Source organism: Pinus tabuliformis, chromosome 4_2, assembly GCF_031772625.1.
Source record: "Pinus tabuliformis cultivar Carrire ecotype Pingquan chromosome 4_2, CPIR1, whole genome shotgun sequence".
NCBI lineage: Eukaryota > Viridiplantae > Streptophyta > Pinopsida > Pinales > Pinaceae > Pinus > Pinus tabuliformis.
Window position 1 is genome coordinate 699,240,011 of NC_142304.1, and position 72,089 is coordinate 699,312,099.

Sequence of the window (72,089 nt, forward strand, 5' to 3'; positions counted from 1 at the left end):
AACAAAGATGAAAATATTTTTTGATCGTGTCAATCATGACATGTTACTATTTTATGTTTTTTGTAAATATTTTATTTCAAGAAATTAACTCTAGTTAGTTAGGATTTTTTCAATACAATTGTGCAAGTAGCACACTCATATCATTTTGTTTTGATGAATCATTGGGAAATAAAGAAGGAATATTTTTGTAAGGGGTACTCATCCTAAGGCCCTATAAAAAACTATTTGTGATACATTTTTATGGGTTCAAAATTTTGTTTCAAGAAGGGATATGGAACTATTAATGGAGAAATGGAAATTGTATGCTCTATCTGAAGATTAATAAATAGTTTTGGTGATTCTTCTTGCATAAGGTTGTAGTATGTACTCTCTTCTATGTTTATCCCATTCATCTGTGTTTTCTTCTTAGATGACATGTAATAGTAGTTATTGGATGTAGTTTTATGAAATCATGGATTCATCTATGTTTAATATTGAACTGAGATGCCTGTGACTAATGAGATATGACATCCTTAATATGCGCTCCATGTAATCTGAAATATCATTCAAATGTTCATTCCTTCATTTCTTACTGAAGTCTGATGCATGGGATTCTATGTTTAGCCCTGTGTATTTGACTTCTCTTCTACATATTCTTCTTTCACACTTGCTACAATGACCAATGAACTATATGATTCTGTAAGTTAGCCACCAAATCTTGATATTTAAGTCTTCTATGAGTCTACTTTGATATAAATGGTAATCTACCCTCTTGAAAGAGATTCTGAATCAATTCTATTAAAAATATGTTCAATGTTGAGTGTAAGTGAACAATTGCAGCAGATCTTACAAACACTCTTTAAGATGTCCTAGAAATTGTCTCTCCTCAACCCGGGGGTTGTCTCTATGAGCTATAACACTCCCACTAGTTCACCTTAAAACTCTAGCTACTCTTAGTCTTCTAGTTATTCCTTTACTTTTGAATCCTATAAACCCCCACCCTCTAACATGGATGGTGTATCCAATGACAACAACGTTAGTCCCACTTCAAGATCCAACAACAAAGGTAATGTCATCACTAATGCTATTAATAATGTTGGTCCCAATTATAGAGTCAATACAAGAGCACCTCTTGAAAACATTGTTACTCAATAATTTCTCCCATTCATGGCTAGCTTAAACTTGGCATATTTGAGCCAACTCATTAATGATCCTCTCATTCATGATCCAACTTGGCCACCTATACCTACCAAACTTCCCTTAGACATTCCTGAGTTTGAAGGGAATTTTGGAGAAGATCTAAATAACCATATATGGTTTGTCCATACACTGTGTTCATCTAAATAAATTACAAAATATTGTCCATCTCTAGTTGTTTCAACACACACTCATTGATGCTACAGTGAAATGGTACGTTGATCAACCCTGTGGCTCTCACCAAGTGATTTTTACCATTATTAACACTTTTCTATCATATTTTCAATTACCTATCTGCTATGATGCTAACATTGAGATATTGACTACTTGTCACCAAACCATTTCCACTCATATTATAGATCACATTAAGGAGTGGTGAAGATGGAGGACCTTATGCAAATTTCCCAAACTTGATGACCATTTCTTTATGGATTGGTATTTTAAGTCCTTACTTCCTCCCATCGCCAATGATGTTTCTTTGAAATTCCCTATAAATGAGGAAGAGGCCATTCAAAAGTCCATGTAGTATGGCCTAATCTATGCCTAGTTGAGATACCTTTACACTATTATCCCTAATTCTCCTCACACTCAACCTAGTGATCCTTCTACATTAGGTGCATCTCATGCCACTGAATGTGTGTTAAGTTCTGTCACATACCATCAACCTTCCCCATATCTACAAGGATACATGGGATATGGTCAACCCCAGGGGGGACCAATACTTCATAGATTTATTCTCCCCAAGATCCTTTGCGTGTTACTTCACAAGGGGAACAAGTACCTCCTATGCATATACCCATCTAAATCAATACGTGCCTAGGTCAATGTGTACTCAACCTCCCTAATAGAAAGTAATTGTGAATATCTATTTATCGTATGTACCATCGAGTGCTCTAGCCCCTCTTGCACTAGCACCCTAGCCTCCCATGCATCAACAAACACCACCTCATTAGGGTTAGGTGTATCCTTAGTAGAACATTTCCAATCCCCCTAATTCGAAGAAAAGTAATATATGGAAAGGAAAGTAGAATTCTCAACCTTAGGGTAACCAAGGGAACCAAGGCCAAAAGCCTAATGCCAACTATGGTGACAATTATAATACCACAACCCAACAACAAGGCAATCAACCCAAGGAGAACAAGGCTCTTCACATGAATAATCCTTGCACATGTTGTGGTACATACAACCATTACACACATGAGTGTCACCTTCTCCTTAAGATGTGAAAGGAATGAGAAAGCAAAGAATTTTCACAAGGACAGAATCAACCTATTCCTACTTCTGCTCCTCCTTGTTCACAACCAGTAGTTCTTCGAAATCCATTCCCTACTCAATGGTACATGTATTGACACCTTTGTTTTGAGTTTTTATGGAAAAAGGAGTCAGGGACGATCATTGGGGTTGTGGAGCTGACAAATGAGAGTGGAACAGGAACTGGAAATGAACCAACATTTGTGGAAAGGTGGCAGAGGGGAGTAGAAGCAACCGAGTAGGGGGAGAAAAAAGACAGCCAAGGATGAAGACAACCGAGTGGAAGACAGGTAGAACTGACAGTTCGAGCACATGGTAGAGGATAAAAAGAGGAAGGAAGGATGAAGAAAGGTTTTTGTTGGTCAATCGAGTGAGCCAAGGATCGTTGGAGCTTTCCTGGGTTAAGGGGAAGTGTGAACAACTCCTTGGTCTTGTCTGAGTCTGTTTATGTTGGCTATTGTATCCATGTTATTGATGATCAGGCCTTGAGCCTCTTTGTATTACTATATGTTATGTAATGTAATGGAAGAGATAGTTTAGACCCACATTATGTTATTATGCTCCTTACTGACTCTTTAAATTTTTGAATGAATGCATTTGTTCATATGTTTTCCTAAGATGGTATGAGTATATCATTGTGATTGGATTAGTGTAAATTATGAATTACTATTTGTGGTATCTTTTGTTGTTATGACTTCCTTGGTGCCTAATTCAAACCTCATCTAAATTCAGTTACGACATGCCTCGGGTGATACTCCTTACCCTCTCTAGGTAAGGTGAAATTACTAGCGTTGCTCTAGACTAAAAAGGAGCCTTGTTGGCCCCTTATGCCCAAACCCAGGGTCTCAACCCCGCTACCATTTTCATGCCAAAAAATGGTTATGTTTTTGTGACCTGAAATAAAAAAGGAGGGTTTGGAATATGGTATCAAGTATTTTTAAGAAGGAAATATGAAACTGGTGTGATAACCAAGTGGATCGGTTCAAATCATAACAAGCTCTACTTCACAACCGAGCCATTACTAAAGTAAGAAACAAAGTTTTATACTTAGAGGCTACAAGTGATCAGTATGAGATATTCTGGTGTAAGTTCCTAGAGGAAGTGTATGACTAGTTGCGGAGACTGCAAGTGAATGGTAGGAAGGGAAGAAAGACACCACCTCGTCATGAATGGACTTAGGCGGATCTCGCAACGCTACACCGTCTAGACATGGATCTAAAAAGGGTAGTAGATTTTTTGGTGGAGACTACACTGGAAGGGTACATGGTTGAGTTCACTACAAAAAGATACCAGTCCTTTTCAAAAGCCAACACCATGTTCCGAGTGGGACTAAGAGGGAAGTTGTTGAAATAAGTGCCTCTATGGATTAAAGTCTTAATGGTGGAAGAAGGCATACTTATATTCCAAGGTTTAAGCATGGCAGCGTAAACCCTTAGTACTGGGGGAGGATCTAAGTGGAGAAATGCTATTGAGTGGGGGATCATGAGGCCATCAAAAGGATGGGCGTAGAAGATTAAAGAAGGCCTAGGGAAGTCAAAGTGCAAAGGAGGGCACAGATAGTGGAGAAGTGGTAGGAAAGGGCCATGTAGGTGATTGGAAGGCAGCCAGAGGCACTACAGCAAGCAGGAGTGATGTTGAGGAGTTTGGAGGGAGAAGACGTAATAAAGGAGAATTTGGAGAAGGGGATAGAGATAGAAAAGACGGTTGGAAGTCCAGAAGGTGATAGTAGCCCTTCCTCACTAGTTGCAGGGGAGGACTCCAAAGGAAATGGTTGTGGTAACCCATAGGAAGACATAGATGATGAGATGTGCTTTGTGATGAGAAGAATGTTTGGGGAAGATAATGCATCCGAGAGAATTAAAGATCCAACTCCCCAAGGCTCAAATAGTGTTCCCCACAACCTTCACCTAGTACTCTACAATATCCATGGTAAATATGTTTCTAAGTTGCTTAAGATGATAAGAGTGCATAGTGAGCATGTCAATTATAAGATTAATACTACTAATAGTAGTGGAAATAGTAGTAATAGTAATATGGAATTACAAGGATCTCAACTACTGGGAACCCAAGGTTTTGTGCTTCTAGCGTGAACGCAGTCTATAATGGCAGGGTCATTCACAAGATACCCAAAATTATCTGGTAGAGGAAATGAAGATGTAGAACAACATTGGTACTTATGTGAGGTTATATGGAGGGCTTGTTAGACACCTGAAAATGTGAATCTTATAGAGTTCCAAACCACTCTTAGGGAGAGAGCCCTATGGTGGTTCATAAAATGGGTGGAGTTACACCAGAACCTGACAATGGATGAGATTAAGAGGAACTTTGTACATGAGTTCAAACTTCCCTAGGTAGATCAAAAAGGGTTGTCGGAGTTATGGGAGATCAAGAAATGAGAGGGAGAAACCACCTCAGAAATAATGCAGAGGTTTAAAGACACAATTGGTAATCTCAACTATACCATAGACCCAAATCACTAGAGAGATTGTTTCATCAAATCCCTACTACCTCTCACCCAGATGCCATTAATGCAATAGAAAATCAAGACACTACATAATGCTCTAGAACAAGAAATCCACATAAAGGCTATGGTGGGGTATCCGCATGAGTATTAGGGGGGATCCACTTCCCATGATCCCTCTATCTTAGGTCTCTAACACTAGATTGCAAGATTAATAGAGAAGTTGAAAGATTTACAGTCGGTCCGCCCAATGAGACTAAACGTGTTGTGTACCAACTGCCTGGTGGAGGGTCATGTTGCAACATAATGCACAAGGTTGAGGGGTGCTATTGTTGCTTCAGGGCCAGTGGGACCATTGGTGGCCCCACCCACAGTAGGAGTCACGATAGTAGGATTTCAAGGCACATTTATGGGTCATAACCAACCTTAGTATTGTGAAGTGTGCAGGGGATATGGACTTCCATGACGCTTATGCTCGATATTACAGAAGTATTCGAATGTCCCGAATAAAAAATAATGTGAGTTTTGTGCATCTACAACCCACCACATGGACCAGTGTTGAGCACTAAATGCTCTAGCAGAACGACTAGACCGTTCAACATTGAAGATCAATGAGATTTATCGTGGTGGGAGAGGAGGAGGGGTAACTATAGGAGGAAGAGTAGGGGGCAGGGGAATTGTTCGCTACTATAAATGTGACTGGGAGGGACATGTCACTCGAGATTGCCCCCTAGCAAGGAGAACCTGATGTTCACAATGCAGGGTCAATGCCCACGCAACGAAGGATTTCCTGGAGCTAATCACAAGATGGGAGGAATAGACCAGGGAGCGGGGGATGAATCTAATCAACATAGAACCCAGGGTTACTGAGATAGACCCACTGTCCAATATAAATATAGTCACCCAAGGTGACAAGAAGACGGGGGCTAACTAGGGTGCCCTGAAACAACCAAAAATCATTCAGATAGCCTCACCAAAGTAGTCATACAACCGTGGGCAACAGAAGCAACACTATTAAGAGCCGAAAAAATTATTTGAAAATCTGACAGATTCTTAGAAAGATAAGACACCTGACCCTCCAAAACCAACTGTTTCCCACCCTATTGAGGAATGGTTCAGACTATTCTTGTAGATTGTTAACAATGATCAGATTCCAAGGGAGTTACTCATAAGCTTGAAAGAAAGCCTACTAGAGGAGGAGACTGGGGAAGGGAATATCACTACAAATTTACCTGAGAAACACACAAGGAGAGTGAGAAGAAATAAGAAGAAAATGAGTAGGGAGTTCCGGATTTATGCATAGGTTGTAGGGTTTCAAATCAAGGATACTATGCTAGATGCTCTAATGTCAACATTCTACCAAGAAATACATGGGAGTCGCTGGGGAAGCCTCAATTGAAGTTCTCACTAATTCAATTGAAGATGGACAAATAATACTGTATACTACCGATTGGGAGAGTGGAGGACATAGAGGTAGATGTGAAAGGGGTGAAAACACAACATATTTTGAAGTGATCGATATTATGGGAGACAAATATCCTTACTCAATGCTACTAGGTATTGATTGGGCCTATGAAAATTACATTGTTATCGATCTAAAAAAAGAGTTGATGATATTTGAAGTAGAAGGAGTATGAGTCATCCAACTGTTGGACCCATACCAGGGACCCAGATTCATAGAACCAGTAGATGACAAAGAAAATCCAGGGATGTTAGACTAGCTCTACCAATTAAGAGTGAGAAAAAGGGAAGATTACATCAACCCAACAATAAAAGGATCAATCAACTAGAGGAGTATCCATAAATCTAAGGTTGTCTTGGACGCTGAATGGGATGCTTGGCAGTAAGGTGAATATGAAGTTGACACCAGACTCTATTTTGCAATATGCCATATCAAATGGATCAGAAGAAAAGTAAGAGACTTTCCCACTTTCAATGGCATAGATTCAATTGATGTATTTCTCAACAAGGTTGATATAACTGTAAGGGAGAGCCATAAAATACCGTTGTTAGACATTGCACTACAAGCAACCCTGACATGCTGGTGGGGGCTCACCGTAACCACCTCCAGGATTGGGAGAGGATCAAGAGGGCCATAAGGGAAATATTCAAGCATGCAAGGCATCACCAGGAAGAGATTACAAAATACAGGGGGAATGCCGATCCTCGACAACACCTAGATAGTTGGAAAGATAGGTGGAGAAGAGAGGGGGTTCCAAACGAACTATGGGTACACATGTTCATTCACACCTTAGGCACATTCCCTTAAGCGTGGTATATACAGGAAGAGGTAAGAAGGAAAATGGGAGATTGGGACGCTCTTACCGAACAACTCATTAGCATTTTTTCATTCAAAGATAGTGACAAACGATTGACTGAGGCTTTGCATGCTATAAAAATGATCCTATTCACATCAAGCCAGTTATGGGAGGGATGCAATGATGAAAGGATTCTATAGTGCTTTTGTGAGTCAGGATACCCAAAAGCCATGACCTATGGGAAAGTTAATGGAGATTCAGAGGAGGATGACCTGGAAGGTTTGAGGCACCTTACATTTCACGAGACTTAAGGCAAGAGGGATATCCAGGAGGGACCTGTAACAGGGGATCCACACTTACTCCTAGTAAATTTTCAAAAGCACAACATTGGCATGAAGGAAAAGCCTAAGATGGCATAAATAGGGGACTACTAGGATGAGCACATGAAAAGATATATTTTTTATCTCTTACCAGAGTACGAGGATTTATTCCCAGCTTCGGTTACAAAATTAAAGGGAATTAAGAGAGACATAGTGGAAATGAAGATTACACTGAAGCCCGACACCAAGCCAATGAAGCACACACCATACAGGTTGAACCCAAGGGTCAAAGAGAAGTGTTATCACAAAAAATGATCATCTAGCCATAATTTACTAGATGGATCAATGTACACCATGTAGGGCCAATATTACCATAGTAAAATTTCTTTGAATATGAAAAATTACTTAATAAACCACATTTGTTAAGTCACTTATAATTAAACCCATGAAGAATAATTAAATAAATCATTATTTATTTAATTATATTCTAGGAATAATTAATTAAACCATTGTTTAATTAATATTCCTTATCACATTTGACCCAATTATGAGAAAGAAATAGATAAATCATTAATTATCTTATTTTTCTCTAGGAATAATTCATTAATCACTAATTAGTTATTATTCCTTGTCAAGTTTGACTAAAACCCTTCGGAATATTTAAATAAACCATTATTTGTTTATTATTCCTTAACCATATTTCTTGAGATGATAAATAAATCATTTATTTATTTATTATTTCTAAATAAAAGTTTAAATAATTTTTCCCTCCAAACCAAATATAATAAAATATTCCAAATGGTTAATTCTAGAATGGGGCTAATAATATTTTATTATTTCTTATTATTCTAGGATAACCTAATATTTTGTTATAAATAGAAGGGTTTTCCGTTCATTCTTCAATTTTGATTATTTTCATTGTTGCACTCACTATTGTAGCTCTGATTATTATCATTGTTGCACACCATCTTCTTTTTTCTTTGAGTTCTCATTGAGCTCAAACATTTTGTTTCCTGAGTTTTACACATTATAGAGGAGAGGGACTCTACAAAAGCTTAATACATTTGAGGATAGCCAAGAACAATCCCATAGAGGGGGACTGGTAACATTATTTGTTCCCTTCACAGGTGTTGTTTAATAAAATATATTCTTTATATATTTGGTTTCCATTGGATTATTGGAGTTACTTGTGCTTATTTTACTATTCCATTTCGTTGTTTAACTATGACTGTGGCATAGATTAGGACTTTGGTAGGTTACTATTTCTATCATTTGTTGCATATATACATTATTCAACAACCATTTTTATTGTTAGGGTTGTTTGTCATCCACAACCTAAAGTAGTTTCTTTTCATACACATTTAAGAAGAATTCTACATAACAAATTCGCGACTCCACTGCGTTTTTAATTTTGATTCAAAAACCTGGGTGACCTTCAGTTTTCAGCTTAGGGTTTTTATTTTTCAGTCTCTTAATGTTGTTTACTAGCTTTCTAACCCTAGATTAGTGAAATTTCTTGGTCATTTTCGTAGGTCACAAGAACCAGCCGCGACAGAGATGAAATTTTTTTCCGAGACTTGCCACCTAAGAACTGAGGAGAAGAAATCGCACGTTTCTACCCCAAAAGTGTGATCTGGAGGTCTAGAGCGCACTTTCTGGCCCAAAACATGCGATATCCCCCTAAACAGGTTAGTACCTGTGATTTTAGGGTTTTTGGGATTTTTTCTGATCTGTTTCTGGGTTTTGCTGAGAGTTGTTTGCTGGGTTGGTTGACCACTGTCTTAGCCCGCTTAGGCATTGATCTACTTTTTTTCGCTCGTCGAAGTAGAATTTAGCCCCTTAGGTATTCTAGTACACTTCCACCTTTATAGGAGGAGTTTGGCTGAGTAAGAAGTCTGAGTTTTTGCAGAAATTTCAGCCATATTTTCTAGATTTGTACCTTCCTATTTCAGATCTTCAAATATAGGTTATTTCCATCCAAAGTTTCATCTTAAACCTTGTTTGGTAATTTGCCTTAGGGTCCCATTATTTTCCCTAGCTTTCACACCCATATCACTATCATTTTGCAACGATTTTCCTCCCTGGTTTTTCATTGTTGTTGCACCACTTTCCAATAGCATAGTGTCATTTGATCCCAGTCACACCGAAACTTAGATCTCTTGGCATTTTTCGTGTGTTTTCAATTCATTTCTTCACTAAATAGCATAGTTTTTGCAAACCCAGTTTGGGTGGGGTTTAGAGAGTTGATTTGTTGTTCATTTTCTATTTTTAATTTCAGTTTATTTCAACAATCTTTTTCTTTTTTCAAACACGATCTGGGCTTAATTAATAAACACACTTACACACACAAGAACACCTTAAGCGAAGGGCACTTTGTTTACACCGCCAAGCCAAGACTTAACTTAATTAATTTATCTCCCCACACAAAGACAAAAACATATTGTTGATCTCCCTCCACAATTTCCATGTCACTTGTGTCTTCTAACCATTGTGCCACCAACTCGTTTCTAACCATTTAGATCTTAGGAATTGACTCAAATTTGGGTTGAGGGATCTGTAGTAGACCAATTTCATACAATATAGTAGATGACTTGGCACAATCACCTACTGCCATGTCAACGCTCGAGGTGCTCCAGTCATGCTAATCTCAAAAGAAAGCTCTACTAACTGCTTTGGGCGTAGTAGATCCTTCAGACGATCAATTTATTGTCTTTTCTTATTGATACGTCAGAACATCCTCTATTACCTCCATCTATTGATTTTCAGATACTAGTAAGATTCTGGAATGCCATCATCTTCCGATGCATTATTGACGAAGGCGCATCCACCTGGGTGATGTCCGCTTCTATTTAGAAGCAACTCAAGTCACCTAAGTTTTCCCCATCCACCATCACTTTGTGTGCTTGGGACAATCACTCTTCCCAGCCTCTCGACATGTATTGCAATTGTCCTGTGACTCTTGCAGGCAAGACTGTTCATGTAGACATCAAGGTTATTGATGCCCCTATAGATTACAACATTATTTTGGGTCATAGTTACACTTAGGCCATGTCAGTGATCGCTTCTACGTATTTCCGCAAGATGTGCTCCCCCTATAAAGGGAAGATTATCACCATTAATCAGTTGACATACTACAAGCCATCATCTTTGACCCCTCCTGAGTCCATTATCTCGTCGATGTCTGATAGGTAGTCTTCTACCCCTATCATTGGTGTCTCACTTGCAGTCTACAAAAAATCCTCATTATTAGGTGCTTTCCCTGGTCCTCTCCCTCCTATCTTTGAGCCTAGCTCTTTGAGTGTTTGCATGTTACAAGCACCAGGGACTGCTCAAAATTAGTCTGGTACATCTAATCTGCAACCAGCTCCTCAACACCCCTCTATTACCATCTTAGTCGAGCCATTCGGATCCACGCCCCAAGGACCTCCTTCATTTGTGGGTACCTCCCCTTTGTTCCCACTAGGAATTATTCCTCTTGGTCTTAAGCACCCAAGAGCTATTCTGTCGGGTAATTACCCTGTAGGACAGATACCCTTTTTGTTTCCTCCTCCTGGAATATTTTCTATCCTGTCATGGCTTCATTGACTCTCCTTAATATGAATTTGGGGATCCCAGTCTGGTACATCGATCCCCCAGCAAACACTCCACCTAGTCAGCTCAAACCATATCATGCTTTGACCCCAGTTCAACTGGTCCCTATGATCCCTGTCACTGCTTCAGTTCCACTGCAACCTCAATAGGAACCCACTCCTATTGCGAAAACATTCAGATAGGGGGGCAAAGCCAAGAGGAAATAACTTAAGGACAAGGCTCCCTAAGCTCCTCTAGCCCCCAAAGCTCTAAATCTGACACCTCCATGTGCTTTGTGTGAGGTTGTTGGGAATGCCACGAATAACTATCCTGAACTTCCTCATCTCAAACCTTTGGTTCATGAAACGTTCCCTAAGTCTAATATCCCTTAGGTTCAAGTTACCTTACCAAATTGAGCCAAAAGACTTAAAACGTTACGCACAAATCACCCATGTGCCTTGTGCGATCATTATTGTTATTATTCCCATTATTTCTCAATGAATTTTGTGATTACCTTGAAGTGCCTCACAACTTCGAGGCCACTCATAGTGGATCATCTACTCCTCTATTAGTGGATTCTCATACCACTACTACACCATAATAGGGAGACTATGGTCCCACCATCGTGATCCCTCCCCTCAATGTCGAGATGATGGAATCCATGGTCCATATCCTTTACCTGTCATCATCCTTGAGTTCCTCGCAAGAAAACCTTTATGAGGTTTTTGCGTGCACTTCTATCGAGCCTCCTTTGACGGAAACACAAGTCTTAACATCGATAGATTTTCCATCTACTAGCTCATCGTCTACCATGCCATATGATGCATGTGTGAACCTTATTTCTCAAGATGATACACCAGTTTCCACCACCGCATCGTGTAGTCAGTCTTCGTCCCATCCGCCCATCTTCCATTTTGATGATGACATCATGGAAGCCATGTCTACCCCTAATTACCCTTGGGATGGTATGCACCATTGTGCATACTTCCTTTGGAGGATATTGTGCCAAGTTGGGTCAAGATGCTTGAATCCCTTTTTCGAGCACTTGGAACACAATGGCACTCCACAAACTCCTCCTGCTAGGGGGCATCATTCCCACCTTTTCATACCAGATTAGTCCCCTTCAACACATATGCTTGCGGGCAATATCCCATGCTTGGGGGCGTGATGGTTTTCCCCTAGCCATATTCTCAATTGATTAACATTATTCTCGACCTAGATCCCACCGAATCTAGGTGTGGTCGACTATCCTCCCATTGCTTGGATAGTTTGTCCTACCGGCCTCTCCAACGAGCCATATTCACATCACATATCGTAGACATTTGATACCATATCTTCAAATATTCTACTCTATGTCATACCACCTTTACCACATAGTCCCCATGTTTGACTTAGTGGGTGGGGATTATTCTAGACTTCCTCTAGTAGTTCATTCTCATTTTCCTCTTCCTTTAATTCTTCACTAGGAACCATCATTCCAAGAAGCATTAAGGCCATCTTTAGACAAGTAATGCCACTTGCCTGAAAGTTGAAGATCTCGATTCTGATGGTCAGTTTGTCTACGATGATCTCCACAAGACTCAAGGCCTTTTCCTCCTCTCAAAATTCACCACAACTCACTTATAAAATGAATTCAAATTGGAGGGAAAACATCCTTTCATAGAAAAACCCACAATTTTTTTGTCGCCCATTGTGACCAAACCATAGTTCAGTTTGACAAAGCGTCAACACCATTGGAAATCTATCATCGATTAATATAATGGGTCTTTCTTAGTTTTTGATGATTTGAAACTTCAGCTAGAAGACATTTTTCCAGGAAGGGTCACTTCGTCGCCTCTTAACATCAAATTTCTTCATATGAGACGCTTTTACTTTGGGGAACACCTTCCCTTGGCACTTGTTGTATCACTTGTCGATTTTTTTCATGAGAAACCATCATTTGCTCATGTTTTCATGGTCCTCACTGGGTCTATTCTGTGTGGCAGTATCGTCAAGTCACCCTTGCTCAAAGCATCCGTGATGAGTCACCTTTGCATCCATGGAGTCTGTTTCACGTCCCATTGTATCATGTCACAATATTCCATCCATATTTGCATACCATTCATCATGTGTCACCCATTTTGGCCTTTAGTAATACTGTCCACCATCCCCTCTGGAGTCGAGTCAGTCACTACAAGCTCAACCACGCACTTTATGCTCTGACAAGGGAAGTCATCTATTTGTTCCTCGGTCCCATTTTCTCCATTTTTCCTGGTGTCAGTCCATCAGTCATATTACTATTTTCCCTTGTGTCTTAGTTGAGGATCCTCATTGCCTCACCTATGGCGAGCCCTATTCTATCAACATCAGCACATATATTCCAGAAGAACGGCCTAGAGGGCGGTGTATCTTGGTTCAAACTTCCAATATTTTTCGGTGCCTCAGATCAAGAAAATGGAATCATCATTACCCTTTGACTTGGTTGTTTCATGCTCCTGATTCATACAAAATATGGTCTAGTGGTGCAACAGATTGTAACAGTGATTCCCAGGTGTGTGGGAGATGTTTCAAGCCTCATGAGGGGGTGGCCCTTTAGGTAGCCCCCCACATGCCTAGATGCCTTCATATTATACTATAGCCTCAGATGAAATTCCGTAGATTTGATGGGTTCAATTCCTGCCACTTGTAGTGATCATGACATACATGTCTCCTTTAGATGATCCATTCAGTTTTGCATATCCCTTTCCTGTTCAAGAGGGTTTATTTGGTTGTTATACCCTCCTTCCCACCCATTTTTTGAGGGAAGGGCCATTATATCTCATGTACTCAGATGTTATTATATCCAATCCTGGCTCATGTTTTTTCTAGGTGCATTATGTATATGGGATACATTGCATTATCTTTTGTCTCATTTATGCTAGCATGTCATGTACCATTCGACATGTATTTTATTGCTCAGTTTCATGTTTCTGAGTGCATCATTATTTTTGTACTAATTTATCTCGGCGGGTATAGGTATGCCTCCCTCGCCTCACTAAGATCTGGTACCACAACATAAAAGCAGACTTGCATTGTTGTCGCCCCCTCTGTCACTATCCTCTTTCACTTCAGCTCCATTGGTCTCTCTCTCTCTCTCTCTCTCTCTCTCCCTCCCTGTCTAACTCCACTTCATTGTCTAGGGATTGTGTCCTTACAATGTACTTCGGTCATACGTTTTTCTCCTAACACTCATACGTTGGGGGTGACTCTTTTACCATAAGAAGCTAATCATCTAGCCATAATTTACTAGATGGATTGAAGTACACCTTGTAGGGCCAATTTTACCATATTAAAATTGCTTTCACTGTGAGAAATTACTTAATAAACCACATTTTTTAAATCATTTATAACTAAACCCATGAAGAATAATTAAATAAATCACTAGTTATTTAATTATCTTCTAGGAATAATTAATTAAATCGGTGTTTAATTAATATTCATTGTCACATTTGACCCAATTATGAGAAATAAATAGATAAATCATTAATTATCTTATTTTTCTCTAGGAATAATTAATTAATCACTAATTAGTTATTATTCCTTGTCAAGTTTGACTAAATCCCTTCAGAATAATTAAATAAACCATTATTTGTTTATTATTCCTTAACCATATTTCTTGAGATGATAAATAAATCATTTATTTATTTATTATTTCTAAATAAAAGTTTAATACCTTTTCCCTCCAAACCAAATATAATAAAGTATTCCAAATGGTTAATTCTAGAATGCGGTTAATAATATTTTAATATTGCTCATTATTCAAGGATAACGTAATATTTTGTTATAAATTGAAGGGTTTTCCATTCATTCTTCAATTTTGATTATTTTCATTGTTGCATTCGTTGTTGTAGCTCTGATTATTATCATTGTCGCACACCATCTTCTTTTTTATTTGATTTCTCATTGAACTCAAGCAAATTTTTTGATGGGTTTTACACATTATAGAGGAGAGAGACTCTACAAAAGCATAAGACATTTGAGGATAGCCAAGAACCCAAGACACGTTAATTCATAAGAGAGTGCCAAATAATCCACAGAGAACACATCTTCTCGGTTAAAATTGTAACAACGCTCCTTTCGACAATGATTGTGGGCATGCATAGAGTTCAGCTTCATTTAATAGACAACCACGTCCCAATCGCAATCACTATCGCCATGAATCAGCCTCCTGAACTTTCGAGAGCATTCCGTAGTGTATTTCTACCTCTAATGCTGCGTAATCCAAAAAATTCATTTACACAGGAAACACAGGCAAAATGGCTAAAGGGTGGACTTCAATATTAATTCACCCGCAACTATTCCTGTATCAGATCCGTAGCGTATGTCGCAATAGGCACTCAAGGCTTCCAGGGGTCCTTTATACATCAACCTCATGATATTTTCGATGGCCGATGGGCCGATCCTCCCATGGACGCGATATAAAAATAGGGTGCTATATAAAAGGACCATTGGGTCCGCATACATTATCATGATTGCCACTTTCAGAGGTTCTCCTATAAGTCGAGTCTAAAACATTGCTGATGGCCAATTCACCACTGGATGTGATATTATATTAAGCCAAGTTGTGATGTCGCATCAGGTCTGTAACGTTCACCGCTATCAGTGACCGCAAAGGGGCTGCTTACCACTGTATGACTTCGCTCCGAATTCCCAATGCAATAATCAATATCGGCAATCCTAACATATTGGCAGTCGCAGTCGCAGCATTTCAATAGTGGCAGTTTCGGGTCCACTCTTGCAATTGCAATTGGAGGTTTTGGGTGTGACACTTAATAGAACCCGCCGATATAATATATTGCTCCGCCTCCAATAATGTATTTGTAATATGTATGCTTTGGCCTTCGTTTGCGCCTCTGATAGTGTTAAGTGCATGTATATATGGTTTTTTCCACCAATGGGTAAATACATGAGTTTGAGGCATATCGTCGCTCCCGATAGTGTAATGTGCCATAGATGCCCACCGATGGCTCCCGATGACTCCTGATAACTCTGTCTGCTTCCTCTCTGGCTTTGTTTGCTGTTAGTTCCTTTTGTTCCTTTGTCTGCTCCTCTTGGTTCCATCTGCTCCTCTTGGCTCCATTCCATCTGCTCCTCTTGGCTCCATTCCGCCTGCTCCTCTTGGCTCCGTCTGCTCCTCTTGGCTCTGTTTGCTCGTCGAATATTTCCATATTGACATCAATGACAATCTGTGTCCAATAATCTCCCCCTTTGTTATTGATGGCAATATTCTTCTACTCTCTCCCCCTTTGACATCAATGGCAAAGGAATGCATACAGACTCCCCCTGTTGAACTGCTCCCCTGTCCTGCTACATCTTTATGAATGAACTTGAGTGATGATAAAGAAATAACCCCCATCTTTTGATGCAGATGTTCGAATGCTTCTCAAGGAAGAGGTTTTGTGAAAATATCAGCTATCTGCTCCTCAGACTGATATATTCTAGGACAATATTTTTTTCAGCTACTTGCTCACGGAGGAAATGATACTTGATTAGTATGTGTTTGGTTCTTGAGTGCATCACTGGATTTTTGCTGAGACTGATAGCACTTGTGTTATCACAATAGATGGTAATTGGTTGATCTATACATATGTCGAGATCTTTTAGAGCTTCATTCATCCATAGTATCTGAGTACAACAGTCTGCTGCAGCAATATACTCGGCTTCGGCTGTGGATAATGATGTGGATGACTATTTTTTGCTGAGCCAAGATACCAAACAGTCTCCTAGGAAGAATGCATTTCCACTAGTACTTTTCCGATCATCTATACTTCCAGCCCAATCAACATTGGTGTATGCAGTTATAGTCAGTGTTGAGTCCTTTGGGTACCAAAGACCAAAATCAGAAGTTCCCTTCATATATATGAGAATTATTTTTACAGCTAATAAATGGGATTGTTTGGGAGCAGATTGAAATCTTCCCACTATTCCTACTGCTTGCATTATGTCTGGTCGTGTAGCTGTTAAGTATAGAAGGGATCCAATCATTGACCTGTAATGAGTTGCATATACTAGAAGGGAGTCATCATCTTTGCTCAATTTGCAGTTTGTAGTCATAGGAGTGCTCATGGGTGCACAGTCCTCCATTCCATATTTTTTGAGCATGTCTTCTAGATATTTGGTTGAGATATACACAATCATGCTCTGGTTTGAGATACTTGAAGTCCAAGGAAGTGGGAAAACTCTTCTATCATTGACATCTCAAACTCTTTTGACATTCTTTGAGAAAATTCATGGCTCATTTCATCATTATTACTAGAAAAAATCATATCATCGACATAAACAAGAGCAACTAGTAACTTACCTTCATCAGTCTTTATGTATAGATTACTTCCAGCCACTCCCTTTCTGAAGCCTTGTTGTTGTAGGTAGTGATCCAATCTTGCATACCAAGCTCTAAGAGCTTGTTTCAACCCATATAAAGCCTTTTTCAACTTACAGACTAAGTCCTTTACTAATGTTAGATCAAAACCTTCTGGCTGCTCCATGTAGACTTCCTCCTTGATTTCCCCATTTAGAAATGTTGATTTCCCGTCCATTTGATAGATTTTGAATCCTTTTGAGCAAGCAAATTCCAAGAACATCTTGATAGCTTCCATACGGGCCACTAGTGCAAATGTCTCTTCAAAGCCAACTCCTTTAATTTGTGAATAGCCTTTGCAGACAAGTCTTGCCTTGTTTATGATAACCTGTCCTTCCTCATTCATTTTATTTTTGAACACCCATTTGTTTCCTATTATGTTTTTGTCCTTTGGACGAGGTACCAGCTCCCATGTCTTGTTCTTCTCAATTTGGGACATTTCTTCTTCCACGGCTTTTACCGAATGAGGATCCTTACTTGCTTCTGCAAATGTTTCTGGTTCTATCATAGATAGGAGGGCAATGACTTTTCTCTTGGGTGTGATTGTTATCCTTCTTTGGGTCTGCACACCTTCATCTTTATCTCCAATGATCTGCTCTTCTGGATGATGTCTTTGGACATACTTCATCTTTGAAGGGGTATTAGGTGGTTCTCTTTCCTCTTCTTCTTCTTCTTCTTCCTCATCTATTTCTTCTTCTTTAGGTTCTTCTTCTTCAATGAGAGAGTCATCTTCATGTTCTTCAATTTCCTTTTCTGGAACATCTTCATCAACCTTTACATCAATGCTTTCCACTATTTTCTTCAGTCGATAATTGTAGCACTTGTAAGCATTGCTCTGTGTAGAGTATCCAAGAAATATCCCTTCATCAACCCGAGAATCAAACTTTCTGAGTGAGCCATCATTTATTTTTATGAAGCACTTGCTTCCAAAGATCTTGAAGTACTTCACCGAAGCAGGTCTTCCTTTCCATAGTTCATAAGGATTTTTTTCACAATTTGGTATTAATTGAGTTTTATTCAGTGTATAGACAGTTGTCCCTACTGCTTCTCTCTAGAATTTAGGTTGTAAGTTTGTTGCTAATAGCATAGTTCTTCCCATTTCTTGGACTGTTCGGTTTTTTCTTTCAACTAACCCATTTTGCTGAGGTATTATGGCAGCCGAGAATTCCCTTTTAATTCCATGAATATTACAGAACTCAATAAACTTGTTTGATGTGAATTCTCCTCCTCTGTCTGTTCTGAGGCACTTAATTTTTGAATCTTTTTCATTTTTTACAAGGGATTTTAGATTCTTAAAACACTCAAAAGTTTCAGATTTATACTTTATGAAATATATCCACATCATTCTAGTATAGTCCTCAACAAATAACATAAAGTACCTTTCTCCTTGGAGTGCTTGATTTCTAGTTGGCCCACACACATTAGCATGGATGATATCCAAGGGCTTCGATGTAGAGAACTCCTTTGTCTTGTGGCTGATTCTGGTCTGCTTTCCATGTTGACATGGACCACATACTACTTGATTTGGTTTGAACAGCCTTGGGATGTCTCATACAGCTTTTATCTTGCTGATATTGATCAGATTTTCGAAGTTTGTATGTCCAAGTCGCTTGTGCCACATCCAACTCTCATCTTTCTGACTCAAGTAGCATTTATTTTCTTGAATCTTGTTCAGAATGTAAATGTTGTCTGGTGTTCTCACCCCTTTTGCCACAAGTTTCCCTGAGGCAGAGTTCCTTATTTCACAGTGTTTGGTGCTGAAAGCAACCTTATGTCCTTGATCACAGGTTTGGCTGACACTCAGGAGGCTGTGTTTGAGTCCGTAAACCAGCAGAGCATCTTGAGCTTTTCATTTTCCATTGATCAGAGTAATTGTTCCTTTTCCTGCAATTCTACCAGATCCGCTTCCAAAGGACACATTCCCTTCCTTTTTTCTCAGTGAGACAAACTTCCTTTCATCTCCTGTCATGTGTCTGGAGCACCCACTATCTACAAACCACTGGTTTCCATTATTTTGAGCATACAGAGCCAGGTTGCATTTGTCCATGCTGGAGTTCTTACTACTCGTCTTTCTTCCTTTTAGTGGGAAGTCTTCTTCATAGTGTCCATTATTGTAGCAGAAAGAGAAAATCATATCAAATTTGGTCAAGGGATCAAATGGATTGAAGGTTTTGATTTGTCCCTACCTTTTGGGGGCATATGAGTTGATTATTCAGTCCATTAGCTTTGTCTTTTCACTTCTGCGAGCCATACAATGTCTGGCTTGATGACTGAAGTTTTTACAGTGAAAGAAGTGTCCAAGAAAGATGGTTTTGTACTTGTTGAAGCAACCACAATTTGAGTCGATTTCCTTCCTGGGAATTACTCCTCCCTCGTTCTTTGGATTTGCGATAGGCCCTTGGTGGAGTACAGGTTTGTATTTGTTGTAATGTCCATGATTCAACTACACATTCTTCTTTGGAGTAATTCTCTCTTCATTCTTGGGATCTGAGATGCACTTTTGATAACATACTTTTTCATATTTTGGATTGCAGGAAAGTGCATTGGCATAGCTTTTCACACTATTCTTAGTGCTTGAGGATTCTCCTTTGAAGCCTATTCCAGACATGTCATGTTGAGGTTTTTGATTTTTCAGAATAGTCTGAAGTATTTGAGAGCTTTTACAGCCCTTTTTAATTTTCTCCAACTCCTTTCTTAGAGACACTATTTTGGCCTCACGTTCTTCACAAGTCTCTTCCTTTTCTTTAAGCTTTGCTTCCAAGAGATCTTCTCTCCTTCTTATTTCCTCGTTTTCCACTTTGAGAGAAATGATTTTGTTCCGTAGTTTCTCATTTTCTTCAATGGCAATTATTAACAGTTCATCTATATTTCCTTACAGCCCTGAGTCATCATCATCTGCGAGTGCCATGAATAATGTTTCTTGGCTTTCATCATGATCACTTTCCTCATCTGATTTCTTTTTGATGACCATAAACTCATCCTCATCAGACTCATCTTACTTGGAGAAGAAGTTTTTCTTATTGAACCCTTTCCTTTTATGTTCCATTCTTTTAGAATTTCCTTCATCATCACTGTCATGTTTGTGAGGACATTTTGTTGCATAATGACCTATTTTATCACATTTAAAACAAATAAGAGGATACTTGCCTTTAAGCTTAGATCCTCTCTTCAGCTTTCGTACAAATTGAGCCAATTCAGATTCCACATCTGACTCATCACTGTAGTCATTCCTTTCTTTCCCCTTCTTTAACTTTGAGGCCTTGAATGTTGCATCTTTGGAGCTTGGGCCACCTTTCCTCTTTTCATAAGCAGTGAGAATTCCATGGAGTTCATCCATTTTGAGGGTATCTAGATCCTTTGCTTCTTCTATAGCGCTTATTTTGGAGTCAAATCTGTCTGGAAGAGACCTTAATACCTTTTGAACAATGGTACTTTCTTCAACTTTTTCATCCAATCCTTTCAAGGAATTTACCACTTCAGCTACTTGGAGGAGGTATGATGCAATATCTTCTTAATCTTCCATCTTCAAACTTTCAAATTATCTTCTGTGAGTTTGAAGCTTTGCCTTTTTTACTTTTGAGTCTCCATCATACAAGCCAACTAGCTTCTCCCACATTTCTTTGGCAGAGGTACAGTGCATGATTTTTGTAAACTCGAAATCAGTGATTCCACTAGTGATGGAGTTCATGCCCTTTGCATTTGCAATGTAGGCTTTCCTCTCGTCTAGGTCTATTGTAAGAGTGGAAGTAGTTCGGTATTCATTTTGAACAAAATGTCAGACTTCAGGTCCAAGGGACATTAAGTAGTAGGTCATTCTTTTCTTCCAGAAACCAAAGTTAGTTCCATCAAACAAAGGAGGTCTTCCTGATGCTTCATGATTTCTCATCATGGCTGTGGATCCTTCTTCAAGTTGTTAGGCTAGTATGAAGAAACTTGCTCTGATACCAATTGTTGGAAATACTGAGAGGGAGGGTGAATCAGTATTTCTTATTATTATTATTTTTAATTGTTCTAGTGATTTCAAAAAGCATATATAGATATGTATATGTATTCACAGAACACAGAAATAAATATCTGGAGTAAATGCTTTTATTAAAATTCAAGATAGTGCAATGAAATAAATACAGTATAAGTATATATCTGACTGTGAATAGTTGCAAAGCTCCAACTTGGACTTCAATGAGGCTCCAACCTCCAGAGCACCAACTCTGTTTTACAGTGGTTCTGCACTTAGGAGCACCTACCCCTAATGACTTTAGTCTTGTTTAGTTCTGAGGCTCCAACCCAACCTTGGTATAAACTGGTATGCTACTACACTCTATGCAGTTGAGGTTCTCTCACTCCTACTCTCCTACCTTTGCTGCTTCTATAGCCTCCGCTGCGCCACTATGATTCTTCACCATCACAACAACACCAATAGTTCTCTGTTTCTACTGTTTTACACATTCCCATGCGTTTGTCTATTCATTTCCACTTTCTTGTTGGCTCTTTGGCTTCCCCCTCGCCTGCTTCAGCTTCCTCATCATTGGCTTGTCTGTCGCTATAGCTTCCTTTTTCTCATCGTGCTCACAGGACACGTTAATTCATAAGAGAGTGCCAAATAATCCATGGAGAACACATCTTCCCGGTTAAAACTGTAATAGTGCTCCTTTCGGCAATGATTGTGGACATGCACAAAGTTCAGCTTCATTTAACGGACAACCACGTCCCAATCACAATCACTATCACCATGAATCAGCCTCCTAAACTATCGGGAGCATTCCGTAGTGTATTTTTTCCTCTAAACGCTGCGTAAGCCAAAAAATTCATTTACACAGGAAACACAGGAAAAATGGCTAAAGGGCGGACTTCAATATTAATTCACCCACAACTATTCCTGTATCGGATCCACAGTGTATGTCGCAATCGGCACTCAAGGCTTCCAGGGGTCCTTTATACATCAACCTCATGATATCGCTAATTGTCGATGGGTCGATCCTCCTATGGACGTGATATAATAATAGGGTGCTATATAATAGGACCATCGGGTCCACATACATTATCGCATTTGCCACTTTCAGAGGTTCTCCTATAAGTCGAGCCTAAAACATTGCTGATGGTTGATTCACCACTGGACGCGATACTATATTAAGCCAATTTGTGATGTCGCATCGGGTCTGCAACGTTCATTGCTATCGGCGATTGCAAAGGGGCCGCTTATCAATGTATGACTTCGCTCTGAATTCCCGATGGGATAATCACTATCGTCGATTGCAAAGGGGCCGCTTACCACTATATGACTTCACTCCAAATTCCTGATGCGGTAATCGCTATCGGCAATTGCAACATATCGGCAGTCGCAGTTTCGAGTCCACTCTTGCAATCGCAATCAGAGGTTTCAGGTGTGACACTTAATAGAACTCGCCGATACAATATACTACTCCGCCTCCAATAGTGTATTCGTAATATGTATGCTTTGGCCTCTATTTGCACCTCTAATAGTTTTAAGTGCATGTATATATGGTTTTCTCCGTCGACGGGTAAATACATGAGTTTGAGGCATATTTCCGCTCCCGATAGTGTAATGTGCCATAGATGCCCACTGATGGCTCCCGATGACTCCTGATAAATCTGTCTGCTTCCTATGTGGCTTTGATGCTCTGTTTGTTGTTACTTCCTTTGGTTTCTTTGTTTGCTCCTCTTGGCTCCGTCTGCTCCTCTTGGCTCCATTTCGTTTGCTCCTCTTGGCTCCATTGCGTCTACTCCTCTTGGCTCCGTCTGCTCCTCTTAGCTCTGTATTCTCCTCAAATATTGCCATATTGACATCAATGAAAATCTATGTCCAACAATGGATGCTTCTGTATAAAATTATTAGCCTCCCATGTGGAATCTTTAGTGGGTAAGTTCTTCCACTTGATGAGATACTCTGAAATTGATCGATTTTGTAGCTGTTGAGTTCTTGTTTTTATGACTGCATGAGGTTCCAATATGATTTTTCCTTCCTCATCAAGTTTTGGAAATATTGTTTGAACTTGGATCTTGTCACCTATAACCTTATTTAAGCATGAAACATGGAAAAAATATGTGCACTTGGGAAGATGCAGGAAGCTCTAATTTATATGCCATACTACTAATATTTTACAACACCTTGTACGGACCATAGTACTTCGGTGATTTATTATCCTTATTAGCTTGCTTGAGGGACATTTGTTTGTATGGTTGTTGTAGTAGAAATACCCAGTCACCTACATAAAAAATTCTTTCGCTGCGATGTTGATTTCCCTGTTGTTTAATTCTATTCTGTGCCAAAGTGAGGTTATCCTTTAAGAGTTGGATAAATTGTTGTTGATGGTCGATGTGATCTTACACTACTTCAAACTTATAATTTTCTATTAGAGATGATGTGATGGATGGTGGATGGTATCCATAAAGTACCATAAATGGGGTAATTTTTGTTTCAGTATGGAAGGAAGTGTTATACCACCATTCAGCTAGAGGCAACCACTTGACCCATTCTATCTTTTTATCAGATAAAAAGCAATGAAGATATCCTTCCAAATATTTGTTTATTATCTTAGTTTTCCCATCATATTGAGCATGACAAGATAAGCTATGAGCTAACTCAGTACCTAGACAAGAAAATAATTTTGTCCAAAAATTTCCAGTGAAAATGGGATCTTTGTCACTTACAATAATCTTTGGGTTTCCATGTAGCTTTTGAATTGTTTCCATAAATGCAATAGAAATTGTAATGGCTTTAAATGGATGAGATAATGCACAAAAGTGTGCATACTTGTTAATTCTATCAACTACCAACATGATGACACTCTTTCCTTCAGACTTGGGTAAACCTGTGATAAAATCCATTGAAACCTCCTCCCAACGTTGACTTGGAATGGATAAAGGTTGTAACAAACCTGGGGTCTTAATTGTCTCAACTTTATTTTGTTGGAAAACCAAACATTCCGCCACAAACTTTTGAATATCATATTTAAGGCCATCCCAAAAAAATCCTTCTTAACCTTGTGGTAAGTTTTTAAAAATCCTGAGTGCCCTCCTAAGGGAGAGGTGTGCAATTCCAGAAGAATCTTTTGTTTGAGTTGGGAATTCTTAGAGAGGTATAAGTGATCTTTGTACCATAACAAATCATTTTTCCAGCTAAATGTATCAAATGTACTGGGATCTTGCTGCAACTTTTGAATGAGTGCCCACACTTCTTCATCATTCTTCCATTCATCCTTTGCTTCTTTTATCCAATCTGGTTGCATAATAGAAATGATGCAAAGAAATTCTTCCACATCCTCATCCTTTCTTGAGAGTGCATATGCAACAACATTTTTCTTCCCTTTTTTGTAGATGATTTCAAAGTCATAACCCAACATCTTTGTGACCCATTTTTGCTATTATTCTGAGTATAATCTTTGTTCTAAAAAGTATTTAATACTATCATGATCCATTTTTACCTTGAAGTGTCTTCCCATTAGGTAAGGTCACCATTCCTTAAGTACATGTAGTATTGCCAACATTTCCTTCTCATAAATATCTTTGTGTAAATACTTTCCTTTGATTGGATGAATTTCAAAAGCAATGGGTCTTCCTTCTTGCATTAAAACAACACCAACTCCATTTCCCGAGGTATCACATTCCATAATAAACATTTTTGTGACGTCTAGCATAGCTAAGACCAATTCTAGGCACATTACCCCTTTAACACTTTCAAAGGCTTTTGTTGCTTCTAGAGTCCAAGAAAATGCATATTTCTTCAGTAATATTGTTAGAGGTACTATTATTCTCCCATAATTCTTATCAAACTTGTGATAATACCTTGTCAACTTGAGAATCCTCACAGATGCTTTATGGAATGGGGATTTTCCATTCTATAATAGCTTTAATTTTGCTAGTGTCTACATTAACACCTTCATGAGATAAAATATGACCCAGATATTCCACCTCCTATACTCCAAAGAAACATTTGGAGGTTTTTTCATATAATTTTCTCTCTTTCAATATTTTGAGCACTCTGTCAACATGTTGAACGTGATCCTTCCAAGACTTTTTGTAGATTAGTATATCATCAAAAAATACTAACACAAATTTTCTAAGGAAGGGTTTGAAAATGGAATTCATCAAACCTTGAAATGTAGAAGGTGCATTGGTAATGCCAAAAGGCATGACCAAAAATTCATAATTACCCTCATGAGTTCTAAATGTTGTTTTCGGAATGTCTTCAGTCTTCATTCTGATTTGATGATATCCTGAACGAAGATCCAACTTGGTGAGGTAAATTGCTCCATGTAATTCTTCCAATAATTCATCAATGGCAGGAATGGTAAATTTATATTTAATAGTGAGCTTTTTTAGCTCCCTATAATCCATACACATGTGCCATGATCCATCCTTCTTGTGCACCAATACTACTGGAGGAGAGAAAGAACTTTGACTAGGTTGAATTATACCATCCTCTAGCATTTTTGCAACCATATGTTCAATTTCACTCTTTTGGGCATAGGGATATTTGTGAGGCCTGATGTTTGGAGGAACACTTCCTAGAATCAAATGAATAGCATGATCATGATCATGAATAGGTAGGAGGCCTTTGGGAGTCTCAAATACCTTGGAATGATTGTCCAAGGTTTTTTGGAGATATGGAGAAATAGATGATTTTGATGTGGGAACCTTTAGTGAACATAATTGTGAAATTACGCCCTGTTGTTCTTTATTTAGAAGCTTTGTCATGCTGTTAGAGATGATTATATTTCCCAGTTTCCATGTGATACCCCTTAATTCAAATTCCTTTCCTTCCCAAAAAAATTTCAAGCAAAGTTCTTGAAAATTAAAATCTATTTTACCCAAATATTGTAGCCATTGGACTCTCAGTACAACATCATCACCACCCATTGGAATGGAAATGATTGGACTATTCAATACATATTCTCCCATGGGAAACTTGATATTATGGAACTTTCCAAATAAATTTATGGTTCCTCCATTTGCAACCATCACTTGAAACTCTGCTGTTGGATATAGGAAGCAATTCAATTGCTTGGCTATCTTACAATGAATGAAATTATGGGTACTACCCAAATTAATCAACACTATTACCTTTTTCTTCTTGATATTTCCTTCTATCTTGAGAGTTTGAGGAGTGGTAATTCCTGCCAATGCATTACAAGATATCGTCAAATTCATTTCTTCTTTCTCTAGGGTTGGTTCCTAGTGTATATCCTATTATTTTGACATTTCTTGTTCCTTTTATTCCTCCTCTTCACAATCTATGTAAAATATTTTCTTCTCAATACACTTATTACCTTTAGTGTATTTTCTATCACAACTATAACAAAGGCCTTTTGCTCTTTTTTCTTCCAATTGTTGTGGTGTCAACCTTGTAGGATGTGGAAGGCTAGGGGAAAAACCACTTTCATCTTTATAGTTGTGAGTGGTAGGCTTCCTCGTTGCCAAAATTTTGCTTTCAATTTTTCTTGCCAACCTGAATGCCTTCTCCAATGAATCAGGTTCCCAAAGGCAAGCCTCATGTTGGATGCTATCCTTTAAAGTCCCTATGAACACATCAATCCTATGCTCCTCTGGAATATCATATACCCTTATATTCAATTGTTTGAAATCCTCAATGTGCTCCACCATTGAACCCTTTTGTTTGAGATTTATCAATTGGCTAAAGAAGGTGTTGCTCTTTGTATCCTCATAATGTGCTATCATTTCCTCTATAAAAATTGATCAAATGATAATTTGTTTACGAGAGCAAAGCCATCGATACCATACAAACTGATAGGGTTAAAATTTAAAGTTACAATGTGTACCTTTTGTGTGTTTTGCACATTATGGAGATCAAAATATTGCTCCATTTGTAGTACCCATGTTACAGGATCCTTGCCATCAAACTTCCTCATATCATTATTTGGAACATGGTGGGTCTTCAATACAATGTTAGAGTCTATAAAATCATTCTTAACATTTCTTTTGTTCTCATTATGAGTTTCCTTTTACTAGCCTTTCGCCATTAGGAAGCATTTCTTGTAGCAACTTTGTCAAATCTATCTTCAAATCTTCCATGTTGCCTTTATGTTTTGCTTCTATACCATCCATATTAGCTTCCATGTCATTCATATTAGCTTCCATTCCATTCTTTAAACCATCCATCTTAGCTTCAATTACTTTTTTTGAGAGCAAAATTTGTTGCACTTAGTCTTGTAATTTTGATATATCATGTTGTATTTCTTCCTCTTCTTCATGTGTCATAGTAGATATTTCAAGTTTCTTACTAGGTCTTTCCATTTTCTTTCATCGATTCATTAAGTAATGATTATTATGCTTCACAATTCCCTTTGAATCACTTCAAACTACTTTCTCAAACAAAACTTATGAAAATTTAAAAAAAAAACTACACACCTTGTTTTTTGTTTTTTAGGAGCTCCATATTGAATCTAATGTATCTCTGCAATTCAGATCTCCAAGGTATGAAATTTCATCATGTGGTATCCCTATGAGTCTTCTTTCCAACCCCACAAGTCTGATTGAGATTTTATTCTCCAAGAAAGCGTTATGCCCAATATCCACGATGACTGGATAATAGACTGGTTCAGTAGAGCAAACTTGTACGAAGTGCCACATGTCACTGTTTTGACCTTCAACCTTGAAAACAATTCCCAACAAACTACAATTTGTCCTCTTTCTATCACTTATTATGAAATTTAAATCTGATGCTCATAAAGAAAGTTATGACGATTTTTCCAAGGTCACATGTTTGAGATCGAATTCTGTATCCTGCCTAAACCCTAACTTCCTCGAATAATATCTCCGAAAATATAGCAAGAAAAGATTTGAACTTCATATACGTGGTTCAACACGATTTCAGCTCAAATGGGTTCTACTTTTAGCTTTTGAAACTTTGTAGAAAAAAATTTATTGCTAAAATTCCATGATGACCTGTTTGAGGCAGCAAAACCCTAGAATCCAAAGCCTCTGATACCAAATTTTATGCAACCAACTCACGAAATAGAAGAAGATATAGATAAATGACTTCACAATTAGCCTCTTCAAGGGGGAAAACTCTTTTGCATTACAAAAATGAACAATTATTGGTGATTCAAATGACAAAACCTCCTTTCTATATATAGGAGTCTAAGGGGTCACAATATAATCAGAGCTGACATAACAATAATAATGTAAGGGAACAACAATAACAATAGTGAGCTTCTATGTGGCACAATAATAACAATATGGGGACAACATGGGCACAAAAATAACAATAAGGGGCTACAATGAAAATAATAATGGGGAATACATTAGTATTATAGGGACCTAACATATCATTTCTCTATCAGTCTTTGCTTGCTTCATCAAAACTTCTTGGTTCAATATTTAACAACATGGTTATTTGATCTTGATCTATTTTCTTTGCAAGTTTCCTCCTTATTTAAACTCCTTCACTTTTATCTACAATAATTTGACGATCAGGGTGATTCTTTTGGACATGCCTTGAGGGATATTTTGGATGAGTCTATGTATTTTCTGATTCTTCGTCATGTACTTCATTTTCTTCACTATCTTGGTGATCATCTGGAGGATTGATAAAACCTATGCTCTTGTTCATTAAGTGAACTGTTGATGTCCTCTTTGAAGTCAAACTTGGAAATTATTGAGAAGGGGGTTGAATTAGTAATTCTGTCTTCTCAATTAATTAGCTCAACTTAATTCCCTATATAAAGTATTTTACTTTGCAACTAATGGCTTATGTATGAGTTCAATTTTATTTGTTCCTATTGTGGTTAATAGAGAGATATTTTCATATATAGACTGAAATCAAAAGCATTCACATAAGAGAGACATTCAACATACAACACATGAAGACACCAGATGTAAGTGGAAACCCATAAAGGGAGAAAACAACAATTTTTTTAGCTGAAATTGATGTGAAGGCAAGCTCCTACCCCCTTATTACATCAATTTTTCTATAGGCTCCAACCTACAGGAGGTTGCTACCACAAGGAAGCTGCAACTCCCACAAATTTTATAAATAATACAACCCACAGGAGGCTCCTACCTCAACACGATAGAACGTGTTCTTCTTCAAGGTACAACTTGAAAGGAGACTACAATCCCCTAATTAGTTTACAAATCAAATTTGTTGGTTACCTGGTCCTTGTCTATGTTATGAAATAAAACAAAAAAAATCATGTTTTTTGTTGCTTATCCTCTTTGCTTCTCTTCTTCAAGTATGCTCCAATTATGCTACACTTTCTCTTCCTCTTTTCTCCTTACCAAGATTGTTCAAAACTTCTCTCATGCAAATGTTCAATTCACAAAACTTGATTCTCATTCAACAATGCATCTTTTATAAACATAACTCTTTGACTGCTTGCATTCTATGCAGGGATTTGAAATGAGGAGTTGTCTCTTGGTATTCTAGGAATGTTTGCATCTCACTTATTCAATTTCAGTTGAGTTTCCAATTAGGACAAATTTTCTTTGTGCTAATTGAACATCCAAAAAATTCTTGGTCAAGCATTCATAATTGCATAAGACAATGCTCAAAAATCCAAACTTGTTATAACACAAGGTGGATGAAGTTGGAGTGCATTATTAACTAGGATAACACATGTTTGATGTCATAGACCTGCGTTATAATGCTAGTTATACACTAACGACCTGCGTTACTGTTGTAAAGATCTCAAAAATATAAAGTATGTTATTCAACTAATTATGTTAAATCACAACCATGTGTTCTTCAGTGTTTATACTCTGGTTCTCTATTATTCAAGCTTTGGTTTCTACTCCATATGTGCCATTAATCTCACACAGGGTGAGTGCAGCCACCGTTAGGTTCTAGACTATGAGAAGATACCATTTAAATCATAAACATGGACATTTTTCCAAGGACTGCAAGAAAGGCCAACTTGGAAAATGATATGGAGCAGCTATAAATTAGGATGAGCAATGGAAAACGTAGCGTAAGGGGGGGAATAGAGGAAGAGAAAAAACAAGCAAAGACCAATCTAGTAAAAAATAAATGTAGTTACAACTTCATAAAACCATTATGAGGTCCTTCAACCGAAAGAAGAGCAAGAGAAAGAAGTACCAAAACAGGGAGATGAGGTGCCGACAGAGGAAATTGTGCCCCTAGAAGAGGAATAAGGGGAAATTCATTATTTGGAGCCTAAAGGGGGCACAAATCCATCCGAATAGGAATATCCGACAAATACGAATGGTAATGAAAACCCTATAGATATAGTATCCAAAGGGCAAGTGGTGGATGAAACAACCCCAACATGAAAAGAAGCATATACAAGGTCTAAGAATATAATGACAAGAAACACAAGGAATCTAGTGAGATGGGGAGATGAATCTACAAGCAACAAATTGGAAAGTTCGAAATAGGGTCAAGGAAGGAACTCTGTAAAAGAAGAAAGAGAGAAAGAGGAAAAACAAAACAAAAATCTTGGAATTCAGCTGCAAATCATTGAGGTATTCATATCTTCAGCAACAAGAGAAATGGGAGGTGTCATAATAGGGGGAAGTAAGCCCAATCCCTCCAAAAGAAAATGAAAATCATATGTTGGAAAACAAGGGGACTAGGAAACCTTGCTAAATCCCAATCAGTAAGGGACATAGTTAAACAAGAAAATCCACAGATCCTCCTTCTGTAGGAAAAAAATTACAAGAAAGTGAGTTGTTGAATCTTGCAAGAAGCTTCTGGAGGGACTATTCTGAGTGGCCCAAATCTCTCGAAGATCATCAAATGGGCTTGGTACCTTTTCATTGAATTCTCATTTCATGCTAAAATATTGTGTTAAATCTAGATTCTAGATAACATCTTTGCTAGAAAAAAATGATACAAAAAGAAAGAATCTCAATTGTAAATGTATATGTTCAAGTTAATTATGAGGAAAAATATGAATTTTTGGGGTCTCTATTGAGCCTAAGGGAGGGCCATTAGCACACTGACAGTATAGTAGGGGGTGATTTAAACACCATTTTATCCTCTTTAGAGAAAAGAGGGGGAAATATAGTGCGAGATCCTTTCCGTGAAATAATAGAAGACCTCGGGAATGAGTGGCACCTAATTGACATTGTTCCAAAAAGAGGGAGGTATACCTAGATTAACAGATGAAGTGGAGAATGGAATATAGCAGAAAGGTTGGCTCACTTCTTATTACATAACAACTAGTTAATCAAAGGAGTAGAATGTGTATCATCAATCTTAGTGCAAAGTGATTTAGACCATCGACCTATTGAACTAGTGATTAATTCATCAAAATACCTTGGTCCGATCCCTTTTCACTACATTATGTGTTGGCTATGGCATGAAGGATTTTTTGATCTAATAAAATATGCATATATGACTTTGATAGATGGATCTCCTGCTTTTATTTTGGAAACCAAACTAAGAGCGGTAAAAAAAGCACAGAGAATCTAGCTAAAGGAAAAGTATAAACCCCCAGGTCAAGAAAAACAAGAGCGTATTAAAAAATTGGAGAAACATCACCATTCAATGGATTTTAGGCCAATAGAGGAATGACATATTACAAAAGAAAAGGAGTTAAGTAAGAAGATTCATCAAGAAAATAGGCAAGAAGAGGCTTACTAGATGCTTAAATATTTTAGCATGTGGTTGAAGGTTGGATACCATAACACATTATATTTTCATAAACAGGCCAAGGTCAGGTAATTGTGCAAACAATTTAAGGAAATAATCCCATAAGGAAAGCCTAAAATAACTTCTTTTCTTGAGATAAAGTATGAATTGTATCTACATTTTCAGGGTTTATACTTTGAAGATAAAGAGAATAAGAGAGGAAGAGTAGAGCAATTCCTCTCCTTCCTGCCATGAATTGTTTCAAAATCTAAAAACTAGTAGCTTACGAAGTTCATAACAAAGGAATAGGTCATTAAGGAAATTTGGTCTCTAGACCTAGAAAAGGCCCCAATTTTGGATGGTTTCACCATCATTTTCTGTAGGACTTTTTGGAAAATGATTAAAAGCGATCTAATGAGAATTATCAATGCTTCCAGAACAAAGGATAAGTTAGGAGAAGGTACAAATTCGTCCTTCCTTGCCTTGATTCCTAAAGAATAAAGGCTTGTTAACTTCTCTCATTTCAGGCCCATATATCTATGTAATGTAACTTACAAAATCCTTACCAAAGTCATCGCAAATAGATTAAGAAAAAGCTTACCGACCATAATATCATAAAACCAAAGGGGATTTATGAAAAATCACCAAATCCTGGATAATGGTGTATTGGTACAAGAGGCCATTCATTCCAACAAGGAAAGAGGGGAGACAAGAATCATCATGAAACTGGATATAGCCAATGTATTTGACTGGGTAAGACACTCTTTTCTATTCTTTGTTACGGAAAAGTTTGGTTTCAATAATGAATTTATAATATGGGTTAAAAGCATGTATTGACGCTCATTGGATAGCCCTATTAGTAAATGGAAGAGCCTCCTTCTTCTTCTTTGAATCAAGGGAATTAAGGCAAAGATTGCCTCTCTCCCCCCCATTATACATTCTCATGGCGGAGAGTTCAATCAAACACCTAAATTTAGCAAGAACAAAAGGTAGATTGATGGGACTCAGTATTGCTAGAGACATCAAAGAGGTTAATCACTCTCAGTTGAAGGATGACACACTACTCTTGGGGGGATTCAAAAATCATCACCTGTTGATTGAAACGATTGTTTAACACTTATCTAGATCTCTCTAGAGGGCTAGTCAATAAAAAAAAATATCTAGTTGTATAGAGGGAATTGTTTAGAAATAATGATGTGGAAAATCTCCAATGTTATTGATCTCCTAATAAAAGATGGATGGAAATTCTTCAAGTATATGGGCATCCCTATATCCATAGGTGCATCGAGTATGGTGGGATGAAGTGAGGTTCTATAGAAATTCAAAAATAAAATACAACCTTGGGGGCTGTAATGGATCAATCCATCGAGGTGAACAATTTTAATTAAATCTATGTTATCAACACTTCCTCTATATATGCGTTTTAGTTTATTAGCCCCCAAAAACATGGTCAATCAAATAGGAACTTTAATAAGAAAATTTCAATGGAAAAGGGGGGAAGCACAATGAAAAAAGGTTTCATCTAGTACATTGGAAAACTCTTTGGCTCCCAAAGTTGTATGGAGGCTTAGCAATCAAGGATCCTTACTTTATGAATCTGGAACTTGGGGAAACATTGTGTGGCATCTTCTATCTAAATATAAATAATGGTGAAAAGAGGCCTTCTTAAGAAAGTACTTCCACCAAAATTGAATGCTCAGAGCTAAGGTTGCTAAAGGGACACGTTCAGGATCCAAAATATGGAAGTTATGTAAGGAGGTAGCTCCACTAGTCAATGATCATTTGAGTTGGCGCACTGGGAATAGAGCTTGCATAAATATATGGAAAGAAAATTACTTCCCGTAAGGACCCCTTGAAGACCAATAATGTCTTTGAGAGCTAGAAATTTGGATGAGGAGTGAAGGCTACGTGTGTTATTGGGAAAACTAGTGTCCATTCAAAGCTGCTAGTCCCACTAAGACAGGTAGCTATCTTAGAAACAAACAAACTAAATTCACTTGTGTTTTCATTTATGATAGATAGATGAGAGAGAAGCAGAGAGTATCGACCTCAGTTTTTCACTAGTCTCCTTGCTTGTTTCCTCTCTCCTTTGATAGGGATTTTGCCACTCCTTTCTCACTTGTCCTACTTCAAAGAACACCTGTAGAGTCAAGGCAAAAAAATACCATAAAAGCATAGAGATCTATAACCATAAACAATGTAGGATCAGATGTACATTAACCATATAAATGCATATACAAATACAAGATTAAGAGATATACAAACATATGGAGGAAAACTCAAATAGATTTATTGATAGAAGTAGTAGAAGAGATGATTACAACCAAGTTGTCTGATCCAACATCATCCTTCCAGCATGAAAACCCTCTTCACCTCATAGAAAGCAAGATCACCCAACAATGTCTTCAAAGAGAAACCAACAACACTTCCTTGCAAATTACAAAATTCCAGTCTCTGGATCTCTAGGATGAGGGATCCATATATAGATGTTTACAGGAGAGTGAGTCAGCTTCTGGAATTTTGATTAGTGTCATTTCACTGATAGTTCTTGGTTCCACTTGGAGATTTTGAGATCTCTTACTCATCCCTGGGCGAATTCAGAGAGGAAAGTGTCATATGAGCAGTTTCTAGAAGATTCTCTGGGTTTCCACCTAGCAAACTACTTCTGCCATTTGTCTGCTCTTGCTCATCGCACCCTACAGAAGGGCTTTCCAGTATGCATTGCACCCCCCGTGTGTAATAGGTGATATGCATCGCACCCTATGCATGGAGCAGTCTGTATGGTCCAGTTTTGACCAGTTCTGAGTATTTTTTCATGGAGAACTTCTGGGAGATGATGTAATCAGCTGACCTTATTCCTCTAGGGTGTGAAACAACACTTTTAGGGGTTTAGAAGCCCTTGGTTTATGGACATATGTGATTGGGGTTGCAGTTCCCAAATATGTCTATAACTGTTGCCCCCTAAAGCATGAGGTCGTAAATCTTTTGATGTCGAGTGAAATGATTTATAATGAGCATATGAGGTTTTTCAAACTGGAAGGTGACTTGTAATAAGATACAATACAATACATTATCTTTTATAATATTTTCATGATCTAGCTAAGGCGGGCATTCCCATGCTCAGCTTTATAAATTCATTTTCATGTACATAAGACAGATAATCGTCTGTGTGGCAAACTAATGATTCTGGTAGAGACATCATCCTTTACTTTGGATGATTATCTGTGCAGCTGTGATGTACATTTGATGTCTTTATTTTCCTGAATGTATCGCAACATGGATGGATGAAACTAGATCCGGGGTCTTCAAACTCGTTCAATCTTCACCCGAAGTACAAGTCAATCCATGTGAAAAGATGTTTTGATGTCGAACATGGAAAGACATTGCCTGATTACCAGCCAATGATGTAAGCTATTAATAGGCATGTGAGGAATCACCAATAATGATGATGACCCTCAAGGTACTGGAGTACAATTCACGTGGTGCGAATACATGAGTTGATGTCGAACACCACGTAAAATCTTTTGGTCAAAGGCCATTGATGTAAACCTGTCGTCGGAAGTGAGAAACTTGCCATTGAGGCATGCAAGCTTCAAAGTACTGAAAGGGTTATTCCTAAGTCAACTTATTGGATAATGAGCTGATGTCGACAAGAAGTGACTTGTCGTAGGAGGGCCTTAATGAATCCCACATCTACGACACGGAACGGAGCAAATGATTTTGTGGAGGTGAAAACTATCTGATGATATAAGGTTCAGGGTGGTGGTCATGAAAAATGGAGAGTGAAGGTATTGCAGCAGATGAGGCGTTAGCTGGGTTGGTGAATTATCTTAGTGACTTCTCTTGAACATATTGGCGACACTGAAATCGATTGGTAGCGTTGACCCCAAGGTGGATGGTACGACAGACCAATGGTGATATGACCGGTGAACAGAATAACCCAACCCAACTCAATCATGGTGACAGAGTGAAAGTGTCATGTTCAAGAGCAACCTGCTACCAATGAAGCTATTCAAGTTTTCTTCCATTTTTCCCCAGTCATTGTTGACCAGTACCTCTTTATTTTTTTCAAGCTTGAGGAGGATTACATATGCTTGTTCTATAATTTTCCCTTCGGGAAAACCTGTCGCTATGTTTTAACGAGCCTAATGACAGTGAAACTCACTCTTGTCTGCATGGACAAGTATGTTGCTATTGTTTTAACGAATTTAACGACAAAGATAACTCGGTCCTTTTTTATTTTAAAGAGTCTAAAAGGGACGGAAAGGAAACTCCAGTGGTCATTTTTCGTAATGTAATCCCTTAAGTCTGAAAAAGTATAAAATAATATGAAAGGGATAAATTTTTCGATAGTTTTAACGAGCCGAACAAGACAAGTGCTCGATCTTTTTGTGTAACAATCCTTTAGGTCCAAAAAGATTAAAATCTAGAGGAGGGATGGCACTTCCGATCACTTTAACGAGCTAGAGAGGCCAGTTTCTCGGCAATCTTTTCATATTTTACGAGTTAGATGAAAAGAGCTTAAAGGATACTCGTTTTTTGAGGAACGAGTGTTGTTTTTGGATAGCAACTGGTTCCAGGTAAGGTTTGGAACTTTTCAATCATGGCAATGTAAAGAAGGTGGCTAATAGAATCACTCGTCGTAGTTGTTCCTCAAAAGGGGTAAACAATCAAATGGAGGTGTATGATTGGCTAAAAAAGAGTGGAGGTGATGGTAAGAACATGACCAAGGTTCAAAAGCTGACAATTATGCAATCGCAAAGCTTATTTACTGTAGGTGGGGTTCATTTTTTAATGAGCTTAAACTTTAGGGGAACATTTGCTCATTGGTAGGTCTATTTTTTAACGAGCTTGAACTTCGCATAAAACTGCTCATGGCTAGGTTTATTTTTTAATGAGCTTGAACTTCGCGTAAAACTGCTCATGCCAGTCATATAATAAGGATGTCTCATCAGTAGGTTCATTTTTTAGGGAGCTTGCCCCATGCGCAACTTTGCTCCTGAGCCTTTCGTTATGCAAGCTAGGAACAACCAACCTACGAGTTTAAAGGGTTAAGAGCCTACAAACTAAGAAAATAAATGGTCGCTTTTCACTTGCATGCAAAAAGGTTTGCATGCCCCCAGGTATAAAGTAGAGTTTCCAGGTCACCATATGGAAGTTCTCACATTAGCAAGATTGTTCCATCCGCGTCGCAGACAAAACGCTTCCTTGGCGATGTCCATCGAAATAGACAAAGGTGAATGGTGGGAGCTTCCACTCACATAATGTTTGACGAGGGAATCCTTTTCTAGTCCGAATCCATTTTCCTAAACGGACAGGGGTGTCAGACTAGTCATATTCCTACGCGGAAACCTACCTTATATCTAGGGTTTTTCTACTGAAGCAAACCAGGGCACATGCCTCCTGGGTTTTAGTCACAATCATCGAATCACTCGCGATCATCAGGTGGACGGACTGGAGATTGATGAGACATTCCTTGTGCAAAAATACTAGTTAGGGATGGCATTTTACTAATAGATGTGTTTGAACCAGGGAATGAAAGCTGGTCAACTAGGTGGACCACTCTGCCTTCATGTGGAAAACACATCACTTGGAAGAGTGAGGAAACGATAGCTCCCATGCTATAAATGTAGTCATGCCCAAGGAGTAGATTGTAATCTAGAGGTCCTTGGACTACCATCACGTTTAGATGAACGATTTTCCTTCTCAAAGTTATAGGAAAATTTGGAAGGATCCCTAATGGTTGACTGGTTCCTTTGTTGAAGCCTGTCAGATTTCGAATCTCAGGCAGAAGCGATGGCGAACCAAGCACTTTCCAAGCAGTTGAGGAAAGGATACTCATAGAAGCCTCTTCATCTATGAATAGTACCAACCATGATCATTCTATAAGCTTGTACTATGATTCGGAATGGTACATTAGATGGTAAACGGGGTCTACCTAGTAGATTCCAATTGAAGGAATCGACTAGATTGCTTGGAGGTGGGACCGAATAAACGACTGAGTAAACCTCTGACAAACTTCCATCCTGTGGTAAAGGAATGGGTAGATTTCCCCCATGTTCATCGGAGTCTGTGTTTACGAAAAGAATTTGAATGGTGTCGTTCTCATTCTCTTTGGTGACAGTATCATCTGAAGGTGGACTCTCTGAATATTAGACTGGGTCGACTGCCGTCTCGACCTGTTGACTTTGATTCAGTGTGGACTCAGAGGGTTTATCTTCAATGATAGGTGCTTCGACCGATAAAAACTGTGTGTCAGTCGGATTTTCAACTAGTGATGGACTCGGCAAGAGTTTCTTGTATCCGGGAGGAAGTCATTGTGGTGAAGCTGGACAGTTATCCAAGACTCTCTTAGCTTCGTCTAAGAAGGGACAACGGTGGAGGGCATGATCGCCTTCACACAACCTACAAGGAAATTTGGATATTCCTTTTTGTCCATTGACTTCGTTTTCACTAGTTGACGGTGTGCTCTCAACATGATCATCATCGGTTGAAGACATTGGATTGTGCAAACGGGGAGACCAGTCCCTCATCTGTGGGATGCAAGGACAATCTTGATGATAATGGTCTCCCTTGCAAATGACACATGGAGATTTAGGTTTGGAAGGTGCAGCATATGGATTTTTTCCAGACAATGCACAGTTGCCCCCTTTCGTCATTGTATTCTTCTTCTTCTTCTCCTTCCCTTTCTTCTTCTTCTCAGTTACTTAGTTTTTAGCGTTACTAGCTTCACCAAGCGAAGAGGAAGAAGGAAAGGCAGAAACAAATGAAGTGGAAGGTGGGGGAGCGACTTCAAGGCCATCTGATTGCTGATTTAATTGCTGATTTGAATTGATTTGGTTGCTGATTTGATCTGGAAAGCCCTCTTCACCTCATACAAAGCAAGATCACCCAACAATGTCTTTAAAGAGAAACCAACAACACTTCCTTGCAAATTACAAAATTCCAGTCTTTAGATCTCTAGGATGAGGGATCCATATATAGATGTTTACAGGAGAGTGAGTCAGCTTTTGGGATTTTGATTAGTGTCATTTCACTGAGAGTTCTTGGTTCCACTTGGAGATTTCAGATCTCTTACTCATCCTTGGGCGAATTCAGAGAGGCAAGTGTCATATGAACAATTTCTAGAAGATTCTCTGGGTTTCCACCTAGCAAACTACTTCTGCCATTTGTCTGCTCTTGCTCATCGCACCCTAGAAAAGGGCTTTCCAGTATGCATCGCACCCCCCATGTGTAATAGGTGAGATGCATCACACCCTATGCATGTATGGTCCAGTTTTGACCAGTTCTGAGTGCTTTTTCATGGAGAACTTATAGGAGATGATTTAATCAGCTGACCTTGTTCCTTTAGGGTGTGAAACAACACTTTTAGGGGTTTAGAAGCCCTTGGTTTATGGACATATGTGATTAGGGTTGCAATGCCCAAATATGTCTACAACAACATGTTAATGGATAAATACCTCTTTCAAACAAGAGTGATCTCCCTAGATTTGGTAACCAGATCTAGAACAAAATGGACAAGAAAAAGAAACTTTCCCTAGGTTTAATTACAATTAAATTATCAATGGAAATGTGAGTAGGATGACCTCATGCCTTTTTACAAAGGTTTTCCTCATTGATTGTTTGTCATATCTTCCAGTATTTTCCTTAGTTCTCTAAAGCAAATACCTACAAATAATTCAAACAAACAAACATCAAATCACATATAATCCAAAAAAGATTTGATCAAAACCTATATATACAATCAAGGAAGTATATACCAAATATTTCCAAACAGATAGAAAATAATTTGTGGGAAAGAAACATGTAAATATATTATAATATAGAAAATGTTACAACCTGAAGCCACCTTGATGTTGTAGGTCCCTTTCCAACTATTTTTTGTTTCAATCATTGCCTTCAAAAGTCTTGAGACAAAAAGTTTGATATTTCAGTAGAGTTTCACCAGAGCCAAAATCATTTTTGAGATTTTCTAGCAAGCCATCTCAATGGGAGATAGTTGTACTTGTAAGCTTGGGAAGGATTGGAGGAGGATTAGGGATGTGATTCAAATCCACACCGCTTGGAGGAGATGTTATCCATGAGGTTTCTATGATAGAATCTTTTCATTATCGCAGTTATCAGGTATGCAAACTGTGACAACAAGCGGTGTCGCAATTTGCCTATATGAAACCTGTGACATACTTTTGAATTAGGGTTTTTTAAGGTATTTGCACAAGATTCTTATCTTCCAGAAAAGGGTTTTTCTTCCATCTTCTTCAGGGATTAATGGCAATTATTATTTAGATGACAAAGGATAGGGGTATAACATCAATTACCAAGAATGCGAAAAAATAATGCATAACACTATGTAAAATTAAAATACATCTCCATATAGGATGAGCACAGGTGTTGGAAAGGGTGGATGAGACCGAAATTACCTCCAAACCTACAACAACAATGGGAAATTGTAATGCTTAATTTAAATTAAAGGAATGGCTCCCATTTCAGTCACATATCAAGACCAACGATCATGGAAGCCAAGCCCAAATAAAGGATATAAGATTAAATACGGATACAAAATATTAATTAAACTGCTCCTGCATCTAGCTCCAAATAAACTATGGAGGAAGGTATGGTAGAACAATGGGATTCCCAAAGTCAAATCCTTCTACTAGGCCTTAGTACATCATAAATTTCTAACTGCAAAAAACCTTAGGAAAAGGCACATCCAAGTCCCTTTGAGATGTCTTCTATGTAAATAATCAGAGGAAGACATCCCACATATGTTTAGATAATGTCCCTTCTCCTTGGTAGTATGGGAAACTGCACTCTCAAATAAATTTCACATATAAATAATTCTAGGAACATGGGTCAAAATGTTTGAAATATGGAGAAATAAATACTCTTGGCCAAGAAAGGCCTTATCCCTCCCAGTCTGTTGTTGGGAGGCACTCCCAAAATATATTTGCTAGTTAATATGGATTTCTAGAAACAAATATATATTTAAAGGAGAACATCATGATCCTATTTCAATGGCTCATAAAGCAACTGAAATCTCGTATTCAAGGAAGTCACAGTCTTAGGATACAAAGAATTAGAAATAGACATTCCAAATCCAGAGAAAAGGGGATGGATTAAAGTGGGAAAGTTTCCAGATCATGCTATTAGCTTCAGCCTTCGGCTAGAAAATAGAGAGAGTTTTTCTATCACGATGAACCAAGAGGAATTTCAATAATGGTGTCAAGATAGTGTTATGAAACCAGCTCATAAGAAGATAGAAAAGATAGATGAATGCCTTAGAAATAAGCCTCTTCGAGGGGGAAACCTCCTTTACATTACACAATTGAACAATTCTTAGATGATACAAATGAAAAGACTTCCGTTATATATATAGGAGTCTAAGGGGTCATAATATAATCAGAGCCGACATAACAATAATAATGTAAGGGCACAATAATAACAATAGTGGGCTTCTATGGGGCACAATAACAACAATATGGGGACTACATGGGCACAACAATATAATAAAGGGGTTGTACTAATAACAATAAGGGGTCACACTAGTAGTATAGGGACCTAACATGCCCCTCTCCTTCAAAAAGTGTTGTCCTCAACGCTTGAGTAGTTCTTGATGCTCCTGTATAAAATTCTTGTCCTCCCATGTGGAATCTTCAGCTGGTAATTTCTTCCACTTGATGAGATACTCTAAAATTGATCAATTTCGTAGCTGTCGGGTTCTTGTTTCTGTGACTGCTCCAGGCTCCAATATGATTTTTCCTTCCTTGTCAAGTTCTGGCAATATTGTTTTAACTGGGACCTTCTGCAACTTTTGAATGAGTGGCCACACTTCTTCATCCTTCTTCCATTCATACCTTGTTTCGTTTATCCCATCTAGTTGGATAATAGAAATGGCGCACAACAATGCTTCCACATCCTCATCCTTTCTTGAGAGTGCATCTGCCACAACATTTTTCTTCCCTTTTTTGTAGATGATTTCAAAGTCATAACCCAACATCTTTGTGACCCATTTTTGTTGCTCTTCAGAGGATAATCTTTGTTCTAAAAAGTATTTAATACTATCATGATCCGTTTTTACCTTGAAGTGTCTTCCCATTAGGTAAGGTCACCATTTCTTAAGTGCGTGTATTATTGCCAACATTTCCTTCTCATAAATAGCTTTCTTGAGGGACATTTGTTTGTATGTATGTAACCATAAAAATACCCAATCGCCTACATCAAAGCTTCTTTTATTGAGATGTTGATCTGCCTGTTGTTTCATTCAATTCTACACCAAAGTGGCATTATCCTTTAAAACTTGGAGAACTTGTTGTTGATGCTCGATGTGATCTTTCACTACTAGATTATTTTTCTTCTTGATATGTCCTTCTATATTGAGGTTTGGGGAGTGGTAATTTCTTCCAGTGCATTACAAGATATGGTCGGATTAATTTCTTGATGCTCTATGTGATCTTTCACTTCTTGAACATTTTTCTTCTTGATATATACTTCTATCTTGATAGTTTAAGGACTGGTAATTCCAGCCATTGTATTACAAGATATGGTCAGATTCATTTCTTCTTTCTTGGTGTGGTCTTTCACTTCTTGAACCTTTTTATTCTTGATATGTCCTTCTATATTAAGAGTTTGAGGAGTAGTAATTATTTCCAATGCTTTACAAGATGTGGTCAGATTCATTTCTTCTTTCTCTAGGGTTGGTTCCTGGTGTATATACTCTTCTTTTGACGTTTATTGATCCTTTTCTTCCTCCTCTCCACAATAAATGTAAAATAATTTCTTCTCAGCACACTTATGACCTTTAATGTATTTTTTATCACAATTGTAACAAAGCCCTTTTTCTCTTTTTTTCTTCCAATTGTTGTGGTGTAACCCTTGTAGGTTGTGGAAGGCTAGGAGAAACAACACTTCCATCTTTATAGTTGTGAGGGGTAGACTTCCATGTTGCCATAATTTTTCTTTCCACTTTGTAACAAAGTCCTTTTTCTCCTTTTTCTTCCAATTGTTGTGGTGTTTCTCTAAAGAAGGTGTTTCTCTTTGTTTCCTCATAATGTGCTATAGTTTCCTCCATGAAAATTGACCACGTAACAAGTGGTTTATGAGAACAAAGCCCTTTATACCATAAAAATTGATCTTGTTCTAAATATGAAGATGCAATAAATACCTTTTGTAACAATGGTACACCATGTAGATCAAAATATTTCTCCATCTATAGTATCCAATTTACCAAATCCTTACCATCAAACTTCCTCATCTCGATTTTTCTTGATTTTAGGAGCTTGATATTTGAAATGACTGTAACTCTATAATTTCATATCTCCAAGTTCTGAAATTTCTTCCTATGGTAGCTCTCTGAGTTCTTTTTCTAACCCCGCAAGTCTGATCAGAATTTGATTATTCAAGAAAGAGTTATGCCAAATCTCCCATGGTGACCTTATTATAGACTAGTTCAGTAGAGATAAATTGTATGATGTGACACGTCTCACTATTCTGACCATAGTACCTGAAACTGATATACAGAAAACTACAAGAAGTCCTCTTTCTGTAACTTCTTACAAAATTTCAATCTGATGCTCAGAGAGAAAGTTATGACGATTTTCCCAATGTCACCTGTTTAGGATGTAATTTGGGAGTATGCAAAAACCCTAACTTCCTCAGGTCATATGTCCGAAAACATAGCGAGCCAAGATCTGAAATTCGGACCAGATATTCAAACCAATTTCATCTCAAATGGGTTTTCTTTTTAGCTTCTCAAACTGTAGCCAAAATTTTATAGAGAAAATTCCACGATGACCTATTTTAGATGAAATTCTGGAGCTTCCAAAAACCCTAACTTCCTCAGATCATATCTCCGAAAATATAGCGAGACAAGATCTTAAATTTGGACCCAAGGTGCAGCGCAATTTCTTCTCAAATGATTTTTTCTTAGCTTCTGAAACGTCGCAGAAAAAATGTTATAGCGAAAATGCCACGATGAATTTTTTGGAGCAACGAAACCCTAAATCCAAAGCTTTGATACCAAATGTTATGAAAATAGCTCACAAGAAGATAGAAAAGATAGATGAACGCCTTAGAAATAAGCTTCTTCGAGGGGGCAACCTCCTTTACATTACACGAATGAAAAATTCTTACATGATACAAATGAAAAGACTTCCTTTCTATATATAGGAGTCTAAGGGGTGATAATATAATCAGAGCCGACATAACAATAATAATGTAAGGGCACAATAATAAAAATAGTGGGCTTCTATGGGGCACAATAATAACAATATGGGGAATACATGGGCACAACAATATAATAAAGGGGTTGTACTAATAACAATAAGGGGTTACACTAGTAGTATAAGGACCTAACAGATAGGAATCAATATACACTATTCTTTGATGGATTCTCAAAAGGAAATCTAGGGGTGGCAGGAGTAGGAGGGGTTATTCTCTGCCCTGACGATAAAATAAAATCTCGAAATGCTTGGGGTCTGGGTGTAGCATCCAATAATCAAGAAGAATATCTCACTCTATGGAAGGGCCTGGAAATAGAAATTGAAAAGAATATTACCAAAATCCTTGTGTTTGGAGACTCAATGATAATAATTCAACAAGTGTGGAAAGCCAAAAGTTTTCACGTCTCAGCTCTTCCCTCAATTCCACAAAGAATTGCTAAGCAAATATTGAGATTTGAGCAAATAGAATTCTTTCATGCCTTTAGAAATTTAAATGGAAAAGTTTACTCCTTGGTAAATAAAGGACCTACATGGAGCAGGGAACATTAAAAGTGAATCAATTTGTTTTGAACTCACCCCTTCCTTGAATTGTATAATATGAAAGATGAAAAATTTAACTTTAAAGATTTACATAGTCAAAACATGTTTCAAATTATTAAGAAAGGGTCTGATCAAGTAATTTCTTCTAACAAGAAGTGAATTTTGGATATACTTTAGTGCAGGGAAGGAGAGATAGGTGTCTAACAATGAATCTGTATCCATACACCGAGAAAGTTGAACCCTATATGGTCTTTAGGAAAAAGACTATATATAACTTCCATCAAAACTATTATAAATTTTATAACTTTTTTAAGATAATATTTATAAATAATATAGTTTTTTAACTTTTAATTGCCAATAAAATTTTAATTAAAAATATTATATATTTAATATTAATTATATATATTACCTTTACAGAAATAAATATATATATATATATAATACCCACATCAATAAAAATTAATTTATCGTCAACCTCAAGCATTTTTTGGGATTGAATTTAAACCGCAACCTCAAAAATTAAGATAAAAAGATTACATGACTTAAAAATCATGTGAGGGACTTTGAAAAAAATATTGTCCAAGATATTGACTATGGTGAAAAGGTTGTGGATATCACTTTTGTTCTTGCACCTCTATTGATTCCATAGGTGGAGAGAGATTTGTCTGATTTTCCTTAAATATTTATTTGGTGAAGAGAGATTTGGTTGATTTTAATGAAATATTTATATAAGTGGAAGAAACAATATATTGAAAATGGAGTATTATAATGGTTTTTATTAAAATTAAATTATCATGTTTATTAAAAAATTATCAAAGTCAAATAAAAAGTGCACGTGACTTAGATATAATATATATAGCACTAACAATATTTTATTTTAGTTGAAAATACTTCAATTCAAATGTTAGTTCATAACTACATTAAGTATAAACTATTGCAAATGGGAGATATTATCACATTTAAATAATTAAAAAATATTATAGTATTTAAAAATAATAATAAATATAAAAATAAAAGTTATTGAAAAAATTGTTTATAGAAAATTAATTTATCATTTTATAATTTTTAATTTAATGTAGTTTATTTTATAATTTAATATTGATAGCATTGTTTTTATAATAATAATAGTTACGTGTTTAAAGAGATTGGATTGAATGGTAAAAAGCATAGAGTTTTCATTATTAGGAAAAGTTTAGTTTTTATGAGAGTTGCTTATTTTTGAAGTCATGGAAGCATATTAAACTAGTGATAGAACATGTGGATGCATCCAAAGAGATTAAAATAATAGTCTTGTGACACATGCACACATAAATGGACCAAATCCCACCCCATTTCTTTTTTTTCAAAAGGGATAGCAGGTGTAAGGATGTGATTTATATCCTTTGGAGGAACAATTGAACAAACTTTTCCATGGAGTCTAGGGCACCAAACAAATGCTTAAGCCTTACTCGAAGGAATTTCTTTAGTTGTTACAAAACAAGCCCACAAACTAATTATTATCGAGGACTCAAAAAATACAATAAAACATTTACACCTTGGCACCTCCCCTCTTAACCCAAAATTAATGTCGATCTTCCAGTGAATTTGTTGAGCACCAGAATGTCCTTAAGGTAAACTTTTTTCATGTTATGAGGGCTAACAACTCCTTGGTGGTCTCTCTAGCCTCCCAAGCATCAGGGTTTCAAGCAAAAACTCTAAGGATCAATTCTAGGGCATATTTCTTTCCCATTCCTTAAGTTTTAATGACGAAACAAATATTATAGTTCTTTCATCCCCTCGTGACCTTATTAGTCCCATTGTTTCATGGGTGGACATCATCTATTTTATGTAAGTTTAATTTGGCGATTAGTATGTACAAGTATGTCTAGTTCCCACAAAAAGAAGAGTAGTGTCTTATATGTCAATGTAATGGGGAATTTATGGAAGGATATTTTGGATCTATTCAAGGTATCCTGCCACACACAAGTCTTTCCTCTTATGGATTTTATTTGCACTAAGTCCTTCATATGGTCATTGAAATGGGACTCGACCCCCACCCTATCAAATACATTGATACAATCTATGGCCTATCACTATAGTGATGAGCCCTTGGTCTCCATGGATGAAATTGCAAACATGCAGGAGCATATATGTCATCTCTAGGTCAAGATAAATCATATGAGATCTCAATTACCCACTATGATGGATATCCTAATTGATAAGTGTCTCCATCTCCAACACACAAAGAATGAAATAAGAAGTTTGTGATTTCAATTAGAAGAACTTCAACTCGTTGGACACAGGTCGTATATTCAATCCTCAAATTTTGGTTGATTTGATCATGCCTTGGGGGTTCTTACTTTTAGACCTAATCTTGGAAGCTTCCTAGTCAAACTCTGTTGAAGCTTATGGATAAGCCCAAGGCCTCAATCCAGGTTAAATTGTGAATGAAAATCAAATTTGGTATGTTTCTTAGGATGTTTTACATATTGTATATTGTTTCATACCCATGGTTTGATGTAATCCAATTCAAACATAGTTTGGGAGGTTTAACTCTAAACTGAGACATAGTTTTTCCTGAATTTCTTGCTTACTTTTTAAAAAAATTATGTGTAATTTCATTATACCTAGCACATATTTTGTTTAATAAAATTCACCGATTATTATTAAAAAAAATAACAATAAATATGTAATATTCCCTAATTTCCCTTTTTAAACTTATATAATTTTAATACTCAATAATTTCTCTTTTTAAACTGATTTAATTTTAAAAATAATCCAATTATAACCAAAACTAATAAGTATAAAATTAAAGTAGAATAATAATAACCAAAACATTGGCTTTTGATACTCACTCTTATATTAAATATAATTTTAATCACATTAATAATATTAATTTAGATTGAAAATTAAATAAACTAAATTAATGAATTAATTTAATCAATTAGTTAGTTGATTGTTGTCAACATTATTTTATTGATTTTATAGTTAAAAGCCATTTATATTATTCAATTTTTAAATATATAATTTATAAATATATTTATAAAATAAAAAAATAAATATCAATTTAGAATAGGTGAATGATATAACTCGAAACCGTCAATTAACGTATCATTTTAATTAAAATATTAATGTTTTTTTTTTTTTTTATAACTATATTAATAGTAGTAATTAATTTATGTTGGAAAAAAAGATAATAATAATTTGAGAATTAATTTAATTAATTATGTAATTGTTTTTTGTTTTATATTAAAAAGTATTTTTGAATGTAGATTTTCATAGTTGTGAGTCATTTCTTTTTTAACAGAAAAGGACATTGGATTTCATTGAAAAAGGGAGGAGAGAGCAAGCTCCCTTTACACAGATTTTGGAACCTGCCAAGTTGAGAGGGAAGGCCACGAGAGCGCAATCCCAATCAACATGGGAACTGAGTTCATATGTTCCTAATTTTCCAACTACAGACTGTTTGTAAATTCTTACATACTGAAACAAGAAAACTTGACATTTACAATTCATAAAAAACTACTGATGCAAGGCAAATCCTAAATAGAACTACTAAAAGACCCTATTTTTTTCTTAAAACAAGGTTCTTTCTTTGGCTTGTTTCTACTGCTTTGATGCCCAGAGTTCTCTCCACTCCAATTGAGGAGAATTCCTTTCAGGTAGGAAACAAATTCCTCAAGGTGAATGCATTGATTTTTAAGTGCTTCGATTTCTGAATTCTGACTGGCGAGTTTGTTCACGAGGAAAGAGTTCTCAATCTTTGCCTAGAATCATATGTCTTTGATAGTTTCTCGAAACTGGTCGATCATGAACTTATTTTCTTTGCAGTAGGCACACTTGTCATTCTTAGAAGATGTTTCTAGAGGGTCCATAGTCTCTTTGATGCTGAAGATGGCCTTTATTGCTGAGGGAGGGAGAAAAATAGGAAGGATAGGCAAGGGAATTGAGACACGAATATGGGAGAGGGCGACTAACATTACAGAGAAGGGGTAACATTGTGAGAAAGGAAAAGATAGAGAGGGACAATAAAGAAACAACAGGGAAGCGAGATTTAGCTCAAAACAATCAGTGGGAAGACCACGAGCAATCGAGGGAGGGGGAGTCATACAAAGGGAGAAGGATAGATATATGCCACAGGAGGCTTGGCCAAGGAGAATTGAGAGATAGAATAGAGAAGCTATGAAGCAAGATGCAGGAAAGTTGCAGAGAGGTGTGAGGGAAGAGTCGGGGAGGAGAGAGAATAAATAGGTGAGAGGGAAGAGAGGGATTGACAAAATGGATGGGGAAGGAGGGGAGTCACGAGAGAAATGAGGGAGGATGTCAGTCTTGGAGTTCGGACTTGACCAGAGAGTGAGGACGATGAATATTTGAGAGGGATTATGAGTCAGGATTGATAAGATAGGAGCAGATTTAGAGACAGGCCAACCCAGATTACGAAAAGACTCTGAATGGATTGGCTGGAGGGTGAAAAGATTATGGAATTGGGAGATGAAAGGAATCATTTGCAATGCATACTTCTCCAGGAGGCCATGCCACAACCTTGTTTGCTTGGATATCTTCTTTTTTATTATTTTCCCTTAGAATGTGCATGAATGTGACCTGTCCCAAATTGATTAGATGGTGTCTGATCCTCTTTGTTATTTGGCTTAATGTTGCGTTTTTTGGGTCGGTCTTCTTGATCATGGCTTGAATAAGAATAGTTGAATCTCCAAAGATAATTGGATTCAGGATGTTCCTTTTCCTTAAAAAAATTTCTCCCAAGAGGAGGCCATAAGCTTTGTCCTTATTGTTTGAAGTTGTGCCTAGTCCCCATTCAAAGGCAATGGAATTTTGCCTGCCTTGTTCAATTAGAATGCCTCTTGCACCTTCTTTCCCTGGATTTGACTTGGATGCTCCATCAAAGAAAAGGCATGGTCTTTTGAGAGCGTTCATCCATAGGATGAATTATTCCTCTTTTAGTCTGATTTTCCATTTCATATGGATCTCTTTCTTTTTTGGAATGGATGGAATATTGGGAGTACTGTTTTCATAGGAGATCCAAATTTATTCCTCCTGTTGTAGCTGATTAAATTCTATTGATTTCGTTCCTTTGGTTGACAGGAATTCATATGTTAATCCCCATGTTTTGGAGAGCACTTTTCCTATTTATGGAGTGTGGTTGTGGAAGATTTGTTGATTCCTAGCAAGCCAAATATGCCAGCAAAGAAAGGAGGGGATGCTAGCCCAGTATCTTTTGATGGTGTTTTTATTTTTTAGAGAATACAAGTAATATTTTCCCCATGCTAGAAAGAACTCATTAAAGGATCAAGAGAGGTTTAGATCTAGATCCAAGGGGCTTACTAGCAGGGTCCAACACTCTTTTGCAAAAGTGCAGTCGAGGAAGAGATGTTGAATGCTCTCTTCATCCTTGTGACACATTGGACACCAGGAGGGCCCTAAAATTCCTTTTTTTTAAGTTGTCTACAGTAATAATTTTCCCTTTTAGGAGAGTCCATATAAATATTTTTACTTTTGGTAAGCTTTCAGTTTTCCACACCGACTTCCAAGGAGACCAATCTTGATTCCCTTGCTGCTGTTGGAGTTTCAAGTATCTTGACTTCACTATATAATCAACTCCAGAAGGATCCCAAATGAAGGAATCTTGGGTGTCTTGATTGATAGGGGCAACTCCCTTAAGAAGTGAAATTAAGGCTTCCCACTGATTTTTGAGTATTTGGGGAAGATTGGGAGCTTTCCAATTTTCCCAAGTGTTATCAAGTGGATGCCATTGTGAAATTGACTCAAGTGAGGTGAGCCCTCTTGTACTCATCCACTTTTTTAATCATTGGATTCTTGGGAGGTCAGCTAAAGGTGGCATTCCCATTATGTTGTCATTCCAAACATTTATCTCACGACCATTCCCTGATAGTCTTGAGGTGTTTTCCTTGAGGAGGGGAAGGACCTTTTTGATAAGCTTCCACATTTGGGTACAAGGCCTGATTGGAGTTCTTTCTGAGAGGAGGGAGAAGTGAGAGTGGTTTAAATATTTGGATTCCAGAACCTGCTTCCACCAACAGTTGTCCCCAGTAATAAGTCTCCAGGAAATTTTAGCTCCAAGGGCCAGATTCATAAATCCCGGAAGTCTGATTGAAATTCCTCCTTTCTCATAGGGTGAAGTTACTTGATCCCATTTTACAAGGCTAAAATTTTTTGTTTCTAGTTTTCCTCCTTGCCATAATAAACTCCTTATGATTATCTCTAATTGTCTGTGGATACTTGCCAGAGCTAAGATTGCTGCAAATTGGTAATTAATAGGTAGAGTTGTCTAAATTGATTTGATTGGGATTACTCTGCATGATAGATTTAACCAAAGCATTCCCCAATTTTGGATATTTTTCTTCATTTTCTCAATTTATTTGGTCCATAATTATGATTTCATATTTTCTTTTGATACATGTAGACTTAGATATAAAAAGTGGCTCCATCGAACCTGAAGGGGGATCTCCAAAATTTGTGCAATTCTTTGATGGGTTTTAGATGGTGCATTGCATCAACAAATTATGCATTTTTTATTGTTAAGAAGACCTCCTCAAACTTCCATGAAACTATCTAGGACTTTTTTGAACCTTTGAGAAACTATGAAAGATTCCCCTCCCATTAGGAAGGTGTCATCTGCAAAGAGAGAGTGATTTATGCTTTTGATTCCAGAGCTTATAAATAGACCAGTTAAGGTACGATCTGTTCTATAATTTTCAAGATTTATACTCAATGAATATACAAATAAAATATGGAGGAAAGGAGACAAAGGGAAACCTTGTCTTAGTCCTCGAGAGATTTTAAAATATTCACTCAGTCTTCCATTGATGAGGGGTGCTATCCATCAACCGACAGTGCAAGATTTTATGATTTTATAAATTCCTCAAGGAAGCCAATTTTTTTAAGAATAACTACTAGAAAATATAGATTAACTCTATCAAAGGCATTTTCCATGTCAAGTTTAATGATGATTCCCTGCTCATTTCTTGTTAAACGTGAGTGCAACGCTTTTTGAATGATCATGATATTGTCCATGATCTATCCGTTGGGCACAAATCCACCTTGATTTTCTTAGATAAGATTGGGGAGGAGAGGTTTTAGGTTGTTAGCAAGGATTTTGGTGATGATTTTATATGACGAGTTGCACAAGGATATGGGCCGAAATTGACTGAAAGGTGAGTGATTTGTTCTTTTGGAATGAGGGCTAGGAATGTCAAGTTTGTGTATCCACCTATCTTCTTTTTCTAGAATACATTTCTAGTCATTCTTATGAGATATTTTTTAATGATGGCCCAGTTGAAATGGTAGAAAGTTATTGAGAACCCATCTAGACTGGGAGATTTGTTAGGTTGGAGACTCCAAACAACATTTTGGATCTCGCTATCTTTGACCTCTTTCAAAAGATCTGAGTTTATTTCTCCATTTATCCTTTTTGGGATGTGCTTTATGAAGTTCTCAAAATCAGGAATTGTTGGATCAGTTGTAAGAAGGTTTTTGAAATGGATGTATGCTTCTTTTTTCAAAGATTCTTTCCCTTTATTTCACATTCTCCTTCACCCTTTAGCGTGTTGATCTAATTCATTATTATTCTCATCTTTGTTGTATTGTGGAAGAAAGTCATGCTTTTGTCCCCAACTTGTATCCAGAGACTCCTGGATTTGAGCCTCCATTCCTCTTCCTCATTTATGTTATTTCTATAGATTTCACAATATGATTATTTTTCCTTAAGCTAGCTCTCTTTTGTTTCTTCCATGCATTATCTCTTTTCCTGGATTGAATCCATTTCTTTTTGTAATTCTTTTTTCTTGTTTTGTGATTCATTTTGATTGATCTTGGCCCAAACTTTTAATTCGTTTTTTACAACTTTTAATTTTGTTTTCCAAACGAACTTTGAGGAGCCAATAATTTTATGCGACCAATATTTTGCTATGATTTGATTTGTTGCTTATTTGTTGTTCCATGATGGGAAAAAGCGGAATGGGAGAGGCCCAAAGTTTCCTAAGATCCCTGAGATGATTACCACCGGTTTGTGATCATTGGCAGAAGAGTGGATGATTTTTGATGTCACTAAACTAAATTTAGCTATAATGATGCCTTGAATTAAAATCTGGTCCAACCTTTTTTTTTTGGTCTATCCTTTTGTTATTCCATGTGTATTTCCCATTATTTGGAGGGATGTCCAGAAGATTATGATTTTTTATAATACTTCCAAGTGAATCACGAGATGGGTTGGCATGGAAAGAGCCTCCAAATTTCTCTTCAGCATTCATAACTAGGTTTAGATCTCCTCCAACAATGATGCTCTTGTTCTGGTCCTGAAGTACTATGTCTTTGAGGGAGTTCCAGCATAATTCTTTCTCTCTGTAGTGATTGGGGGCATAAATGTTGAAAAGACAAATTTTCTCTTCATTTACTTTATTTCTTAGTTCTATTTTGATCCAATGTTGGTCTTTTTGTTGATGTTGTAATTCCAATATGTCCTTTCTCCATATTGTGCAGATTCCTCCAGATGCCCATGTTGCTTGGAGAGCTATTCCATCATAATTCCTTATTTTTTGAATAATTTTCCCCATTTATTGTTCATTTAGTTTGGTCTCCTTGATCATAAATATGTCTAGTTTCTCAGTTGATAAGATGTCTTTAGATGCATTAAGTTTAGAAGAGTGTCCCATTCCTTTGCAATTCTAGGAGACCATATTCATTATTTATTTTGGCTTGGAGCAAAGGGTATAAAATTATCATCCTCCCATGTGGAATCTTCAGCGGGTAAGTTCTTCTACTTGATGAGATACTCTGAAATTGATCGATTTTGTAGTTGTCAAGTTCTTGTTTTTATGACTGCTTCAGGTTCCAATATTGTTTGAACTAAGATATTTTCACCTATAGCCTTCTTTAAGCGTGAAACATGGAAAACTGGGTGCACTTGGGAAGATGCAGGAAGCTCCAATTTGTATGCCATAGTAACAATCTTTGGCAACACCTTGTACAGACCATAGTACTTTGATGATTTATTATCCTTCTTAGCTTGCTCGAGGTACATTTGTTTGTATGGTTGTGGTAGTAGAAATACCCAATTACCTACATCAAAACTTATTTCACTGTGATGTTGATATGCCTGTTGTTTCATTCTATTCTACGCCAAAGAGAGGTTATCTTTTAAGAGTTGGATAACTTGTTGCTCATGCTCGATCTGATCTTCCACTACTTGAACCTTAGAATTTTATCTTAAAGATGATGTGATGGAAGGTGGATGGTATCCATAAAGTTCCATAGATGGGGTCATTTTTGCTACAGTATGGAAGGAAGTGTTATACCACCATTCAGCTAGAGGCAACCACTTGACCCATTCTGTCTATTTATCAGATAAAAAGCACTGAAGATATCCTTCCAAATATTTGTTTACTATCTCAATTTCCCATCATATTGAGGATGATATTATGAGTTATGAGATAACTGAATACCCAGACAAGAAAATAATTCCGTCCAAAAATTTCCAGTGAAAATGGGATCTTTGTCACTTACAATAATCTTTGGGTTTCCATGTAGCTTTTGAATTGTTTCCATAAATGCAGTAGCAACTGTATTGTCTTTAAATGGATGAGATAATGCACAAAAGTGTGCATACTTGGTAAGTCTATAAACTACCACCATGATGACACTCTTTCCTTCAGCCTTCGGTAAACTTGTGATAAAATCCATTGAAACCTCCTCCCAACATTGACTTGGAATGGATAAAGGTTGTAACAAACCCGGGGTCTTAATTGTCTCAACTTTATTTTTTTGGCAAACCAAACATTCCATCACAAACTTTTTAATATCAAATTTGAGGCCATCCCAAAAAAATTCCTTCTTATAACTGTGGTAACTTTTTAAAAATCCTAAGTTTCCTCCTAAGGGAGAGATGTGCAATTCTAGAAGAATATTTTGTTTGAGTTGGGAATTCTTACAAAGGTATAAGTGATCTTTGTACCATAACGAATCATTTTTCCAACTAAATGTATTATATGTAATGGGATCTTGCTATAACTTTTGAATGATTGCCCACACTTCTTCATCATTATTCCATTCATCCCTTGCTTCATTTATCCAATTTGGTTGGATAAAGAAATGCTTCCACATCCTCATCCTTTCTTGAGAGTGCATCTGCAACAACATTTTTCTTCCCTTTTTTGTAGATGATTTCAAAGTCATAACCCAACATCTTTGTGACCCATTTTTTCTACTCTTATGAATATAATATTTGTTCTAAACATTATTTAAGACTATCATGATCCATTTTTACCTTGGAGTGTCTTCTCATTATGTAAGAGCACCATTTCTTAAGTACATGTAGTATTGCCAACATTTCCTTCTCATAAATAGCTTTGTGTAAATACTTTCCTTTGATTGGACGACTTTCAAAAGAAATGGGTCTTCCTTCTTGCATTAAATCAACACCAATTCCATTTCCTGAGGCATCACATTCCACAATAAATGTTTTTGTGAAGTCTGGCCTAGCTAAGACCAGTGCTTGGCACATTGCCTCTTTAATATGTTCAAAGGCTTTTGTTTCTTCTTGAGTCCAAGAAAACACATCTTTCTTCAGTAATATTGTTAGAGGTACTTCTATTCTCCCATAATTCATAACAAACTTGTGATAATACCCTGCCAACTTGAGAAATCCTCGCAGATGCTTTTAATGGCTTTAATGTTTCTAGTGTCTACCTTAACACCTTCATGAGATACAATATGACCCAATTATTCCACTTCCTATAATCCAAAGAAACATTTGGACGTTTTTGCATATAATTATTTCTCCTCCAATAGTTTGAGAACCCTCTCAACATGTTGAACATGACCCTTCCAAGACTTGTTGTAGATTAGTATATCATCAAAAAATAGTAACACAAATTTTCTAAGGAAGGATTTGAAAATGGAATTCATCAAACCTTGAAATGTAGAAGGTGCATTAGTAAGGCCAAAAGGCATGACCAAAAATTCATAATGACCCTCATGAGTTCTAAATGTTGTTTTTGAAATGTCTTCAGTCTTCATCTTGATTTGATGATATCTTGAACGAAGATCCAACTTGGTGAAGTAAATTGCTCCATGAAATTATTCCAATAATTCATCAATGACAGGAATGGGAAATTTATCTTTAATAGTGAGCATGTTGAGCTCACTGTAATCCAGAGACATGCACCATGATCCATCCTTATTGTGCACCAATATTACTAGCGCAGAGAAAGAACTTTGACTAGGTTGAATTATACTAGCCTCTAGCATTTCTACCACCATACATTCAATTTCACTCTTTTGGGCATAGGGATATCTATAAGGCCTGATGTTTGGAGGAACACTTCCTGGAATCAAATGAAGAGCATGATCATGATCATAAATAGGTGGGAGGCCTTTGGAGTCTCAAATACCTTGGAATGATTTTCCAAGACTTTTTGGAGATCTAGGGAAATAGATGATTTCGATGTGGGAACCTCTAGTGAACATAATTGGGAAATTATGCCCCGTTGTTCTTTCTTTAGAATATTTGTCATGATGTTAAAGCTGATTATATTCTCTAGTTTCCCTGTGATTCCCCTTAATTCAACTTCCTTTCCTTGCCAAAAATATTTCAAGAAAAGTTCTTGAAAATTAAAATCTATAGTACCCAAAGATTGTAGCCATTGGAATCCTAGTACAACATCACCACCACCCATTGGAATGGAAAGCATTGGACTATTCCATACATATTCTCCGATGGATAGCTTGATATTATGGCACTTTTCAGATAAATTTATGGTTCCTCCATTTTCAACCATCAATTGACACTCTAGTGCTGGATATAAGAAGAAATTCAATTCATTGGCTATCTTACAATGAATGAAATTATGGGTACTACCTGAATTAATGAACACTATTACCTTTTTCTTCTTGATATGTCCTTCTATCTTGAGAGTTTGAGGAGTGGTAATTCCTACCAATGCATTACAAGATATGTTCAGATTTATTTCTTCTTTCTCTAGTGTTTGTTCCTGGTGTATATCCTATTCTTTTGATGTTTCTTGTTCCTTTTCTTCCTCCTCTTCACAATCTATGTAAAATAATTTCTTCTCAGCACACTTATGACCTTTAGTGTATTTTATATCACAACTATAAAAAAGCCCTTTTTCTCTTTTTTCTTCCAATTTTTGTGGTATCAACCTTGTAGGTTGTGGAAGGCTAGGGGCAGAAACACTTCCATCTTTATAGTTCTTAGTGGTAGGCTCCCTTTTTTCCAAAATTTTGCTTTCAATTTTTCTTTCCAACCTGAATTCCTTCTCTAATGAATCAGGTTCCCAAAGGTGAACATCATGTTGGATGTTATCCTTTAAAGTCCCTATGAACACATCAATCTTATGCTCTTCTAGAATATCATATACCCTTATATTCAATTTTTGGAAGTCCACAATGTGCTCCACCATTGAACCCTTTTGTTTGAGATTTATCAATTGGCTAAAGAAGGTGTTTCTCTTTGTATCCTCATAATCTAATATCATTTCCTCCATAAAAATTGACCAAGTGACAATTTTTTTACAAGAGAAAAGTAATTGATACCATACAACTAATTGGGTTCCAAATATAAAGTTTCAATGCATACCTTTTGTGTGTTTTTCACATTATGGAGATCGAGATATTGCTCTATTTGTAGTATCCATGTTACGAGATCCTTGCCATAAAACGTCCTCATATCAATATTTGGAACATGGTGGGTCTTCAATCCAGCGTTAGAGTCTATAAAATAATTATTAACATTTATTTTTTTCTCATCATGAGTTTCCTTTACTACCCATTCACCATTAGGAAGCATTTCTTGTAGCAACCTTTTCAAATCTATCTTCAAATCTTCCATGTTGCCTTTAAGTTTTGCTTCTATACCATCCATCTTAGATTCCATGCAATCCATCTTAGCTTCCATTCTATTCTTTAAACTATCCATCTTAGATTCAGTTACTTTTTGTGAGAGTGAAATTTGTTGCACTTGGTCTCGTAATTTTGATACATCATGTTGCATTTCTTTCTCTTCTTCATGTGTCATAGTAGAAATTTCAGGTTGCTTACTAGGTGTTTCAATTTTCTTTCTTTAGTTCATCAATTAATAATTATTATGTTTCACAATTCCCTTTGAATCACTTCAAACTACTTTCTCAAACAAAACTTATGAAAATTTAAAAAAAAATCACACATGTTTTCACGCTTTGTAGGAGGTCAATGTTGAATCTAATGTATCAATGTAATTTCGGATCTCCAAGGTCTGCAATTTCATCCTGTGTTAGACCTTTGAGTCCTATTTCCAACTCCACAAGTCTAATCGAGATTTAATTCTCCAAGAAAGAGTTATGCCCAATCTCCCACGATGACCTTATTATAGACTGGTTCAGTAGAGAAAAATTGTACGAAGTGCCACGTGTCACTGTTTTGACCTTAAGCCCTAAAAATGATACCCAAGAAACTACAGTATGTCCTCTTTCTATTAATTTTTATGAATTTTGAATTTGATGCTCATAGAGAACGTTATGACAAATTTTTTCAAAGTCACATGTTTGAGATAGAATTCTAGATCCTGCAAAAACCCTAACTTTCTTGGATCATATCTCTGAAAATATAGTGAGACAAGATCTGAACTTCATACACATAGTTCAAAAAGATTCTGGCTCAAACGAGTTTTACTTTTAGCTTCTAAAGCTTCATAGAAAAAAAATTATAGGAAAAATTCCACGTTGACTTGTTTGAAGCAGCGAAACTGTAGAATCCAAAGCCTATGATACCAAATTTTATGCAACCAACTCACAAAATAGAAGAAGAGATAGATCAATGACTTCAAAATTAGCCTCTTCAAGGGGGAAACCTCCTTTACATTACACAAATGAGAAATCCTTGGATGATTCAAATGACAAAACCTCCTTTCTATATATAGGAGTCTAAGGGGTCACAATATAATGAGAGCCCACATAACAATAATAATGTAAGGGCACAACAATAACAATAGTGTGCTTCTATGGGGCACAATAACAACAATATGGGGACAACATGAGCACAACAATAACAATATGGGCTACAATGACAATAATAATGGGGGAATACATTAGTATTATAGGGACCTAACACATCATTTCTCTATCAGTCCTTCTTGCTTCATTAAAATTTATTGGTTCAATATTTGACAACATGGCTATTTGATCCTGATCTATTTTCTTTGCAAGTTTCCTCCTTATTTGAACTCCTTCACTTTTATCTATAATAATTTGACTATCAGGGTGATTCTCTTGGACATGCCTTGAGGGATATTTTGGATGAGTCTATTTCTTTTCTGATTCTTCCTCACGTACTTCATTTTCTTCAATTTCATGGTGATGAACTGGAGGATTGATAAAACCTATGCTCTTGTTCATTGAGTGAATTTTTGACCTCCTCTTTGAAGTCAAACTTGGAAATTATTGAGAAGGGGGTTGAATCAGTATGTGTGTCTTTTTAATTAATTAGCTCAACATAATTTCCTTTCTAAAGTATTTTACTTTACAACTAATGGCTTATGTATGAGCTCAATTTTAATTGTTCCTATTTTGGTTACTAGAGAGATATTTGCATATATAGACTCAAATCAGAAGCATTCACACAAGAAAGACATTCAACATACAACACATGAAGACACCAAATGTAAGTTGAAACCCATAAAGGGAGAAAACAACAATTTTTTTTAGCTGAAAGTGATGTGAAGGCAAACTCGTACCCCCTTATTACATCAATTTTTCTATAGGCTCCAACCTACAGGATGTTGCTACCACAAGGATGCTCCAACTCCCACAGATTTTATATATAATACAACCCACAGGAGGCTCCTACCTCAACATGATAGAACTTGTTCTTTTTCAAGGTACAACCTGAAAGGAGACTACAATCACCTGATTAATTTACAAATCAATTTTTTTGGTTACCTGGTCCTTTTCTATGTTATGAAATAAATTTTTGTCCTCCTTTCTGCTGCTTATCCTCTTTGCTTATCTCCTTCAAGTATGCTCCAATTATGCAACACTTTCTCTTCCTCTTTTCTCCTTACTCGACTTGTTCAAAACTTCTCTCATGTAAATGTTCAATTCACAAAACTTGATTCTCATTCAACAATGCATATTTTATTAGCATAACTCTCTGATTGCTTGAATTCTATGCACGAATTTTAATGACGAGTTGTCTCCTGGTATTCTAGGAATGTTTGCATCTCACTTCTTATATTTCAGCTGAGTTTCGAATTAGGACAAATTTTCTTTGTGCTAATTTAAATCCAAAAAAATCATGGTCAAATATTCATAATTGCATAAGACAATGCTCAAAAAGCCAAACTTTTTATAACACAAGATGGATAAAGTTGGAGTGCATTATTAACTAGGATAACACAAGTTTAACATCATAGACCTGATGAGCGCCAGTATTGCAGCAAGGATGCTGCAACTCCTGGGCTACCAGCTTTACTTATCAACCCAGGGTTCGTACAAACTTGGGGGTGACAGTGCTATATGCATAGGTAGAAGTGAAGGTCCTGCCTGTTGTCACTATTCATCTGGCGAGAGACCCCAGGGGTTCCAACCCAGACTTCTATAGAGTCAAAAGAAGCTTGATTCTTTGATGGAAGAAGAGAAAATCTATTCTAAGAGAGCTACTCTACTGCAATAATGAACAAAACAACATGTAATACTAAATCACACCATATCTTAATTAACCATTTAAATAGATATGATAAGCAGACTTGCTAAATCAACACTAACATAATGCTGCTACCTAAGTTATAGAAGTAAAGAGCATAAAACCAAACTAATGTGTAAGCAAGGAAACTAAACTAAATCTGTTTTCACTATTTTTTGGTTTTTTTGGTAAAATCAAGCATGCAATTTAAGTGTTCTTGTAGACGTGACAGGCGAATGGAAGGTGGTTGAGGATGGCTAGAAGTTCTATGAAGTGGTAGCATTTAAATGATATGCAAAAAAAAGTTCAGGAAGGAGTCAAGCGGAAGAGCAATCGAAGATCGAAATCAGCGAAAGGAAGACGTAATGAAGTAGCAGTGCATAGGAACCGTTGGATCAGTCAGGAATAGTATTAACGGGAGATGAGCGACGAAGATCTTATTGCAGGAGATTAAGTGAATAGATGGACGAACAGGATTAATGGGAGATGAATGGCGGAGATCTTATCGCAGGGGATTAAGTGAATAGATGGATGGATTGATCAACGAACAGGATTAATGAAAAATGAGTGGCGGAAAACTTATCGCATAGATTAAGTGAATAGATGGATGGACAAGACTAACAGAAGATGAGCGGTGGAGATCTTATCGCAGGGGATTAAGTGAATAGATGGATGAACAGGATTAACGGAAGATGAATGGCGGAGATCTTATCATGGGGGATTAAGTGAATAGATGGACAAACAAGATTAACGGGAGATGAATGGCAGAGATCTTATCATGGGAGATGAAGTCAATAGACAGATGGATCACATCAAGTCACGTGTCGACAGAAGGGTGGAAAACGTGCAGAATGATGGAGTGGGTTTTTGTAGGTGGTAAGCAGTTTCTCGCGCGCCCTCAAAGCTATAAGTGGAATTCCTAAATTTTACGCGATTAGCCTAAGTGAGTGACACGTAGCACGAGAAAACCACTTTTCTCGCGTGCTCTCGGGTGGATATTGGTCGTGCAAGAATTCGCGTGAGATTGCACGATAACTGTTGGATCATGCAAGATTGATCAACAGTGGAGATCGACCAAGCTAGTTGGTGATCAGGTGACGTGATAGCCATTGGATCAAGCGAGGCAGATCGACGGTGGAGATTTTGAGCACATAAAGTCAAACGTTGAAATTAATATTTTGGCTATGCCACACGCGATTTAACGGTGATTGGTCAGGTTTGTTGTGGATCAAACGGTAAATAGATCTACGGGTATAATCCGATGAAGACGTGGTTTATTAGCTTCCGCTTAAGCATTTCGTGATGAAGGAAATGAGAATATGTGTGAGATCCTATTATAGAAAGAGAGTGATGGAGAAAGATGATGATGAAATGAACCAAGTACTGAATCAAGACAACAAACTCCAAAGCTCATGCGATAACTAGAAATTTGCGTTTTTGGGGTTGCTGAAGGGTCTCTTCCTCAAGTCATGGTCCCAGAGGGAGGAGATGAGGCTGAGACACCTGTTGACAACCTTATGGTGATATTTTTCTCCTTGTTAACCTGCTAACTGAAAGAAGGAACAAATGGAAGCAAACTAAAACACAACCAATCTATTCTACATTGTTGTAATGGAAATGTATATACTTAAGCAAATGAACGATTAAACCATGAATCTATGCTAGCATACATGTACAAAAAAGAGGAGCCATGACTGCTAGTGTTGGGTCCTAACCCAATAGATTCATCCCTCCGAGTTAATTCAGTGTTGGCTCAAAAAAAAACTCATTCTTATTATCAAAACAATGGATTACATCAAAAATTGTCACAAGTCTTGCAGCTCGAAAATAGAGTAGAGTTTTACAATCAAAATTTTGAATCCTACTGAGGTCCTAGGCCTCTCTACTTATACATCTGAAGTCTCCAACGACTTCCTTAAAATTAGGGAGGCTCGGTTCCCAAACTCAAGATAAACTAGTGCTTTGACTTTCACTTGCTCGACTGCCTTCTAATCCTCATGATTTGGCTATTTGCATTCTAGCTGATGGAGGAAAATTTGAATGGAGGGGTAGTTAATGAGGAGGATTTACCTCCTATAATTCCTCTCCCTTGTCCCATTCGAATTTTGACGAAGGTCTTTGCCAAAATTCCTTGCTTTTATCCTTAAATCCTACATTAAATTCACATTAGACTACAAAGAAAAATATCCAACTCTAACTCATCTCATAAACAAAATATAATCAAAAGTATGCAATAAGTTGTGAGAATAGTTGGTTTGACTAAGCTAGGAGGTGAATTAAGGTCCATATAATTACCCAATGATGAGGCTCATCATCAACCCCCTATTGAAAGTGTTGCTCATCCTCTAAGAAACTTAGTCAATGTTCATGTCCTTCGTGGCTATGGTAGCCTCTCTGACATCCCATGCCTCTGTTGTGGTGTCTTCTTCTTGTTCATAGAAACCTTATTTCCTTTCTACTTCTTCCCATTGCCTCTTTTCCTCTTCTTCTTTTCTCCCTTCTAGCATCCCTAGGAGTAGTGGTGGACTGAGTTTTAGGCCTATCCAATTGACCTTCAACCTTTGCATTGATTACTTATACATAGGTGTCATGTTGAGTGCCTCTCTCAACCTTTGAGGGGAGTGATATTCTTTGATCTTCAAGATATGTCATAGTGTGTTCCATCTCCTGAAGCAGGCATGTATATTATCTTCTCCTAGTAGCGTAAACATATCCTCAAAATGTGAAATTGCTTTCTCTTGGGAAGTAAGATATCTAGGTGCCAACTGAGGATCATTTGCAATTAGATTATGGTTGCTAATTAGGGCCATGGGATTTGATTGTTCAACTCTGATGAAAAGAGGTTCATTTTTCTCTCTGGCCAATATTCTTTTCATATCTGTAGCCCTTGACTCCTCATGGTTCATCCATGATGGCAAAGCCATTAATTGTAGATCTCCTAGCTTGGCATTAGGATCCCAAACATTCATGTTTGTGAGGGCCATGTTGTGCAAGTAAAACTTGGCCATTTTGGCCCTATCCTCTAGTGTACTTTGGTCACAAAGATCAATAAACCGCCTGTAGTCCTCAAATGGCATGGTGCCCCTTTGTGCTAGTGTTTTAATCTAAAATTGTAACCATTGTTCTCTGAGGTAAAGAGCATAGGATTTAGCTGGCATCCTACACTGGATGGCCTCCAAGGAGAGGCTAGCCATACATGCTAGTTGATTTTCCCTTTCCTGTAGCTATCCTCTCAGCCATGGATTTTTTTATCTCAAGTTGATCTCTCATTATTGCTTCTCTGTCCCTTGGTGTAGGGGAACCTTCAATCTCAATAGGGATTTTTGTTGATATTTGTGGCTTCCCTTGTTTGATTCTTATGCTCTTTATTGTTCTGAAATATAGAGGGGGTTACCTCCTTCTTTTCCCTTTTTCTTGATTGGGGTGCTGAGAGTAGTGCAGGCAGTTACTGCCTTCTTCTCAGGGGCCTCTGGAGACACCCTAGGTGACTCCTCCTCTCTGTTTTTCTTATCTTCTTCCTCTTGTTGTTCTTTCTCATCTCCATGAATTTCTTCCTTCGTTTCCTCCTCTGTTTCAGCATCATCCTCCTTCTCTTATGCTTCATCGTGTTCCTCTGTATTAGTTTCTTCCTCATCCATCTCATTCCCATCTAGCTCTGTATCTTCTTCTTCTTGTTTTGCATCCTCCTCACTGACAAAAGGACTAACATCATAGGTGAGGGTTTTGATGTCATCCTCTACTGGTAAGTCTCTGAAGACTGACCATGTTATAGGGATCCTGAAGTTTTGGAGGGCATCCTCAATGAGGATCCTGATCAACCCATGGTGATCCAGTTGTTTGGAATTCCCTTCCTTCACTTTGTTGCTGGAGTCTATGAGTGATTTCATTAAGAAATAGGGTATGTTGAGTCTTTGGTGAACTGGTTTTTCTACCCCAAATCTTAATTCTTTAAGCATCCTAAAATGGTAACCATAAACAACATTGTATCTACCCTCACATGAGATATATTTGATGAGTTGGTAACCTACCTCACTCCATGGGTATGGCAGACTGTCCCTCCTTACTCCATTTTTATCCTCTGTGGGTTCTTCACCTTCTAAAAAGAATTTCCTTTTTTCCACCTGACTGTCTGCTTTGTCTTCTTTTCTCCATGGAATTCCTAGGGGAAGTGTGGTGACCCTACTGATGAGCTCTGGGGTGAGATCTATAGTGAGCCCTCTAACTATAATAGTGGCATGGATTCTGTTGTGTGGAGTGAGGGAATGAGAAAATTCTTGAGCCACCTCATCATCATACCTTGTGAATTTTTCAAAAAACCCCATCCATTGGTGTCTTATAAAGATTTCAAGCACTTGGGGGTGTTGTTGTATCCACACAGTACTTGTGGGTTCTCTCTTATTAAACCCTCTTGTCATATTTCTTGTGAAGCTTGAGGAGGAAATGAGAGGTTTGACACAAGAATTTTAAATTCGGGAGGAAACAAAGTTTCATGTGTATGTACTTCACCTCCCACAGTTGTTATATCCACTAGCTTTTAGAGCATTTCTAGTTCATTTGCTTGTAAATGGGGATGGATTTTTAGATCCTACCTCTTTAGAATGGTGGCAGTGGATAATTCTCGTGAGATTCCATCTTCAACCCCTCTCTTCCTATCCTTTAGACTGCCTCTATGTATCCTGTAGACTGCTCCTATAGACTGTTCCTGTGCATGCTCTTGTAGACATTCTCTTGCAGAACGATGGATCCTTGCTTCTGGTGGGTGGCAAGAGTTATAAGAGTGACTTGAGTGAGGGAGTTTCAAGGAGGTGGAATGCATGAATGCATGCAAATGATGTTTTGTTTCCCACTCCTCGTAATCATCTCCCACCTCGTAGCTCCGTAGTTAACCACTTCTTGTCCTACTCCTCCTTTATCTTTGAGTTGACTGCAGCCACATGTGAGAGGACACCCGATTTTTGTATGTGATGACCGAATGAAGGTAGCCAAGTTAACTAGCCACCTTTTCACTTATAAACCAACTACCTCATAACCCTTACAACTTTTGATCAAATGATGCATATGAGTGAGTGAGTGGGATACTTCCCTGTGGTCTCGATGCCATGCTGCAGTTGTCGAAGATAAGTGGTGCTGCGTTGTTTATTTTTTGCATGGTCATTCTTCTCCCTCCTCTGCTGTCTATGATTGAAGAACTGAGTTGTTGCTGCTGTGGAGCTCCTGGATCATCCTGGTGATGATCTGTAGCTGATGATTGATATACTGTGGGATAGGCTGCTACAGGACCTAACCAACCTACCATTCACCCTCAGATTGCTTCCTGTAGGTTTTCAGGGGATCCTGTAGAAAACACAGTCTTCGCCTAAATAGAAGCAATGAAGTGAAAAAAAACAATGGATCCTACATCTAGCATAGGACTGCCACTCCTTATCATCCTGGGCTACCAACTTTACTTATCAACGCGAGGTTCATACAAACTTGGAGGTAACAGTGTTATATGCACAAGTAGAAGTGAAGGTCCTGCTTGTTGTCATTGTTAATCTAGCGAGAGACCCCAGGGGTTCTAAGCCAGACTTCTATAGAGTCAGAAGAAGCTTGATTCTTTGATGGAAGAAGAGAAAATCTATTCTAAGAGAGCTATTCTACTACAATAATGAACAAAACAACATGTAATGCTAAATCACACCATATCCTAATTAACCATTTAAATAGCTATGCTAAGAAGAATTGCTAAATCAACACTAACCTAATGTTGCTACCTAAGTTATAGAAGTAAATAGAATCAAACCAAACTAATGTGTAAGCAAGGAAACTAAACTAAATCTGTTTTCACTCTTTTTTGGTTTTTTGGTAAAATCAAGCATGCAATTTAAGTGTTCTTGTAGACATGACAGGCAGATGGAAGGTGGTTGAGGATGGCTAGAAGGTCTATGGAGTGGTGGCATTCAAATGATACAGAAAACAAAGTTCAGGAAGGAGTCAAGCGGAAGAGCAATCAAAGATCAAAATCAACGAAAGGAAGATGTAATGAAGCAGCAGTGCACAGGAACTGTTGGATCAGTCGGGAATAGTATTAACGGGAGATAAGCAACGAAGATCTTATCGCAGGAGATTATGTGAATAGATGGATGAACAGGATTAACATGAGATGAATGGCGGAGATCTTATCACAGAGGATTAAGTGAATAGATGGATGGATCGATCAACGAACAAGATTAATGAAATATGAGTGGCGGAGATCTTATCATGGATATTAAGTGAATAGATGGATGGACAGGAATAACAAAAGATGAGCGACAGAGATCTTATCGCAGGGGATTAAGTGAATATATGGATGAACAGGATTAACGGAAGACGAATGACGAAGATCTTATCGCGGGGGATTAAGTGAATAGATGGACAAACAAGATTAACGGGAGATGAAAGAAGGAGATCTTATCACATGTCGACAGAAGGGTGGAAAACGTGCAGAATGATGGAGCGGGTTTTCGTAGGTGGTAAGCAGTTTCTCGTGCACCCTCAAAGCTGTAAGCGGAATTCCTAAATTTTACGCGGTTAGCCTAAGTGAGTGACACGTAGCATGAGAAAACCACTTTTATCACATGCTCTCGGGTGGATATCGGTCATGCAAGAATTCGTACGAGATTGCACAATAGCTATTGGATCATGCAGAATTGATCAATGGTGGAGATCAGCCAAGCTAGTTGGCGATTGGGTGATGCGATAGCCATTGGATCAAGCAAGGCAGATCGATGGTGGAGATTTGAAGTGCATAAAGTCAAACATTTAAATGAATATGTCGGCTATGCGACATGCGGTTTAACAGTGATTGGTTAGGTTTGTTGTGGACCGTACAGTAAAGATATCTACGGGTATAATCTGATTAAGGCGTGGTTTATTAGCTTCCACTTAAGCATTTCATGCTGAAGGAAATGAGAATATGCATGAGATCGTATTACATAAAGAGAGTAATGGATAAAGATGATGATGAAATGAACCAAGTACTGAATCAAGACAACAAACTCCAAAGCTCATACAATAACTAGAAATCTACATTTTTTAGGTTGCTGAAGGGACTCTTCCTCAAGTCATGGTCCCAAAGGGAGGAGGTGAGGCCAAGACACCTACTGACAACCTTATGGTGATATTTTTCTCCTTGCTAACCTGCTAACTGAAACAAGGCACAAATGGAAGCAAACTAAAACATAACCAATCTATTCTACACTATTATAATGGAAATGCATCTACTTAAGCAAATGAACGATTAAACCATGAATCTATGCTAGAATACATGTACAATAAAGAGGAGCCTTGGCTACTAGGGTTGGGCCCTAACCCAAGAGCTTCAACCCTCTGAGTTAAGTCAGTGTTGGCTCAAAACAAAACTCATTCTTATTATTAAAACAATGGATTACATAAAAAACTGTCACAAGTCTTGCAGCTCGAAAATAGAGTAGAGTTCTACAATCAAACGTCTGAATCTTACTGAGGTCCTAGGCCTCTCTACTGATACATATAAAGTCTCCAACGACTTCCTTAAAATTAGGGAGGCTCAGCTCCCAAACTCAAGATAAATCAGTGCTTTGACTTTCACTTGCTTGGTTGCCTTCTAGTCCTCATGATTTGGTTGTTTCCACTCCGAGCTGATGGAGGAATATTCAAATGGAGGGGTAGTAAATGAGGAGGATTTACCTCCTATAATTCCTCTTCCTTGTCCCATTCGAGTTTTGACCAAGGTCTTTGCCAAAATTCCTTTCATTTATCATTAAATCCTGCATGAAATGCACATTAGACCACAAAGCAAAATATCCAACTCTAACTCATCTCATAAACAAAATATAATCAAAGGTATGCAATAAGTTGTGAGAATAGCTGGTTTGACTAAGCTAGGAGGTGAATTAAAGCCCATATAATTACCCAATGATGAGGCTCATCAAGAAATGTGTTATAATGCTAGTTATACACTAAAGACCTCTGTTACTGTTGTAAAGGTATAAAAAATATAAATTATGTTATTCAACTAATTCTGCTAAATCACAACCATGTGTTCTTCAGTCTTTATACTTTGGTTCTCTCTTATTCAGGGTTTGTTTTCTACTCCTTATGTGCCATTACGTTTGAAGCAATCATTAATGAGTAAGCATTAATGTAATATCAACTATCAAGCATCAAATCCTTTGCACATTGCATCACTTAATCATCCTTTTCTTACACATCACTTTGATCAGTCTTTGTACATTAAGCAAGAAACACAATCAAACTTAAGGAATACATTGCACAATCCTCCTCATCAACGAGGCTGTGACAATATGAAAAACTCATCAATCATTAAGTAACCCAAACCTCATTAACATGGCAGATCTCATCAACATGAGAGACCTCATTTGACATCAATGGAAACATGCCAACACCATGTGGATTATTTTTTAGAAAAATTTTAGCATATAGAAAATTTAATTTTGTTACTTGTTTCAAGTTAAATAAAATTATGGTTTTTTTCTTGGAAAAAAAAAAAAAAACTAGCTTAAATAGTAAAATATATATCATTAAAATAAAAATAAATTCTCATGAACTTTGTAATGAAACACGATGTTTGTGATATTAAAAGAGTGGAAGATATAAAACAATCTCTCTTAGTATATCCTATATATACTCACATTAAATACTAATTTCAATATATTTGTAACAATATCAACCTTTCCAACCTTTTAACTCATCAAAGTTATAGAAATTTAGGAAAGATTTTTTCAATATTTTAAAATATAAAATGAAATTTTAAAATAATCCAAATAATTTTTTACATTTTTTTTCTTTAAAATTAGATTAAAAATTCACAATCATCATCACAATAAAAAATAAAATATAATCTGAAAGTGAACATATGTAGATGGAGTGCTCTGCAAGTCCCTAATCCTTCATCCTTCAACAAGATCTTCGTTGGCCCTCTATGGCGATAGGCCCAGAGGGGGCTTCATTCCCACCATGCAATGAAGCAATTTCTTTTGAGGCCCTCATGGATTTTCTCAGGAAAAGGCCATAGGTGAAAGAACCTCAATCTCATTTCGTGAAAAAAGAAGAAAATATGCCCTATGTTGCTCTTTCGGCGGGCTTTCAGTAAACTTCCCTAACCTTCTCAGACAAGGAATTAGTTGGAAAATTTATAGAAATGTGGTTATCTATGAAATTGATGGTTCTGTGGATAGACAAAACTTGGAATCCAATGATGAAAGGAAACATTGCTCTATATGCTTGTGGTAATGGTTTTTTTCCTTCCTATTTGAAATAAAATAAGGCATAGATGTTATCTTTAGGAATGGCCCATGTTTCTTTAGGGATAGAGGAATGTATCTAAATTCTTATTTGTTGGATTTCAACCCAAATCAAGAAATTCCAAATGCAGTGCCATTCTCAGTTAAACTACCTAGACTCTCGCTCTCGTGTTGGAGAGATGACTACCTGAAAGCGAAAGGACATGGAGTTGGGAGATACCTGGGTCAAGCATAGCCAAAGGGTAACCAATTTTCTTGTGCCAAAATATATGTTGAGGTTGATTTAGAGTAGGGATTTCCCTTGGAGATCAATCTCACATAGGGTGAGTGGAGCCAACATTAGGTTCTAGACTATGAGAAGATACCATTTAAATGCAGGATCTGCCACAAATATGGGCATTTTTTCCAAGGACCGCAAGAAAGGCCAACCTAGAAAATGAGATGGAACAACTATAAATTATGATGAGCAATGGAAAACGTAGCATAAGGGGGGAATAGAGGAAGAGAAAAAACAAGTAAAACCCCATCTAGTAAAAAATGAAATGCAGTTACGACTTCATAAAATCATTATGAGGTACAACCGCAAGAAGAGCAGGAGAAAGAAGTACCAAAACAAGGAGAGGAGGTGTTGACAAAGGAAATTGTGGACCTAGAAGAGGAAGGGGAAATTATTGATTTGGAGCCTCAAGGGGACACAAATCCATCCGAAGAGGAATATCCAACAAATATGAATGGTAATGAAAACCCTACAAATCTAGTATCCAAAGGGAAAGATGTGGATGAAACAAGCCCAACACGAAAGGAGGCATATACAAGTTCTAAGAAGACAATGACAAGAAACACAAGGAATCTAGTGAGTTGGGGAGATGAATCTACAAGCAACAAATTGGAAAATTCGAAAAGGGTCAAGGACGGAACTCTGTAAAATAAGAAAGAGAGGCAAAGGAAAAACAAAACAAAAATCTTGTAATTCAGTGCAAATCATTGAGGTATTCAAATCTGTAGCAACAAGAGAAAAGGGAGGTGTTAGAATAGGAGGAAGTAAGCCTAATCCCTCCAAAATAAAATGAAAATCATATATTGGGAAACAAGGGGACTAGGAAACCCTGCTAAATCCTAATCAGTAAGGGACATAGTTAAAACAAGAACATCTACAGAGCCTCCTTCTATAGGAAACAAAATTACAAGAAAGTGAGTTGTTGAATCTTGCAAGAAGCTTCTAGAGGGACTGTTCTGAGTGGCCCAAATCTCTCGAAGAGAATCAGGTGGGCTTGGTACCTTTTCATTGAATTTTCATTTCATACTAAAATATTTTGTTAAATCTAGATTCTAGATAACATCTTTGCTAGAAAAAAATGATACAAAAAAGAAAGAATCTCAATTGTAAATGTATATGCTCTAGTTAATTATGAGGAAAGAGATGAATTTTGGGGCTCTCTATTGAGCCTAAGGGAGGGCCATTAGCACACTAACATTATAGTAGGGGGTGATTTAAACACCATTTTATACTCTTTAGAGAAAAGAGGGGGAAAAATAGTGCGAGATCCTTTCCGTGAAAGAATAGAAGACCTAGTGAATGAGTGGGACCTAATTGGCATTGTTCCAAAAAGAGGGAAGTATACCTAGATTAATAGATGAAGTGGAGAAGGAAATATAGCAACAAGGTTGGATTGTTTCTTATTACATAACAACTAGTTAATCAAAGGAGTAGAATGTGTATCATCAATCTTAGCAAAAGGTAATTTAGACCATCGACCTATTGAAATGGAGTTTGACTCATCAAAATACCTTGGTCTAATCCCTTTTCACTACATTATGGGTTGGCTACGACATGGAGGAGTTTTTGATCTAATAAAATAGGCATATATGACTTTTATAGATGGATCTCCTGCTTTTATTTTGGAAACCAAACTAAGAGTGGTAAAAAAAGCAAATAGAATCTGGCTAAAGGAAAAGTATAAACCCCCAGGTCAAGAAACACAAGAGCTTATTAAACAATTGGAGAAACATCACCTCTCAATGGATTTCAGGGTAGTAGAGGAATGACATATTACAAAATAAAATGAGTTAAGTACGCAGATTCATCAAGAAAATAGGCAAGAAGAGGCTTACTATATGCATAAATATTATAGCACATGGCTAAACATTGGAGACCATAACACATCACATTTTCATAAACAGGCCATGGCCAGGTAATTGTGCAAACAATTTAAGGGAATAATTCCATAAGGAAAGCCTAAAATAACTTTTTTTCTTGAGATAAAGTATGAATTATATCTACATTTTCAGGCTTTATACTTTGAAGATAAAGAGAATAAGACAGGAAGAGTAGAGGAATTCCTCTCCTTCCTGCCATGAATTGTTTCAAAATCTAAAAACTAGTAGCTTACAAAGTTA